Here is a 60,948-nt window from a genome sequence, read left to right on the forward strand (position 1 = left end):
CAGGTGGAGTGTAGCTAGGTCACTATAGTATTTCAAAACGTCTTCATTCCATCTTTTTTATTATCATTATTATGATTCAGCCCTTCAAAACCAAGGTCAAGATTCAGAAGTAAGCCATGTCTTAATTTGATCTTCAAGATCATGGGCACACTCTGCTCAGCAGCCTACATACCCGTGTCTCCAAGCACAGTAAAAGTCTAATTAGGAAATCTTTATAGTGTCCTTGAGAATTGGGACTCCAGAGGTGATTGAGGCCAGGGACAACAAGAGGAGTCCATGTCACTCCACAGCTTTTGCTTGAAAATGATGGCTGACCACTCTTCCAAGCCCCCAACCAAAGAATGACACTCTTCTTTTGCTCGGTAGATTAGTAGAGAAGTACTTGTTGGTAAACACCTGTGAGTGAATAGCCATTGACCCAGGCCTCCCTGCGGTCCTCCTGCTTGTGTCCCCCTGGCCACCCTGGCCACCCAGGCTCTCCCTCTGTACCCCGCACCACACACATGATATTGGGAGTGTAGTTTCTGTTCAGTGGTTCCAACTGAATAAAAGCAGTTGGATAAAGAATAAAAGGTTGACTCCTAAGCAACCCACTTTTTCATCAATATACAGTTACCTGATCTACAAAGGTGGACAGACACAGGTGGCCTACCCACAGGTGACCATCTATCTTGCAACAATGTAAATGTATCTTACTGATGGAAGACACTGAGGAAGAAAGAAAAACTTACTCTCCCCACCACTGCAAAAGCAAGAGTTAACCAAGGCTCCTAGTCCACTGACCAGCCAATCAGACACATTCTCCTGGGACTTCCCTGGTGGCGCAGTGGATAAGAATCTGCCTGCCAATGCAGGGGACACGGGTTCGAACCCTGGTCCGGGAAGATCCCATGTGCCGCGGAGCAACTAAGCCCATGCGCCATAACTACTGAGCCTGCGCTCTAGAGCCCGTGAGCCACAACTACTGAGTCCACATGCCACAACTACTGAAGCCCCCGTGCCTAGAACCCGTGCTCCACCACAAGTGAAGCCACCACAATGAGAAACCCGCGCACCACAATGAAAAGTAGACCTCGCTTATCACAACTAGAGGAAGCCTGCACGCAGCAACAAAGACCCAACACAGCCAAAAATAAATAAATTAAGTTAATTAAAAAAAAAAGAAAGTGAAATTCAAACATAATTATTGTTCTTTATAAAAAATAAAAAGAAAAGAAAAGAAACAACTTATTGGTATCTGAAAGGCAGCCCATTAGAAAATAGGCATGAAAGCAAAGTCCAATAGTGCTGTTATGAAGGGACTAAATGTCATCATTTTATTATTAATAAAATATTATTATTATTATAAAATATTTGATACTCATAAATTACTTTACAGATTAAAAAGTACTTTTCTCATGATTGATATTCTGCTAGTACAGTCATATTGATTGGTAAAACACTGAATTATTTCCATATCTATTGGTAAATAGACCCAAGCCTCCCTGCAGTAGTGCTTCTCGGGTCACCCTGACCAACGGGCCCTTCCTCTGGACCCCCTCCTCCCCCACAACACACACGTATACACGCACACACACACCTGTCCAAGATCCAGCAATCAAAGAGTTAGCACCTGGCCAAACAGAGGTCCCTAAGACCCGCGCTAGGCCAGTGCTACAGCCAGTGTCCATTCAGATGGGTAGGTGAACATGCCGTGCTGGTTGTTGCCTATTTTAATACCTCCCTGCCTAGCTGCACTGAGGACTTTAGGATGGAACAGCCTGCAGGGTTCCTGTACTCTGCACCCCACACTCTGCTCTCTGGCTCTGTGGCAGCCCCATTGTGGGAATACAAGTCAGGTGGCTTCAGAAAGCCACAGGGCAAACGCTGAGTGCCTAGGCAGGCCCTTCCTTAAGTGTGAGGGAGGAGTGGGAAATGTCCTTAGTGACTAGCACTCAAATGTGGCCTCCTTCCCTTCAGCTGTACCCCAGAGCCCCAGGTTAGGTGCCTCTTAAAAACCAGAAATAATAATACATAACAGCTGCATGGGCAAGTCCCCAACCTGCCATCTGCATCAATTTCCCTCTGTTCAATCCAATGGAGAGAGATAATAACCTATCTTAGGCTTAATTAACATCTGGGCTCTGCTGCTGGGAAAGTCCCAAACCCATGTCTCCTTGTAATTGCAAACCTTTATTTATTTGGGCACTTAGATGACAGCCACATAATGGGAACTATGGCCCAGACCCCATCCATAGCCTCATACTTGCCAGCAGCTGCCAACCTCCCCTCCGCACCCCGACCTGCCCGTCTCTATTACTCTCCTGCCTGTCTACCCAGCCATCTCCCGGTATCCCTTGCTCATAATCGCCCTGCCTCATGCCATTCAGTGCTTGTAGAGCACTTAGAATCTGGAGGCCTGGACCGCAGTCCCAGACCTGCCCATTACTTACTCCACCACCATGAGATGCATGCACTTGAAATGCCCAGCACTTTGCCTTGCATACAGTAGGTGCTAAACACTTGCGGTGGCCTTCCCTTCTACTCCATTCCATTCTTTAACCCCTAGGTCTCTCACCTGAAAGCTGAGTTATTTATGCTGCCCAGCCTGTCTCCCTTGAGTGGTTATGAGCATCAGAAGAGAAAATGGCTAAGAGCATCCTTTGTAAGGTATGCTACACAGAAGGGTGGTCTCCTCAGAAGGAGGGAGGGTTGGAGTGCCGGAGGGATCACTGACCAGAAGAGCCTCCCAGCGGGGAGAGTCCCTTGGACACACCCCAATCTAGGGTCTAGCCTTTAGTAATGCAGGTCTCTAGGAAATAGGTCTCCATCCTCAAGAAGTTTTGGGGGAAGTGGAACTCCCAGGAAGCAACTAGAGAAGGATAGAGCAGGCTTGGCCACCACATGGCCAGAATCTCTCTGGGGCATGCTTCCCGATCCGCCTGAGACCCAACTGTCGGCAAGGAAAATTCCTCACATTTGTGTCATGCTTTTCCATAAGAGGCGGCTTATATACGTGATTTCCTTTGAATTGCACAATGCCATAAGGAAGCATAATTACCCTGTTTACAAATTTATCAGACCTAGGAGAAATGCACCTCTTTGTGCAACGTCACACAGGGAGGCTTGTAGAATGGGGTGCAAACCCAGGCCTCTGAGTTGGAATCCTGTGCTTCTCCCCGTGTTGTGGTTACCTCTGGAAGAGACACGGCTTGTTGCCTTTGTTTTCTTTTTTTTCCCCTTCCTTCCTTCCTTTCTTCTTTTTTTTTCTCGATAATGATGCATTTATTTAAACTATTTGCTAGTTTATCTCTAAACTTATCAAAGAATAATAATGAATAAAGTAATGCCATATTCCATTAACACCCACACCAGTAAATTTCCCAGTTAATCCTGTTAGGTACCCTAAGCCTTTTTAAAAATATTTTGAATTAAAATATTTCTAAAATGCACTATACAATGCTTTTTAAAAATTAGTTTATTATAAATGTAGCATGTTAATAAAATAAAAATTCAGCCAGTCTAGTATCATATAAAGTATAAAGTCTCCCTCTCCTGCCCTCCCCTGGGTCAGTATGCAGATTGAGCTGTTTAGTAGAGGCATTTCTTTTTTTATATATATAAATTTATTTATTTTATTTATTTATATTTGGCTGCGTTGGGTCTTCGTTGCTGTGTATGGGCTTTCTCTAGTTGCAGCGAGTGGGGGCTACTCTTCGTTGTGGTGTGCTGGCTTCTCATTGCGATGGCTTCTCTTGTTGCGGAGCACAGGCTCTAGGCGCGCAGGCTTCAGTAGTTGTGGCACGAGGTCTCAGTAGTTGTGGCTCATGGGCTTAGTTACTCCATGGCATGTAGGATCTTCCTGGACCAGTGCTCGAGCCCGTGTCCGCTGCATTGGCAGGTGGATTCTTAATGACTGCACCACCAGGGAAGCCCAGTAGAGGCATTTCTGACATGGGACAGTGGGACCTCTCTCAGACCTCTGGGGGACAGTGCAATTCACTTAGGTCCCTCCCAGAACTTGCAGTGACCACTCACGCACCTATCCAGGTCTCCCTCTCACTGGAAAAGCAGAGCCGTCCTCTCCCCAGGTGTCTGGGTCCCTGGTGGGAGGAGCTGAGGCCTTTGAAGGAGAGAAGAACCCAGGCATCTCCCTGCAGGTGGCTGGGTCTGACCAAGGAAGAATTCGCTGACTTGTTCTCTGCAGCCTCACAGGGCAGTGTGACAAATCTTAGAAGAACTTTTCAAGAATCAGAACTGTCATCCAGGGGCTGGGTTGTCTCAGGAGAAAGAGAGATCTGCTCCCAAAGGCCATAGGAATTCACAGAGCTCCCAGAGAGGGGACAGTTTCCCTCAAAAATCCTTCTAGTGTTGGGCTAATGTTTGCAGCAACTGTTTCTGAAAAGTTACTTGAACTCTGGGTCCTGAGCTCTTCAAAGCAGCCCTTAGGACCAAGTGCAGACTGAATGATGACTGTCTTCACAAACTTTTTTTTTTTTTGCGGTACGCGGGACTCTCACTGTTGTGGCCTCTCCCGTTGCAGAGCACAGGCTCCAGACACGCAGGCTCAGCGGCCATGGCTCACGGGCCCAGCTGCTCCGCGGCATGTGGGATCTTCCCGCACCGGGGCACAAACCGGTGTCCCTTGTATTGGCAGGTGGACTCTCAACCACTGCGCCACCAGGGAAGCCCCCACAAACTTTTATAAATAACAGTTTTTCTCTGATCCTCCTAAAGTCTCAGCTCATCTAAACCTGGGCCTGTGGTCATAAGATGAAGAGTCTCTGTTGCAGAGACTGTGTATCTCTTCCCCAAGTCCATTTCCCTTTCCTTATGAACACACTGCTGGACTACATTTCCCAGCTGGCTTTGCAGTTACATGTAGCCACGAACTGAATTCTGGTCAATGGAACATGGTGAGAAGTTGTGTGTGTCACTTCTAGGCCTGCCCATTAAGGCCTCCAAATGATCATGCACACTTTTTCTCTGTCCACTGGAAGACATTCTCTGGCTGGAAGCAGGTGACCCAGAGAGAATTTTGAGGTACTAGGATAGATGTCAGCAAATTTTTTCTCTAAAGGACCAGATGACAAATATTTTAGGCTTGTGGGCTATACAGACTGTTGCAACTACTCAAGTCTGCTGCCATAGTGCAAAGCAGTCATAGATAATATGTGAATGGATGAGCATGACTGTGTTCCAATTAAACTTCATATACAAAAACAGCCAGCAAGTCCAACTTGGCCCAAGTCTCCTGCTCTAGAAGATGGTGGAACCACAATGTAGAAGGAACCTGGGTCCCTAAATGACTGCTTGACAACCACAAGTATTCACACTGAATATTGCATAGTTGAGAAATAAGCTCTCCTTATGTTATGCCAGTACGATTATAGGATTTGTTGAAGCAGTTAACATTCTTTACCCCATTTAATTATACCCAACATATTCTATTCCTTCTGGTTGCCAAGTTCACAGATCAGGAAATGGACCAATGAGGAAGAAAACCCAAATATTCTTCTAAAATGGCCTTAAGAAGTACAGGGCTGGAGAGAGGTTGCAGGTAGGAAATTTTCAAAAGCATCCTCCAATCTCACCCTTTAAAAAAAAAAAAGAGTTCTGGAGGATTATACTTCCCCCAGAACCTAGATGAGGCAAAGTTTTAACTCAGTCAGGGTCTTTGAGAAGACCATCTTGATGGTTGAAAAGGATAACTATCTCTTTTGTGAAGTCCTCTATGACCATCCCTCCCTCACTTGGCTGGGTAGCGGTGGGTTGGCTGCTTGTCCTGTGTTCCCTCAATACTTTACACACTGACTGCCCATACTTCTTTTTTTTTTTTTTTTTTTTTTTTTTGTTGCTGTACGTGGGCCTCTCACTGTTGTGGCGTCTCCCGTTGCGGAGCACAGGCTCCGGACGCGCAGGCTCAGCGGCCATGGCTCACGGGCCCAGCCGCTCCGCGGCATGTGGGATCTTCCCAGACCGGGGCACGAACGCACGTCCCCTGCATCGGCAGGCGGACTCTCAACCACTGCGCCACCAGGGAAGCCCATACTTCTTTTTTATTTTATTTTTTTTTTTTTTTGCGGTACACGGGCCTCTCACTGTTGTGGCTTCTCCCGTTACGGAGCACAGGCTCCGGACTCACAGGCTCCGTGGCCATGGCTCACGGGCCCAGCCGCTCTGCGGCATGTGGGATCTTCCCAGACCGGGGCACGAACCCGTGTCCCCTGCATCGGCAGGCGGACTCTCAACCACTGCGCCACCAGGGAAGCCCCTGCCCATACTTCTTTTTAGGTTGTACAGGTATTACATGTTTTGGTCTCTTCCACTGGATTACAAGCTCCATTAGAGCAGGGATGCCACCTTGTTTCCCTAGGTGCACCCCATCCCCCACCTCAGACTCACCCACCTCACCCCACAGCCAGTACAGTGCTTGGCACACAGTAGGTGCATTATAAATGTTTCTCCAGTGAAGGAGAGAACTGGAATGCATAGATAAAGACATGCACAGGTTAAGGTCAAAATTATCTAGGTAATAGGTAGGGAAATATATAATTTATCATCCAAACTAGGACACTTTTGAGAGTGACATGTGGCTCTACTATAATTATGTGAGGGCATCAGGCATAAATGGGGACTGTCCTGAGCAAACCAGAATCTGTGGTCATCCTAGCAGAGGCCCCTGTGGATTGTGGTCTCCCACGATATAGAGCATTCCTCAAGGAAATTGGTGATTTCTATTAGTTTAAGGATCCTTTAAGATTAAAAACAAGCCAAAAAGAAGACCCAGAGTACAATGGAAAGGAAAGGGTGACGTGATTTGAAGTTTTTCTTGGCCGAAATCTGGGAGGATCAGCATAGCTCTCTCATTGCGCTGTGAGTTTTCACTGATCATTTCACACTAATGCCAAGCACAACATCTTGAGTTTACAGTACAGCTCAGCTGCGCCCTAAAGCACAGTCCCAGGCATACCCACAGGAACTTGCACATGCGTGCACACACACACACACACACACGCACGCACACACCAGTTCCATCAGAACAAGAGGATCCTAATTATTCCTGTGTGTACTCTATCTACATAGCATGTCTCCAAGGAACCCCTCAGAACTTCCACATTTCTAGAAAATAGTCTAAAGAGTCACTCTAAGAGAACCATGTCCATTTCAGGGACATCCATTTGAGAAGCAAATGAAATCATGATTGTGAATATTTGTGGAAAGTTTCGGGAAGTAGTGCATGTGTGTGTGTGTGTATGTGTGTGTGTGTGTGTGTGTGTGTGTCAGTCTGAGTGTAGAACAGTAATCACAGTAGAAATACTGATCTGGCTGATCATCACATGGTGACAAAATGAATCTAATTACAGAGAACAAATAAAAATCTAGCCAGAGAACACAGGCAGTTGCCACACTCTCCCACCACAGCCGATGGAAGAGATTGGGCTGAAGGTGGAGCCACATAGTTCAGGTGGCTATCTAGAGCTTCAGACGGAAAATTGGCCCATAATCTTTCCACATAAAGCATGCCATTTGAACGCCCACCTACTGTTTCCTATTCTTAATAGATTACTTCCTTGTGTTTGCCTGTTTTCCCTCCTTGGGTCCCTGGAATATGTTTCATGGAAAATGTCCCTGCCCAGCTATACATTCCCTCCATGGAGGAGCCCCACTGAGGCTCACGACTGTGTTTTTCAATCTGAATATTCCAGCAGCCACCACTCCTTTCCAGGACTGCTCTTTACCAAGAGTACTGATTTATCCAACATTTAGATTTTGAGCCTCAAAGCAACCTGAGAGATCATTTGGTTAGCTATTACTACCTCCATTTCACAAAAAGAAACTTGCCCAAGGTCAAAGAGCTGATATACGGGAAAACCAAGGCTAGAACCAGGTCTCAAGTCCAATTCTCTTTTGGCTCTACCCACAGTCTCATCCACAAGAATACTGCCCCCCACCCCACCCTAGCCCCCCAGTTATTTCATTTGTCAGTTAATATTGGACATTTGCTAAGACCTGGGTCAAAGAAATGAAGTGGCAGAGATATTACATAACTAAAACCTCTTTGGACTTCATCAACGTGAACACCTCCAAAAGGGTCTGACCAGCCATGGGCTCCGTGAGCTTCCTTTATCAGCAACAACTGCTACAGATATGAGAGGAAGGGTCCCACACACCTTGGTGTGGCTCCACATCTCCTTCGGGTAAGTAGTGTGGTTTGGTGCGGGCACAAACAGGATCACCTGATCTCATGGTGCTCCTTTAAAAAGATGAGCTCCTCTACTGGAAATCAGGTAGTGTGAGCGTTTTCCCTGGGAATCGAGAACATGGAGGATGAGTTAGCCTACAAAGGCTAAGACAGGTTTACCTGCAGAGGAAGCCTTGGTGGAGGACAGACAGCAGTTGTGGACAAGGAACTGCTGATGGTTTTGTAGATCTTTAGATGGTGCCTGGGAATCATTTGCAAGCCCTGATCTGGCACACAGAACTGATAGTAGGACCCAGTGGCCCTACCCACCCTCCCTCCTTGAACTCATGAGACCTTGGGAACATCACTTTCTCTGTGTATGAGTTCAGCTGCAAGAGTGTGACCTTTAGGAACGTGGCTTATGACACTAGAACATCTGTAATGTTAGGAGAGGTATTCCCTGCACTAAAACATTTTTTCCTGCCTACTCTGGCCGCCTACATCACGGCACCTGAAATTCTCTTATTATAGGGTTTTATATCTCAAAGGCTTTTAATATCCAAGAATACCCTATTAAAATGTCAGTTCCCTGAAAAGGCCACTTAGGTAAGAGTTTGGGACACACTGTAGGCTTTAGGAACAATAGCTTGAGGATGCAAAAGTGTGAACGTTACCACTTAGGGAAGGGAGGGAAGCAGGCCCTGTGCTTCACACACACACCATGTCACCAAGGCAGTGAGGGGAGAAATTAGAAGCCTGAGTTCTAATCGTGGCTCCACTGTAAGCTCCCTGCAACACCTGAATGAGTCCTTTCACTTCTCTGAGCTCAGTGTCCTCATCTATAAAAGGAAGGGACTGGTCTGGAAGTGCACTGAGGTTCTGTCTGGCTCTCAGGCTCTCAGGGAGAGTCGATGATCTTGGAGTGAGCTGGTGACCTCCTGAGCCATTCATTGTTGGCTAATCCTGGAACAGAGGGGAGAATCCCCGACAGGCAGCAAAGAATAAATTCCCCTAGGAGAGGGATCCAGGATTGGGATGGGTCCTGGAGTAGGGAGGAGCGAGAGGGTAGGGAAGATGCCCCAGGATGCCTACTCCCTCTTTTTTTTGCAGTATTTGGGCCTCTCACTGTTGTGGCCTCTCGTGTTGTGGAGCACAGTCTCCGGACCCGCAGGCCCAGCGGCCATGGTTCACGGGCCCAGCCACTCGGCGGCATGTGGGATCTTCCTGGACCGGGGCATGAACCTGTGTCCCCTGCATTGGCAGGCGGACTCTCAACCACTGTGCCACCAGGGAAGCCCCCTACTCCCTCTTACTCCCAGACTTGTTGCCGGTGGATCCTGGTCTCCCTTGTTAGAAAAACAAAACACCGTGTTACCAGGTGCCCTTATGGTCTTTGATCAGATGCCTGGGCTCTGCCAAATTTCCTTGGAGAGTGGCTGGGTTGCTTTCAAACTAACTTATCCCAACCATAAAACTACAGAGAAAAAGAGGGTAGGACTTGGAGTTAGGAGACCTGACTTCTGGCCCCAACTTGCTGAGTGATCTTAGGGCAAGTTATTTTATGTTTCCTAACCTGGCCCTTAGATACAGTATCAGTCTGCATTTTAGGACACAGCATGGCCTCCAAGTTTTGAGGCAGTGAAAGGGATGTCTAGCAGGCAACTCCTGCTCTGGCTTGGCCAAGAGAACATCACCTCCAAATTAGAATCTGGTGAGGGTACAGGCCACAATGAGTCCTAAAGATGTCCTCAGAGCCCCAGACAGTTTCTAGCCCACCGTCAGATGTTTCTTCTATTCTCACCCACTAGGGGATGGAGGAAGGCAGAAACACACTTGACCTTAACCTTTGCTCCTTCTTTGATTCAGAACATTAGTTTTGCTATTATCTAATACAACCCATCCATTTTACCTATGAGGATCCCAAGGCTAGAGAGGGGAAGTGACTTGACTGGGTCAGTGCAGACAGAGTCCGGATCACTTCAAGGCCTGGATTCAAGGCTCTTCCTTCAGGCTTCTGCCATGCCGCATTTTGCGAGCCTTCATTTGGCTCAAATTACAGGCAGGGATATGGGCAATAACTTTGGTGACTACAATTCCATTAAAGCTAATTCCAAGTAAACCATCCTTCTCCAAACCAGAACCATCCCTTCCCTAAGAGGGTTGGGGAAGTTCGAAGGAAAATCTTGAGAACAGAATCTACCTGATGTGGAGTGGAAGAGTCAATTGAATCCCAGTCTTCCCTCCCTTCCAAACATAATATCCTTAAAACCTTGGCTCCTCCATCTGGGTGATGACCTTGAACTTTATCAGCCCTATTCTCATAGCATGAAGTGGAATTACCCCCTTTACTCCCTCCTTAGCATTTCCTGAGCACCTACTAGGTGTTGGGCTCTATGCTAAGTTTGGTGAATCAGCGATGCCTAAAGTCACATGCCTGTCCTGGGAGAACTCAGCCAACCAGAAGGGATACAGACGATTAATAAATATGGCACAAGGGAAAGAGCTCCCCCACCCTCAAGCTACACCTGCTCTTCTAGGGCAAGGCCTGACCAGACCTCAGGGGTGGAAATAAGAGGAGACCAAGTTCCTCTGGGGGTGGCCACCCCACCCACCAGCAGCATTCTTGCCAGGAAGACAGACACCTGGCCCCTCTACCTTCAGCATCGTGCAGCTAGTAGACACTCACGTGCACTTGTTGGTGGGAGTGGCACGTTGAAGAATGGCACACAAGTTTATCATCCAGCATCTACCACGTGTAAAATGTAGGGGTACATAAGAAAGGGGGAAACAAAGAACAATTCACCTGCCAGTTTCTGCCATCCCAAAGCTAAAAATCTAGTTATAAGCCATAAAACCTGGAGGAATGTGAAAAGAGCATGGGTTTAGGAGTTTGAACCCCTGGGTCTTGGTGTCTCCTTGTATAACTTTGGGCAGGACATCACCCCTCTGTACCTCATTTGTTCATTTCTAATTGGGGGGTGGGCAGGGCCGAAGCATGCCCTGGAGCTGCAGGATTGGTGCTGATGGATGACTGTGTGCTTGGTTTGTTTTTCCTTTAAAGTTTGGGCTTTCTTTTCTTCCATGTGATTAAAGTCTGAACTAGGTTTGTGGGAAGAAGGAAAAATGAAGCCAGGATCAGGTGGGAAGCTGGGTAATAGGAGAAGCCCAAGGGGAATGATGTGTTACAGGAGGAAGTGGGGTGGGAGACAGATGAAGAAGAGAAACAGGAAAGGAGGTGGTCAGAAGGGCTGCTCTCCCTGGGGGTTAGAAACAAGGGCCTTTGCTGTTGCCACTGAGCAGCCCTAGAGCTGTGAAGGAATTAGTGCCAAGCTGCAGGGCCACCTCGCCATTCAAACCACCAAAATGATGGTTAGTCAAGGCTGTTCAGATTGGGTCACTCCAGAGTTGGCGGGGGTGGGGGGAGGACAGGAAGTGGGGTTGGTCCCAGGCACATTATGAACATGGATGAGCCAGCAGGAGCAGGAAAGGCCCCAGCTAACCATAAAGCCAGATCCAGGTGGGGCCGAGCACGTGGAACATTCTCCAGGGTAGATCACATGCTGGGTCACAAAGCAAGCCTCGGTAGATTTCAGAAAACTGAAATCATAACAAGCATCTTTTGCAACCACAACACTATGAGGCTAGAAATCAACTATAAGAAAAAAACTGAAAGAAACACAAACATGTGGAGGCTAAACAATATGCTACTAAAGAACCAATGGATCACTGAAGAAATCAGAGAGGAAATCAAAAAATACCTAGAGACAGATGTGGCCAAGTACAGAAAAACCTGGTGCCAAGAGTATAGAGCGCCCTGGCCCTAGGGGCCTCCTGCCCGCCTGGAGCCCAGAGTAGTTTCCCACGTGTCAGGCAAGGCTCCTAGCACCAACAGTCCACGCACATTGCTAGCTCTGTCACGCATCACTTACCAGCAGATGCTAAGGCTACAGTTGCATATCACGCAGAGGAAAGAGTTCTCCTTATTACATTACTAAACCCTTTAGAAATGAGGGCAACGAGCTCCTAATAGAATTGTTACGTTTCTCATGGTTCTTGGTGACTCCCAGGAGGTTTTCTAATCTCCAGTGTGGTGCCAGGGGTGGATTCTACCAGCCATTTCCTTCTCCTTTCACAAGTAGAACCCTTAAAAGCAACTCCGTCCCTGGGAGGGCATTGTGCTTTCTCAGTATAACAGAGCCTTTCTAATTTGTTTAAAATCTACTCGTCTGCTGACTGAGGGGCAGTGAGGGGGAAGGTTTTCTTTAGCGGGGAGCATGCGTGTGTGTAGAGTGGGTGTTGCCTGACACTGTGATAGTGGAGAGGCTGTGTAATACCATTGTTTATTTTACTCTGTCTTACTCCTCTCTCCTTCTGCCTCAACACACACAGAAATTGTACAAACAGGGGATGTTTGTGCCGAGAGAGGTGGAGAAACACCTCCTCCGTGGACGCAGGCGGCCACCCCTGCAACCATCTCTCTTTCAGCCAGAAGTCACTCCGTGTTTCGTGCACTCAAGGCTGCAGTGTTGGACACCGAGGATTACTTAGGCTGGGGAAGACTGCGGCAAGAGTCTCACTGCATTTAAAGTACCATCAGGTAGTAAAGGAGAAACGTGAGCCTCACCTTGCGAGACGGAAAAGCTAAATTTGATGAATAAACCAGACCTCAGGTGCTTTCTGGAACGTGTATTTCCTCTACTTTGCTGTGCTTTTGTCACACCACTCTTTTCCCTCTGAGTGTCAAGAGTAAATTGGTTTTCCGGTTTGGTTTGGTTTTGTTTTTTCATTTAAAACATCTCTCCTTACGCTAGTGATGTCATCCCTGGAAGACTGAGATGTAAGAAGAGGTGAATCATGTATCACCTTCGCATCTCTTCTAGAATTACATCAGCCAGAGCCCTGGGGTGCAGTGGGGATAAAAGCCAAAAAGTAGAGGGGAGGAAAGAGGGAAAGGGAGGGCGCCGGTGGGGGGAGGGAAAGAGAAAGCTGGTTCTTTTGCAGTCTGCTTATTTTCTTCTTTCTCCTTCCTCACCCCCTAAACACCCCTTCCCTATTTATAAATCAGATAACAGGAAAAATCAGACTTTAAAGAGACAGTTACCTTATATTTATTGATGGTGTTGGTGTAAATGTCATTTGTCTGAACTTTCTGACCAATCACCATACCCCCATCAGTCACAGACGAAAGCCACCTTGGCATTCTCACTGGACACATCAATTGGATTAAGAAGGAAGACATGAAGACCCTGCCCCACCCCCAAGTATTCATCAAATGATCTTCACCGTGATTAATGTTCTCATCAGTTTCAAACAGCAAAGGAACTGGCAGTGCATGGAAATAATTTGAAATATGAAATTACTGAAATGTGAAATCTAACCATGCAAACTAGCAATGACCCACAGCTGACTTTCCTGCCCTCTCTCTACCTGGGGGTTTGAAAACATCATCCAATAATGTGTAGCTGAGGTATTCAGCGAAAGGGATAGGGACTCTCAACCAAACCAAAATATAATAGAAGAGAAATATAAGATAGGTCTTGTTCTAATGCCCTCAGAAAGGGACTCTGAATATTTTTCAATTTCCCACACACCCACCCACCCTTTGCTTTTCTAAAGATCATCTTATGCCTGAACCACTCCTGTTAATTTGGAAGAAAATCTACCACCCCCCTTCCTCTATGGCTCCAGTGAATTCCAGACTCCTTAGGATCACTGGGTCTAGCGGCTCAGAACATATTCATGATGAAAACAAAACCAAGGGCCTCAGGACACTACACTAGGGAAGGTCAGGAGAGCGATCAACTTCTGCAACATAGGAAAAGGGGCCCATAAGGGCAAAGGGAAAAAATAGTTTGCAGAAGGCACAGTTTTGGCAGAATCTTATTACAGCTTCCAGCTGATCGGGTGTAGCCAAACTAGAGACATCTGTTTGGAGTTTACAACAGAAACAAACACACGGAAAGCATGAAAACGCTAAGACACACACACAGACCAAGCTCTAGCAGTCCTTCTCCGCCTTGACCTCCAAACCATTCTCCCACTGGGTCATGCTGGGTTGTAGAAGGAAAGGAAATAGGCTCTTCCACCTGCCCCTGCCCCGACCCCACCCCACGTGCACCATGACTCATTCAAGCCATGACTGGAACCTCCCCACTTTCCTCTCTCCTTGACTTTCCTCCCAGGAAAAACAGAGATGCTCCCACTCCTCAGAGAGCATCTTTCCTTAGCTCTCTAATTCACACCTTTAAAGCTCCTTGAGCTGTCTGGAAAGGAAAAGGTGAACCACAGAAGGAGGTGGTAAAACCTCAGAAGACCTTGAAAGTCACCCCTCCCTAAATAACCTCACAGGTTTGGCAATGATGAACAGAACTCACGCGGCATCTCCAAGAATTTCCTCAAAGAAGCCAGAAAAAGCCCATGCTCACACAACTAATAATAAGTGAAGAACATGGCCCCAGCTGCAGCACACAGAGTTGCAGAGGACCAGAAAGGCCACAGGCTACACATAGAGTGGGTTCCCCTTCCCTAATTACCTCCAAGCCCCGAAAAGGACAAAGACTGTCCTCCCTCATCCCAGCCATGGTCACACCCTCTGCCGCCCAGCCCCACGGCCAAGCATTTTCTCAAGCAGGTCTAGACGCTCACCTGTTCTGTTAAATTTTCCTCTTTATTCTCTCCCCACTGGCAGGCAAACAGAACCAGAGCAGTCCTACTCTTTAAAAATAACAAAATGTTTTATACACATTTCTGTATATACAACTGAACAACATTTTACATGTCCCTTTTGCACAGCAAAAGATATAAACATTGGACTCTGAGAACACAGTTATGTACAAAAAAAATGTCCAAAATACTTCACAACAGTGCAAAAATATTTTACACAGTATCATGGAGCGAGATCTTTTGAGCGGGAGCAAGGTGTTTGTGTTTCCAAAGGAAAACTCCTGTTTTAGGTATCAGATGTCTTGTAAACAAAATGCAACTTTCTTTTTTTCCCCCTCCCTTCCCCACCAGTTACTTGAGGAATTTGGCAGAATTTCAAGGGTCTGAGTCTGAGGTAAACAACCCAAGCTCTCGCACCAAAAAGACTGGGGGCAAGGAGGTGGCACTAAAGCCTCAAAACCTTGAGAGCAAATCCTTCTTTTTTTTTTTTTTTTAACGACATGTCAATGACAGCGCCAGGCCGCTCCCAGTTGGGGGCTGGTGGAGGAAGTGAACCCCTCCTCCTCAGGCCCCAGCTGCCCACAAACAGGAAACTGGCCAGCAGGCACCTCACGCCTGCGGGGCTTTGCTAACACCAGTTGCCCTTCCCCTCCCCAGACCCCAGAGGGCTGCCTCTCTCCCCTTCCTTGTAGGGTTTCCCTCCCCCGTATCTCCACGTGCAATCTGAGCCCTGCTTCAAACAGAGCCAAACGTATGGGGGTGGGGGAGGGTCTGGGCCTCAAGTGTCCCCTTTCCCCTTTCTTGGGGGGGGGTCGGGAAGGTAAGGAAGTGGTGGAGAGACGGGGGGGGGGTCACGATGGGGCAACAGGGGCGCGCACAGGACATTGCTGGGAGCTCAGCCCGAGTGGGGCTCGTCTGGGCTGGCGCAGTCGGCGGGGTCGGACTGGTCCCCGGCGGTGGTAGTGGTGGCTTCCGGGCCCCCTCCTTCGATGGAGCTCTCGCTACCCGTGCTCTCACCGGACAGCAGGCGCGTCACCCGCAAGTCGGCCTGCAGGCTGCGCACGTCGTTGCCGAAGCTGAGCTCTCCCAGATCATTAATAAGCTGGGACAGCTCGGCCTTCATGTCGGAGGTGCTGCCCAGCAGCAGAGACGGTGACCCAGGCTCAGGGCCCGGCGAGACCCCGCCGCCCCCCAGCACCTCTTCGCGGCCACTCTCCAGCGTGTCCAGCAGGTCCCCGCATTCGAAGTGCATGGCCACCACCAGCGCCCGCTGCGCCTCGGCCTCTTGCTCTGCCGGGTCTCCCTCCCCGGCTCGGTCCTCCTCCTCATCCCCCTCCTCCTCCTCCGGGCAGCCCTCCGTGTGCACCCCTCTCTCTTCCTCCTGCAGCTCCTGCTCCTGCTGTTCGCCGAGCAGATCCTCGGTGATGGAGCCGAGCTTGGGCGCGCTGCGGCTGCGCTCCACCGGCGGCTTGTAGCAGCAGGGTCCGTGCAGGAGCAGCTTGCGCAGGGGCACTAGCGGGATGGTGTGCGCGCCCACCAGCTCCTGCTGTTGGTGACGCGCGTCGTCTCGCCGCTTGAGCCGTTTAAATTCCGCCAGAGCGTTGGCTGACGTCTGGTAGAGCAGCAGGGCCATGGCCTGCGCCTTCTCGGGCTTGGACACCAGCACCGCGTGGCAGCGCAGCATTACCGCCTTGTGCTTGAGCTCGTGCCGGTACACCCAGGCGAAGACCTTGGGCAGTCGCGCGTCCGCCACGCAGTAGGTAACGCGGTGCAGCAGGTAGAGGTGGCCCGGGCGGCGCAGCGCACGCTCCTCGGCGTGCACCATGCGGATACCCTGCGCACTCACAGTCAGCTTCATCTTGGTGCCCTGACGGCCCGCCTCGCTCTTGCTCCAGATCTTGCCCACCGCTAGGTCGGTGCAGCCGTCGCCGCGGGCCTGGATGGTGGTGGCATTGCCCAGGTAGAGCACGGTGTAAGTTGGGTCCTCGCTGGTGATGTGCAGCTTCTTGCGCTTGGAGCGGAACATGCTGCCCACCCGGCTGAGCGCGCCTTCGGGGCACGCCCGTGCCAGAGAACTGAGTGCCGAGTAGTGCAGGCTCACCGCGTAGCCCTTGGGTTTGGACGCCTGCCGTGGCGGCGCCTCGGCCAGCAGCTCGAACTTGTGCTTCTTCCACGGCAGCATCTCTGGAGGGCGCCCCAGCGCAGCTGGGCGGCGGCGGGGGAGCGCCGACTGAGAGCCCGGCTGAGCCACCCGCCCCGGCCGGGCCCGGCCGGGGCAAGACCGAAAAATAAAACTCTGCTGGGAGTGGCTCAGTCGGAGGGAGTGGGGGCGGGGGAGATGTTCGAGAACCCCGCCGAAAGAGGTAGGGGTAGAAATTTTTTAAAGAGGATTTAACTGCAAGGAGTTGGGGGCGGGGGGGGAGCACACAGATTTACCCCAGCCTGGGCAGGACCAGGGCAAAAAGTCTTGGGCAAGCAAAATGAGAGAAAGCACGAGAGTGGAGCAGAAAATGTCTTTAGAAAAAAGGGATGCGCGCGTGCAGCAAAAGCAGCCGGGATGGTGCGAGAATACGCAGGAACTCCTCGGCGAAGGTGAAAAGGGGCCCCCTCTCACACTCACATACACAATCCCCAGGGCTAGGGCCAGAAACCGCGGAAACTCAAATGCGAGTGTGCCCAGGGGTCGGTGCTCCCCACCCCCAAGGGGTGCTGGAGGCAGAGAGCCCCTCGGCTGAGCGGGTCCCAGAATCAGCTGCTTGCCCCAAGTGCGCTCAGATGGTGGGTCCGGCTGGCCGCGGCGGGCCCAGCGCAGCAGTCCCGCCGTGGCTCACTGCATCTTGTCTCCCGCAGGACGCCGGGGACTCCGGCTTCGCCGGCTCACTGTCCGGGCTGGCTCCGCCAGGGCAGCGCCGGGCTCCGAGGGCGGGGCGTGCGCATGGTCGGCTCCGGGGATGGTCGCTACCTCATTTCTTCCCTCCGGAGGGTGTCCGACTGCGCTCCCGGGATCCCCTGGCTCGGCTGCCCGCCTTTACAGCGCGCCCCCTCCGGTGTCGCGAGCGGTAGCTGCCTCGCCAGCCTCACATCTTTGCCGTCTGGGAGGAAGATCTCGGGTAAATATAGGCCGGCGCGAACCATTCGCCGCTCGGGGACAGGGGAGGAGCAGAGAAGAGGATCTGTTTCGGGCTTGGAAGCCCGGCGGGTTCCTGGTCTCTTAAAGGGACCTGGTTGCAGCCATTGGTTGAGGGAAAGGGGAGAACGGTCCAGCCTGGCAATTAAATCCGAAGTTTACCAGCAGAAATTCTGTAGAATTTATCAACAAAAATCGCCAAGACCTTTGGTTACCCCGCAAGAAAAGCAACTTGAATTCTGACACTCCACCCCCAGCCTGAATTGCAACTCACTGATGTGTGTCTCCATCGGAACTTCTGGGGGAGGTGGTGGAAGGTGGGATTTACACTATAAAATACAAAAAGGTTGGGGAAATAGTGATTCTTTCCGTGTGTAATAGCTTTCGGAAACTGACTGGGTGCTGTTTAATTTTTTTTTCCCAGAATTTTATTCTATTAAAGAAAATAAAGAGGGGCAAAGAAAACGCTGAGACCTATCTTTCACTATCTTGGAGCCCTTTCTCCACAGGCAAAGAGCAGATAGTGAAAAGAGAGATGAGTGGTAATGGGATGATTAGAGTGAACACTATAGTATGTGTTTGGTAAATAAGGTGCTTCCAGCTCCTAATCCCCAGCAGTGCCCCCTCCTTCTGTCAGGCCTCAGAGTAGCAGTTTTCTGAGATATATTCAATTTCTAAGTAATGCTTGTGTGTGGTTAGAACTCAGCTTATAATTTGGCAGGCCAGTCATTCGGTTTTATTACATCGTTGTCACATTATGGATGAGAATTCCTAGTAAAAATTCAAGTGACGTTTTTTATTTGTGTCAAATAACGCCCAGCCAACCCTCCACAGAGAATGATTAACATGAATCATGCTTTTCTCTTGTGCCAGCTAGATAATGTCGCTTTAATCATCTGGCCGGCTTGACCCTTGGCTAGTAACTCATTTCTGGGCCCTCAAAACAACCGGCTTGCCTCGACGTTCTGCTCAATCAAAGCAAAACCACTTCTAGCTGGAATGTGTGATAAATGTCCAGGTGACCCTGCATCAAACTCCCAAGCTCATCCCAGAGGAGGAGAGTAGGCCCTCCCACTCCCCAGGCCCAGTCTACTGGGGATCTGGATGGCTCTGGCTTCCATGCCAGGCTCTGATTTCAGAACAACTGTAACTCCTCATGGAAATTCTCTGGCCCTCTCCCTTAACTAACTTTTAACCTTTCTTTGAACTCTAACCCAATTTTCTAGAGTCACTGGTGCTGCGTTTCAATTTAACGAACTTTCCTGAGTACCTTTTGGTACCAGGCCCTGAGCTGGGAACAGACCTAATTCCTGTCTCCAAGAAGCTCCCAGTCCAATGAAGGATGTAAACTTCACCCACCTCTGGGCTTCTTCTGAAATGTAAGTTCTGTGAGAGCACCCTATCTCCCCCAGTGCCTGACACTACTTAATCGTTGAATGAATGAATGAAACATGCATGTAAACAAGAAGACAGAGTGAACTAAATGCCCTGAGACAAGACCCAAAGTACTCTGAGAAGCTGGAAGAAAAGGTTCTTTGTGACTAGGAAAATCAGAAAAGGTTCCATGGAGGTGGTGAAGTTTGAAATATGGACAGGATTTTGTCACGGAGGGAAGAATTAAAGGGCTTTCCAGATACAGAGAACAGCAAAATTATACAACATAAAAATGCATGCACATGTGTAGTTGAGGATGGCATTTGACAATTGTGACAATGAAAGAAGAAAATTTCCTGATCAAACAAGGAAGTCTCCTGATCATGCCCTCCTAGTCTCTGAGGGAAAGAATGGCCTTTTCACAGCTGGCTGGCCCCAGAATGTCATTAGACCAAAGCTCTAATGCCTTACTCCTCAGCTACACTGATGGGTTAATGGAGGTACGGTGTTGGAATGAGCTGGTTAGGGCTATAATAAGCCATTTAAACCAAGGTTAATTCCTCTTCTGCTCACATTTCTGGAATATCTTGCAGTGGCAATGAAGTAGATGGCATGTGCTCCACACAAAAAATTCCGATAAAAAACCCACCAAATTAACCTGTGCTAAGTGACCTTTAGCTGGTCCATAATCTCAAAGTATAGACTCTACAAAAGCAGGCGTCATGTTCAGGCAGTTAACACTTCCAAATTACTCAGAGGTCCAGGGACCAGAAGTGTTTGAGCAGGAAGAGGAAGGGACCAGTGGTGGGAGCTAAGGCTGGTCTCAGCCTCCGCGAGAGGCACCTCTTTGGGCTTCATGCGGTGGCAGGGAAACCAGTGGACCACAGCAGCAGGCAGGACTCCACTGGCGGGCCAGGCTTCCCAGTGGAGCCAGAGTGTCAGACCCAGATGCACAGGCCCACAGAGCTGCTCCTGGGCTATCTTCTTAATAAGCCCGTTTTCAACCTGGGGAGGACAGAGACATTCTAGGCAAATGTCAACACTGACATGTGAGACCCACTCTGTGCAGATTTGAGACACAGAGCAGTTCCAGAAGAGACCTCAGCAAAGTCAGCCGGAAACGGCTTAGAAACTGCATGGGACCGCAGACCGCACTTGTTTTTTATGACACTGCCCCATCTACTGGTGCCAGGCAGAAGTGACACTTGATGAGATGGTTTCTCATAGAACTGGATAAGCCAGTGGTTGAATCAATACACAGCCAAGCCACAGCTGGAAAGAAACCCAGCCTCTAACGTAACATGTAAGAGTCAGCCTTTTAGCGCGCAGGAGGCTTTCAGGCTGGTTTTCTCCCACCTGATTCCTTGCATAACGCTCCTGCCTCTTGGTCCCCCTCCCCGTACACCCCACTGAATGAACATGGGCTTCAGAGACGACAAATGACGTATCTGGGATCTTCAGAGTCATTCAACAAATATTTGTGGATGTGATTTGTGGCTATACTGTGGATGTGATGTTGTTGCTGGGGATACTGCCCCAAAGCAGACAGACGGGTCTCTGCCCTCATGGGATTTATATCCTATGGGGAGGCAGATAATCAGCAAACAAATAACTGATAATAAAATATCAGTTACTGATAAGTCTCTGAGGAAAAGAAAACAGTGTTAGGAGTAGAAAGTAGCTGGCTTAGACAGCAGAGCCAGGGAAGGTATCTCTGGGCAGAGACCTGGATGAGATGGAGCCAGGCAGGCAAAAATATGGAGGGAGAACATTCCAACCCGTGTTGGCCAAAATGGTAGTCACTGGCCACGTGTGGCTAATGAGCACTTGACATGTACTTGGTCCAAATTGAGATGTGATGCAAACATGAAATACACTCTGGATTTTAAAGACTTAGTAAGATGAGAAGGATGTAAAATATCTCAATAATTTTATAGTAATTATATATTGATTGATAATATTTTGGCTCTTTTGAGTTAATAGAATATACTATTAAAATTAATTTTGCCTGTTTCCTTTTACTTCTTTAATGTGGCTGCTAGAATATTTAAAACTATACATATGGACAGCTTTATGCTAGGCAAAGGACACACCCAATACGAAGTCCCCAAGGTGGGAATGATTCCAGTGGGTTCAAGGACTCTCTGGCTTCAAAATCCCACTGTGATCACAGCCTCTTACCCTTCCAGCCCTCTTCATTCGTTACTCTATCACATCAGTTATTTAACCTTCTCAAGACCTCCAGGATCTACATCAGCATTCCTCACAAGTAGACTCACTCACTGGCTGCATCAGAATTCCCTGGGACAAGTCCTGGATCCCACCCTTAAATGGGAATTTCTGGAGTTAGGGGCTGGGCGTATACATGCTTAAACTCCTCCATGATAGAACAGTTACTAAAGTTTAGTGAGCCCTGTCCTAGCCCACTTCATTTTCCCCACTATCAACTCCTTCCTAGCCTCTTATCCTTGCCTTCCTCCCCATCCAAGACCTTCTGGATGAGCATCGGGTCCACAATTTCTGTGCACTGCATCCACGCACCCCTGGACCACTACCACAATCTCTATGCTCTGCTTCTGGAGCTATAACGCTGAGTAGAATCCCTCAGCTGTTCGGGCAGTGCCTCAACCCATTCTGACCCCTCCTACGGTAGGCAGAATAATGACCCCCCCCAAAGATGTCTATGTCCTAATCTCCAGAACTTGTGAATATGTTACAGTACATGGCAAAGGGGAAGGAAGATTCTACAATAGATAGAATTAAGGTTGCTAACCAGCTGACCTTAAAAAAGGAGAATAATCTGAATTATCCAGATGGGCTCAATGTAATCACCAGGGTTCTTAAAAGTGAAAGTGGAGACCTCAAAAACATTATGCTAAAGTGAAAGAAGACACAAAAGGCCACATACTGTATGAGTCCATTTATATGAGCCATCCAGAATGGGTGAATCCATAATGACAGAATGCAGATTGGTGGTTGCCAAGGGCTGGAGGGATGGAGAAGGAGGGAGCAAGTGCTTAATGGATACAGGGTTTCCTTTTGGGGTGATGAAAACATTTTGGAACTAGATGGAAGTGGTAGTTGCACAACATTGTGAATATGCTAAATACCACTTAATTCTTCCCTTTTACAGGGTTAATTTTATATTATATGAATCTCACCTCAATTTTTTTTTAGATAAAGAAGGAGGCAGAAGAGAGGGTCAGAGTAGTGTGATATGAGAAGGACCCAATTCTCCCTTGCTGGTTTTGAAGATGGAGAAAGGGGCCACAGGCCAAAGGATGCAGGCAGCCTCTAGAAGCTGGAAAAGGCAAGGACGAATTCTCCCCTAGAGTTTCCAGAAAAGAGGCCCTACCGACACCTTGGCTTTAGCTCAGTGAGACCTGTATTGGACTTCTAACCTGCAGCATTGTAAATTTATGTTGATTTAAGCCAAGCTTGTGGTAACTTGTTACAGCAGCAGTACACCTCCCATCTAGCTGTCCATTCCTCTGTCACTCCCCTCACTGTGTACCCTGAATCCTTGCACTTTCTAGAAGCCACCCACTCCCCATCAGAGCCAAGCAGAGGACCTGGTGCTTCCTTAAAAAAACTAAGGCGGTTAGAGCAACATTAACTGTGTGCCAACATCTATACCCATTCCCATCTCTGTGCCTGCCCCCCTCAAAGCCACCCTTCATGCTATCACCAAACCACACATCTGACCTTGTACTTCCTCTCATTATAACCCTGCAGTGGCTTCCCACCAGCCGCAGGTTACAGCCCCAGCTCCTCAGTATAACACGTGAGAATGTTCGGAGCTGGCACCTGCCCACCTCTGCAGCCTCATTCGTCACCTCTCCTGGCCTCGTAATTTATGCTGCAGCGATGGAGAAGAGCCTATGCTTCTCCAGGGCTCGTGAGACTGTTTTTCTTGTCTTCCTGCCATTGCTTATGTGGTTCTAACTGGAACGGCCTCCTCCTACCATGTCCCCTGGCTGACCCAGACTGGGGTCCCACCCTCTCCAGGAAAATGTCCCGAGATCCCTAACTCCTTCTCCACACCCCCTTGTGTGTATCTTGACCTCTGTGATTACCTGCTTGTCATAGTAGTTCCTTTAATTCTCCGCCTCCTTCGCTAGGCTGTGAGCGCCTCAACAGGAGTGACTGTACTTAATTCATCTTTCTGTCCCCAGTTCCTAGCACAAGGCCTGCCACCAAGTCAGTATACGATAAACATTTGTGGACTGGACGTCAACCATGTGCTTATTTTCATAGCAATTGAATTGTCATAAGTACAGGCTGGCAGGACTGGAAGGGCCCCTCAAGATAATCTAGCCTGCTCCTCGGTTTTATAGACAGGAAAATCAGGTCCTGAGAGTACATGCACTGGCCATAACAGTTATTTTCTGACCAGGCCAAGATTAGGACGCATGTGGCCTGAATTTCAATCCAGGCAATTTGTTCAGCTAAACATAAAGCCAGAGGCTTTTTAAAATTATTATTATTTTTATTTTTTTGCGGTACGCGGGCCCCTCACTGCCGCGGCCCCTCCTGCCGCGGAGCACAGGCTCCGGACACGCAAACCCAGCGGCCACGGCCCATGGGCCTAGCCGCCCCGTGACACGCAGGACCCTCCTGGACCGGGGCACGAACCCGCGTCCCCTGCATCGGCAGGAGGACCCCCAACCACTGCGCCACCAGGGAAGCCCCCAAAGCCAGAGGCACACATGTGTGGCACACATGTTCTGCACTCTCTCCCTTCTATGAAGGGCTATGTCTGGGGACTCATGGGTGGACTGGGCAGAAGCCGCCCTCATCAATCAAACATACATCTCCCTGTGACATGACTGAGCTTCCACTCACTAGGCCCCTTGAAATGTCCCCTTGTCACTGGCCTTCATGCCACCAAAGAGGTTCAAGGCAAACACGACTGTCATGGGATCTACATGGTCGGACTTTGGTCTCCCTAGTGGTCGAGATCTCACCCAGGTCCACGACAGTCTGGTGGCCCATTGGGTTCCTCTGCTCTGCCCAGTAACCCTCAACCTCGCCGGGGTTTTCACCTCCAAAACAATGAGCGTTGTAGCAGTTCTTACTTCTCTGGAAATAGTAAAAGACGTACAGTAAAATGAAACGAGTGTGGTAAATACTTGGAGATTTTCAAACTGAGGGTAGAGAGGATATTATGCAATCTGTGCTTTAGTTTGTCTCTCAGTTTTGAACTTCTCTCTGAGCATGTGGGCCTGACGGATCTTTAACTAGGCCACACAAATGAGCTGGCAAAGTCACAGCTCTTCAATCACAAATATTAACTGCACTGGCCTCTCCGCGCTGGGTGCTGGGGAGATGCACAGGGTCTCACCCTTAAGGAGGCTATAATCCAATGTTCACTGATCCAGAGAGGACTTGAGGAGGTACTTTGGGTATGTGGTAGGACAGGGGTCCCCAAACGCCAGGCAACGGACCACTAACGGTCCGTGGCCTGTTAGGAACTGAGCTGTACAGCAGGAGGTGAGCGGTGGGCAAGTGAGGGAAGCTTCCTCTGCCGCTCCCCCTCGCTCCCCATCGCTCGCATTATCGCCTGAACCATCCCCCCCCACCCCACCCCCCGGTCCATGGAAAAATTGTCTTCTGCGAAACCGGTCCCTGGTGCCAAAAAGTTTGGGGACCTCTGTCATAGGGGATGAAACATAGGTGCAAATAAGTTTAGTCTGAGATAGTGGAGGCTGAGCTAAAGCGCTCTGAGGGCTCAAAGGGAAAAAGAAGTTCTAGTCAATCAGTGAGAGACCAGGGCCCTCTTCATGGAGGGGGTGGGTTACAGGCTTCACTGAAGGATGGGCAGGTTGGTGTGGACAGAGATGGGAGAGGGAAGTCTAGAGGGAGGAAAGGGCTTGTGCGATGGCGTTAGTGTTGAACCCTAAATGACAGGGCAAAAGCAGGAAACTCAAGCGTATTGAGCACCTACTACACATAGTCAGTGCATTGATGCTTCACATCCATCTGAGCGTTTCATCCTCTTAAGACTGTTGTGAGGTTCATGATATTCCCTTCATTTTACAGAAGGAAAGGACTAAGGCTAAGAGAAGTTAAAAAACCTGTATGATATCAGGTATATGTGGAATCTAAAACAATACAATTGAGTGAATATGCAAAACAGAAACAGACTCACAGACACAGAAGACAAACAAGTGGTTACCAAAGGGGAAAGGTTGGGGTTGGGGGGAAGGGACAAATTAGGGGTATGGGATTAACATATGATCTACTGTGTAAAAAATAGATAAGCAACAAGGACATACTGTATAGCACAGGGAATTACAACCATTATCTTGTAATAACCTAAAATGGAGTATAATCTACAAAAACACTGAATCACTAGGCTGTACACCTGAAACTAATATAATATTGTAAATCAACTATACTTCAATTTTAAAAAAAGAAAATAAACTTGCCAAAGATTTCCAAAGCCTATGCTCTTTTTATTTTAAAATTTACTTTATTCTAGTAGTTGATTTACAATGTTGTGTTAGTTTCTGCTGTACAGCAAAGTGATTCAGTTATACATATATATATACATTTGTTTTCGTATTTTTTTCATTATGGTTTATCACAGGATATTGAACATAGTTCCCTGTGCCATATAGTAGGACCTTGTTGTTTATCCATTCTATATGTACTAGTTTGCATCTGCTAATCCCAAACTCCCAAGCCATCCCTCCCCCATCCCTCCTCCCCCTTGGCAACCACGTCTGTTCTCTATGTCTTTGAGTCTGTTTCTGTTTCATAGATAAGTTTATTTGTGTCATATTTTAGATTCCACATATAAGGGATGTCATATGATATTTGTCTCTCTTTCTGACTTACTTCACTTAGTATGATAATCTCTAGGTCCATCCATGTTGCTGCAAATGGCATTATTTCATTCTTTTTCATGGCTGAGTAGTATTCCATTGTATATATGTACCACATCTTCTTTATCCATTCATCTGTTGATTGTTTCCATGTCTTGGCTATTGTGAATAGTGATGCTATGAACATAAGAGTACATGTATCTTTCTGAATTATAGTTTTGTCTGGATATATGCACAGGAGTAGGATTGCTGGATCATATGGTAATTCTATTTTTAGTTTTTTGAGGCTCCTCCATACTGTTTTCCAGAGTGGCTGCACCAATTTACATTCCCTCCAACAGTGTAGGAGGGTTCCCTTTTCTCCACACCCTCTCCAACATTTGTTATTTGTAGACTTTTTAATGACGGGCATTCTGACCAGTGTGAGGTGATACCTCATTATAGTTTTGACTTGCATTTCTCTAATAATTAGCGATGTTGAGCATCTTCTCATGTGCCTGTTGGCCATCTGTATGTCTTCTTTGGCGAAATGTCTATTTAGGTCTTCTGTCCATTTTTCAATTGGGTTGTTTGGTTTTTTGTTATTGAGTTTTATGAGCTGCTTGTATATTTTAGAAATTAAGCCCTTGTCAGTTACATCATTTGCAAGTCTTTTTTTCCAGTCCATACAAAGCCTATGCTCTTTGTGTTGAGTCAAGTCAGGCCTGACTCTGGAGGACCTTGAATAGCAGGTGGAGGCATCTCACAAACTGGGTGAGTCATTGGAGGCATTTGAGTAAGGACGTGCCTTGATCAGAGCCGGAGCTCAGACACCCACATCCCAGCTCTCACCCAGTGAGGGTCCCAGAGCAAGATGTTGCCCCTTTCTGACCCTCACCTTCCTGCTTGTGAGCTGAGCAAATTCCCCTCTGGTTCTAAGGTCATAGGAGGCTGTGTTGGTTTTCTAGGGCTGCCATAACAAATTACCATAAACAGGGTGGCTTAAAACAATAGACATTTTGGACAGTGGCCATGGAAGTCGGAATCTGCTAAGGAGTGTGTAACAACTCACCTGCCGAATCAACTAGCCCTGAAAATGGATGGCGCTGGAAGTTTTTTTTTTAAAAAAACAATAGACATTTTTTTCTCTCACAGGTCCTGAGGCTGGAAGAAGAAAGCATCCTTCCTTGCCTCTTCCTAGTTTCCACAATCCTTGGCGTTCCTTGGCTTGTAGACATATCGTTCCAGTCTCTATCTCCATCCTCTGATGGTGTTCACCCCCTCTGTCTTCTCTGTGTGTGCCCAAATTTGTGTCTTCTTATAAGGACATCTGTCATTACAGTAGGGCCCACTCTAATCACATATGACCTCATCTTCACTTGATTACATCTACCAAGATCTTATTTCCAAATAACATCACATCTAGGTTAAGACTGGAAGCTCTCTTTTTTTTTTTTTTTGGAACCTCTGTTTTTGAGAGACACCATTCAACTCAAAGCAGAGGCCATGATAGGAAATTGCAGGGGTAGGAGAAGAAAATAGACAAGTTAGATGTCTATAAACTCTGAAGGTCACCCTGTGTCTGAAGCCCCCAGAGATGTTCTCACCATGACCTTGTTTGCCCTGAAGCCCCTCCTTTCATGTGCTGCTTGCTTGGAATATTTACCACCTGGACAAGGGCCAGGCAGAAAGGCAAAGGCATAAGAAGGCAGTCAAGAGAAGAACAATGAGCCTTGCAAGTGAGCCTTTCTCATCAGTGCCACCAGAGGCAAAGAATGCCAAGTTTGTCCCCTCCAAAAGCAGAGGGCAGAGAAATTGCTATGCCTGCATGGTTCCTTTTAAAACTGAAACCTTGTATCTTCACTTTTCCATTTGTGCTAACAGTACTGTAACTAATGATGACCACATTTGCTAGATGGTTGGTTCATGGTGCCCTCAACCCTCACATGACAAAGAGGGCACAATGTTGTCTTCTCCCTGGGTTATATGGTGAAGGAACTGCCCTGCTATTGACAGCCTGGGCACCTTTTCTTAGACCGTCATTGTGCCCCTGTTATTTCAGAGACTGGGGTGAAACAAAGGGTAGCATGAAGCAGAAGGGAGCCCACTGAGGTAAGGAGTCTGTTAAGCACCTTAGTGATTATGTATTCCAACACCCACTTTGAAGTATGAACCTACTTGAGAACATCCTGATGCCTGGTTATTTAGCCTTTGCTTAAACAGCTCCAGTGGCAGGGAGCTCACTCCCTTTCAAAGCTATCCATTCCATTTTTGAACCACTCCAATTGTAAGTAGGTTGAAACAGACGGCAGTGGCAACTCTGTAGCTTCTCCCTATTTGTTCTAGTTCTGCTTGCCTCATGTCTACTCAGAACACTCTTCTCTCCTGTCCTAGGGTAGTCCTTCACATAAATAGAAATGGCCCATCATACCTTCTCCTGAGACTAGCCATACTTCCTCCACATTTTCCTCATTCCCTCACCATGCAAGTGTACCTGCTAACATTATCAATGTATCTATTAAAGTGACTTAGGGGAGGGCCCACAGTTAGACACAAAAAGTAAAATCCCAGTAGTCAGAAGACTTTCCCAGTGGATTAGGGTCTACCTGGTGGTATATTTTGTGGCTCCACCAGTGACTTGAGCTATTTAACCTTGGATGAGTCCTTCTGTCAGGCTGGTCACCACTAAACTACAAGCTCATAGGGGCAAGGAGTTTGTCCAATGCTGAATCCCCAGAGCCTAGAGATAAGTGAATGAATGAATGAATGAATGAATGAACGAACAAGAGAAACCTGGCAATTTCCATCTGCAGATTTTAGACTTGGTGATTTTTTTTTTTTTTTTTTGCGGTACGCGGGCCTCTCACTGTTGTGACCTCTCCCGCTGCGGAGCACAGGCTCCAGACGCGCAGGCTCAGCGGCCATGGTTCACAGGCCCAGCCACTCCGCGGCATGTGGGATCTTCCTGGACCGGGGCACGAACCCATGTCCCCTGCATCGGCAGGCAGACTCTCAACCACTGCGCCACCAGGGAAGCCCTAGAGTTGGTGATTATTCATTCTACTTGGAACCTTCTTTACTTTGTATTACTTCACTGAACTTTACTGGGTCTCAATTTCTACAACTAAAAGTTCAGAAAAACAACAGTGCCCTTTCTCACTTGACTGTTGTGAGGGAAAAAAGAATGGCAAAGTCATCTGTGAATAAAAGACCCCAGAAATTCCACATATAAGTACAAGAGTTGGGAAAAAAATCCGCAGGTTCAAATACAGTACACGTAGGATCTTGTAGCCTACACACCAAAACGAGAGGTCATTTACACGTTTCGTTGCACACACAATGACTTGCACAAGCAGGAAATCGATGTTTGAAGTGACTCAAATTAATCATCTATAATAACCACAAAGGGTTGCTGAGCTACTGAAACTTGATTATGTGTAAGACTCCACTCATTTTCAACAGGGATAAACTGAGAATCGCAGATAACCGAAGGGAGTTTCCCTACTGATTCAGTGTCTCTGCAGAGACTGTCGGACTTCTATTTTCACAACTCTTAGCCTTATGCAAACTGCTTTAATGTCCTTGTGGAAGTAGTTGGTCTAGAGAATGGGAGAGAGGGAGGGGCAGGGTTGCAAGCTTGCCTGGGAGCAATTTTTCTACCAGTGACACATCGTTGGCCAAGGGGTGAAAAGAAAACCAAAACAGAAACCCACCTACTCACCCCTCTCCATTCCTAGGGAGAGGTGGAGCCCAGAGGCAGAACAGTGTGGAGCTGGAGAGCAGAAAGCTACTCCAAGGTTTGTTCCTGGGTGTGGATTTGCGGGTCTTGGAACTACATTTGTTGAATCACAGTAAATCAAGTAGTATGCAACATCATGAATGAGCAACACTCCGTATTGCTATTTGGAAACTGGATACGAGGCTTCCAATCTCAAAATCAATGCAACTTTCTCCAAGGGTCAGCTATTCAGAAAGTCTTGGCTTCAACAGAAGGTCTAAGCTATATGGGCATTCAGGAGGATCTGACCAGTCTTCCAGACAGATACATTTCCACTGTCGTGACAAAGTGATGAGGGCAGTTTGGCTGGGTTGTGTTGTTCCCTGAAGTGTGTGGGTGGAATGGCTTTTGTAGTTAGAGGGCAGGGACCGGGCTGATTCATCTTTGCAACCCCCTCACTCGGGAGCAGCAGCCAACACCTTCCTCACCCTTCACCACCTCCATCATCACTCCCTCCTCATCTCACTTGGTTTCTCTGAATCTGGATCCCATGATCGTGTCTCATCAGCATCCTCAAGTCCCCTTCCTCCTTGCCCTTCTCACTGAACTAGCCTCATAATCCCTCAACATGGACCAATTATACATCTGGATTCTCACCTGCATTGTCCACTTCTGGGGAAAAAATTGTTCAGTTGTGAAAATGGGTACCCCACAAAATACCAGGCAATGAACTTGCAGCATTATCTCATTTGCTACCTCTGCCGGACAGGAATTATTATTATCCCCATGAACCACATAAGAAAACTGAGCCTCGGTTAGTTCTTTTTCAGTGGTAGATTTGAGGAGCATCTTGGGGGGATAGAATTATTTATGACTTACTTGTCAGCCAGGAATAGTTGCTGCTATTTTAATTTTATAATGTCAGTGTCTTTTTGACGCCCCACCCATCCCGATTAAATTATCACTTTATTTGGTCAAGATTTTTTGGAGCCCATAAGAGAAATGACAATAGAAACCAAAAGTGTTTGTTTTCCTTAAATCTCTGAAGGTGACAAAATCTGGAAGAGGAAATGAGGGTGAGGTCCCAAGTCTCTGATTGAGCTCTAGGAATGATGCTTTATATCATCTATTATTATTATTTTTAACATCTTTATTAGAGTATAATTGCTTTACAATGGTGTGTCAGTTTCTGCTTTATAACAAAGTGAATCAGTTATACATATACATATGTCCCCATATCTCTTCCCTCATGCATCTCCCTCCCTCCCACCCTCCCTATCCCACCCCTCTAGGTGGTCACAAAGCACCAAGCTGATCTCCCTGCGCTAGGCGGCTGCTTCCCACTAGCTATCTATTTTACGTTTGGTAGTGTATATATGTCATATATTATTGTCACTAGAATATAAAGTTCATTGAATCTTACTGTATGAGTTAGTTTTATCTTTAACCACTCAGCTCCAAGAGAATGCCAGAAACTGTCTGCTAGTTCTCTTCCGTGGGTCTTCTCCATATCTTACTTCTGGAAATGATGTTCAGGTTTTTTAAAGATACACTGTTTCTAAGTTGAGAAATGGGAGAAACCATGTTCTAATGTATTCCTTCACTGATCTGTGAGCACTGCCTTCCCAAAGCCTTGCCAGCTACTACATGGCTTGTCAGCAGCCCTTTGGGTATTTCCCAAAGTTCACTCCAATTCAGTAAGAGTCAGCAGTGAGGTGTAGCACACAACGGTCAGGGTCCCAGCTCTTCCTGACCCAAACTTGCTGTGACTGACTTTTAGCCAGTCCACTTCAGTATCTTCACTAGCAGGGAGTGGACTTCTCTTGCTACTCAGAGTGGCCTGTGGCCCAGACCAGCATCATCAGCATCTCCTGGAAGTACACAGTGCCGCGCCCCCACCCAAGACCTTATCAATCAGAATCTGCACGTTAACAAGATTCCCAGGGGGTTCACATGCACATCAAAGTTTGAGAACTGGATTCTGAAATACACACATTCTCCCCTTGCCCCAGGAACGAATAAAATAATAAGGAGATCTGGGTTTGATGCCTGACTCCGAATATATTTCATCTCTGACTTGGGCAAGCTGCTTCCTCTCCGCAGCATCACAACATTGAGGTGTTTCTCCTGATTAAGGAGAATGGAGCTTAAACGCCCAACACCCACACAGCTCTAACCCGACTTTTCTAACGATAAAGTGAGAAACAAAATCCAGGCCGAAAAGAGTGGAGCGGGGTCACTGTTTTTCACTTCATTTTAATTTATAGGAAAATTTAAATACAATTCCAGGTGGAACTTTTAAACGCTTTTAAAAAAATTATTTGGAAAAAAAAAGCATTTAAGTCAGATCCATTTGGCTTTCCTTGCAACCTTGCCAAGCTCTTTCCATTCCGAACTGCCATCCAGGATGGGACTCTTCTCACCAATTCACAGCTCCGGAAGACCAAGTATACAAAAAGCTGTTTAGTTGCCGGGCGTGACAGCAGCGAGGCCACACCTTAGAACACCGGCCGAAAACTAGCGCCGGGAAGCAACGCCACCTAGCGCTGCAGGAACACCCTTCACCCGGGTCTCCGCCTCCTTCTGACGAAAGTAGCCGGGAGGCGGGGCTCGTATCCCTAATATGAACGGCCACGTTTTCCACGTCTCCTAGTTCTACACCGGACGCTAAAGACCGACGCACAAGTTTGGAAGGTACCATTCTTTTAATTTAATCAACTTATCAAAATTTGAGATATTCCTAAGAAAGATATTGAAAATTAAGTCCTCAGACCACTTTACATTTATTTTCCATCATAGTGGCAAATATGACATATATAAGTGGCGATTTGAAACAATTATTGTGTTTCCCTTCAACTTCGGGCCTTAACTACTTGGGCTAGCTCATACGTCACTTCCGAAGATCTAACGCCTAACTATCCAAAAAACAGGAGCGGGTACGGCGAGGAAGATTCGTGGGTCCACGGGGCAGCTATGGGTCGGAGGAGAGCGCCGGAGGCTGGGACCCTCGGTCGGGCTCTTATCCGCCAGCAAGTTCAGCGGAGCCGTAGCCGTCGTCACACCGACTCCTGGGTAAGACCTTGTCATCTTTCCCAGTCTGTCTAGTTATGAGAGTCTGAAAGCTGCGAAGCTTGGGGTCAGAGGTCACAGGGAAATTTTCCAGAGGAAATGATGCCAAAATAGGGTTTCTAAGGATGAGTACAGTCGTCCCCCGTTAACCGCGGGGATCGGTTTGGGACCCCCCAGCCCCCCGCGGATACCACAATGCGCAAATGTTCAAGTCCCTTAGAGCCTACCAGGCAGATTAACAGGCCCTCCTTCTAGCAAGGCACAGAGCCCAGAGGTGGAGGCCAGTGTGGTGATGAGGTTGCAGTGAGATCTTGAATGCCAGGATAAAAGTTTGGTCTTTGCCCTGTAAGCCATGAAAGCGTTTGTAAGTTTCTGTACAGGAAAGACATAAAAACTACTTTTTGTATTCATTTGTTCAAAGAATTGACCCTCCAAGAGCCGCTGGTTGGTACCAGAAGTACAAAATAACTCAGATTCCTGCTTCACCCTTTTTATTCCCTAGTGGTTTCACTCAAAGCTGAACAACTTATCTCCAAAGTTTGGCGGGCCTAATAGTTCCCTGGGCCTGGGAACGATCATAATTCTTAGTATCCTTGTAAAGCGGATGAAGTAGTTTTACTTGTGTTTGTCATTTTGATATTCATTCCCTCATGTATTTGAGAACTCGCGAAGTTCTCTGTAAGAATCTGTGCAAAGTCAAAGGTGTCTCTAAATTATCCATGGGCACTAAACACTATCTAACTTCCATCTGTATAATCTGCAGAGTAAACAGCATACAGAGCTCATCAATATTCATCAGGTGAGAGTTACTCTGGACATTAGATTGCCAGTAATTTTAATTGATTTTGAAGCAACCTGTTGTTAATGTACCCATTAGGAAGTAGTGGGAAGATTCGATTATGAATTCTAAAGAACTGGATTCTAATCCTTATGCTGATTTTTGATGATTCTGTGGCCTTGGGCAAACCACCTAGCCTTTTAACCTTTAATTTTTTCATTTACTTGCACCTGTACAGAATGTAGAGCTTAGGATGGTGTTTATCTTATCAAACTATGGGTTGTGTCTGGAAATCAGTTCAGTAACTCTCAACTAGCCAGGTTTTTCACCCTACAGAATAGAATTCAAGAAAATACCAGTCTGTGTGGCATGTAATAAAGTAACTTTGTTTCAGGATTCCTTTGTTTCCATTTTACTATACTGAATGGTACACAGTTGTATCACTAAGTTTCTCACAGCATTTGGGTCACTATGTGAAATGTATTTCTTACTGTGGGTCTCCGTCAAAAAAAGTTGACGAACAGTGGCTGCCAGGACCAGAGTATATGGTATATGGGTTCAGGTTCTTATCTCTACCACATATTAGCTTGCCACTATAGGCAAGTTGTTTTATCTAATTTAATCCTGTTTCCTCATCAGTAAAATAGAGATACAATAAAATTTATCTTAAAAGATTTTGAAAATAAAATGAGAAAATAAATGGAGAGTAACTATCCATCTGTAAGATGGATAAGAAAGTGAGGTAAGAAAGTGCTCATTTAAATGTTAACTGTTATTAGTATTGACTCTAAAGGGGCTGATACCACCCTCAAGACCATAGAATAGTTACTTGGGAGTTAGTTTGGATGTTAAGAGCAGAAGAGAGCAGCTGTATTACCACCTTGTGTTTTATTCATAGTTGCACACAAGTGAACTCAATGATGGCTATGATTGGGGTCGTCTTAATCTTCAGTCCGTGACTGAACAGAGCTCCCTGGATGACTTCCTTGCCACTGCAGAACTTGCAGGAACAGAGTTTGTAGCTGGTAAGTTGTTGCTGAGTGCCTACAGCACATTTGTGTCTTTGCTGCCTATATACAAATAAGTCTGCTTGGAAGTGTTTTGCCAATCCTACCAAACTCATAAAGGAGCTGTCTTTAAACCAAAGGCACATATCCCAGAAGCAGTGTGGGAAGGTCAAGATGAACTCAACTGGGAGGTACAGAATGTGCCACAGTTTTCAAATTCAGCTCTAAAAAACACTTCAGGTTATCCATCATCATATCAAATTCAAGAACCTCAGTCTCTCATAAGGAAAGAGACCAGTCAACATTACAGTGGACAATACCAGCATTTTCCAGAAAATGTTTTCTGATACCATTGTTAGAAGCAAAATCCTGGGCCTGCAGCTGTAACTTAGGCAATTTGAATTGTATTTTAAAGCACTTGTTAACACATTATAGTAAATATTTCCATGCATGTAATTTGTTTTAGTCACTGCTTTCCCTTTTTTGTTGTTTTTGTTTTTGTTTTTTCTAAGCACTTAGAAAACTACCTGGCACAGAGACAGCATTATAAACTACCCTGTCTATTGCTCTTCTCTTATTATAAGTGTTATTATGTTGTTTAGCAGATTCATTCATTTGTTCAAAATGCTTTTATTGAGCCCCAGCTACTCTCAGGTGTTGTACTGACTCCTGAAAGTATGGTGTTGACTAAGACAAATTTTGTTTCTGCAGAATTTTGTCTAAGGTGCTACAAAAGAAGTCTGTAGCAGAGAATAGGGTCATAAAAGATGGAGTTGGTGTTCATTTCTATCTGAAGGAACACTAGGGCCAGTCAGGGCAAGCTTTCCCCTGGGGCTGAGTCTTAAAAGATGAGTAGATGTTAGCAGGCAGGTGAGATGACCCAGGACATTATACACAGGCAGGCAGAGCACTTCAAGCTAAGATCTGAGCAGCCGTCCACTGTGTTCAGAAAACGGACTGAGGGAACTGAGGAGGGTGATTATAATTTTTGTGACTTTCTGTTTGAATAAAAAAAAAATCCCCTCCCCCCAAAAAAATTAAAAAAATAAAACAAAACAAAAATAATAATGTGCAAATAAAATAATGTGCAAAAAAAAAAAAAACAGGAGCTTCGCCCTGTTGGTGCTTAAAGTACATGGGGACAGGATGTGATGCACAAACACTAGGCAGGAGGGCCAGGGCCAGGAGAGAATAAGGACTTTAAAGGAGTCTTTAGAGGGATGTAAGCAAGTAGGAAACATTTTTTGAAAGAACACTGATGGATTCTGAGGAAGAAAGAGTAGTTAGGAAACTACTGCTTTAGTACAGCAAGAGAATCAGGCCAGAACTGAAATAGTAGTAGTAGAAGAATGGAGAAAAGAATAGGAACAAGATTTTTAGTGAGCTAGAATAAACCAGACTTTATGGAGGGGATGGAGTAAGTGAAGAGTGAGGAGTGTCTTTTTGCATTTTAATGAGGACCCCTGAATAGCTTCAGGATGGGGGTTGGTCTTGTGAGCAATGTAAGGATAATTAGAAGGTTGGAATTTTTAGCCCCACTGGGGAGAGGAGAGGAGCTGGAGATTAAGTTCATCACGAATGACCAATGACTTGAGCAGTCATACCTGCATAATGCAGTTTCCATAAGCCTTTCAAAAATCGGTAAGAATTCCTCATTGAAATTAATTTCATGCCTTTTCCCCTTTTCCTTAATAATGTAGAAGTGATAGAATTTTGTCTCAACTCTCTATGGCCTTCAGACAGCACTTGTGTCCTGGACACAGAGGGACAGGGATTTAACCTGGAGGCTACAAGTTTCAGCTGTGAACCCCTCAGATTGCAGGCAAAATTGTACGTGTGTGTGTGTATGTGTGTACATAGTGCATTTTGAATCAGATTAGGTCCATGGTTTTTAAGCCGGTTCTCACATGGATCCCTGGCCTTGCACAGGAGAGCAAAACAACGAGAAATGCTAAGTATTCACTGGGAACTCTTTACCTTTAAAAGATGGCACAGGCCGTACTCACTTCTTATGTTCAGCAAGTAAGAGGAAGATGTGATATTGTGATATAATAAGAAATACATTTATATTTGGTCTTCATCTCTGGTTCCTTGATACAAGAGCTTCTAAAACCCTTGTAATTTCTTGAGTGGTAGGGGTGAGAGGAGTGTCTTTTGTTGTTCATAATAAGCCCCTTGCAATCTTACTAGAGTTTATGCTAATGAGGTGACCGGTGGGCCCCTAGGTAACTTCTTTGTGGAGGTTGATTGCCACAGAAACCAACCCTGGGATTTGAGGGTTGGGACTTTCAGAAACTCCTCCCTCAACCACTGGGGAGCAGAGACGTCCTGGAGATTGAGTTAATCACACTAGTGGCCAATGATTTAATCTATGGGGCCTCCATAAAAATACATTCAGAGATTTGGCATCTGAAGTGGGGAAGTCACTTGATAGTTAGTGTCAGAATAGAATTGAATTGTAGGACACCCAGTTGGTGTCTGGAGAGTTGGAGAACTGGTTGTTGGTGTGGGAAAACCCACACATTCGGTGTCAGAAGTGTTGGTAGTAAAAACAGTTCAGAGACAGGTGGCTGCATTATTGTGTGATTACCTCCAACAGAACTCAGCATCATTACTGAAATGAAAACGAGAATGGATAGTGGGCTCGGTGCAGTGGGCTAAGGAATTTGATGTTTGGTCGGAGAGTGGTGGAATGGATGGACCATGTGGTTTTAGCCAAATAGGGAAAGAAATGAAGCTACAAGCTGGGTGGTACACTGGGAGAAGAGGAAAGAATCAAGGGGCTGGAGACGTTTACAGAGGTTGGCCCAAGCAAAGTGGGAACACTGGGTGGGAGATCACCATTGGAAGGAGGAATTAATGTGAAAGAATTATCCAGTATGAGGCTAAAGGGATGTGTATTCTGACTGTTGGTTGAGGATGACATGAATGAGAATGGGGACTGAATTGGCTGTACTCTAGGTCAGGGGTCCCCAACCTAGGTACCAGTCCACGGCCTGTTAGGAACCGGGCCGCACAGCAGGAGGTGAGTGGTGGGCGAGCGAGCTAAGCTTCATCTGCCGCTCCTCATGGCTCGCATTACCGCCTGAAGCATCCCACCCCACCCCCACCCCCCGCCAGTCCGTGGAAAAATTGTCTTCCATGAAACTGGTCCCTGGTGCCAGAAAGGCTGGGGGCTGCTGCTCTAGGTGACTGGACCATGCAGTATTGGTGGTCCAATGAGGGTAGCAGATTGCAGTCTTTGCTTCAAGGTTAAGAGGAACATTGCTGAAGATGTCCTGTTATCCTTGGATAGGACCTCCCCTTGGCATTTTGGTAAGGAGCTTAGCTGGCTTCTCAGGTGCTTATCTCAGTGCAGTCACCTGCCCGGGAGACTAGGTGGCCATGTGTGGTACAGTAGAGGGGCCTGAAGCAACTTGAGGGGGATAGAGCCCTAGAGCAGAGGTCTCTGGTTCATACATAGACTGGACGTGTTTTTATTCCTTTGAATTCTTATATAGCTTAACTGTGGATGTTCCTAAATATTTCATGTAAATTATAGCTGTGAAGTAGTTTACCAGTTCTAACTGGAGTAAGTCTCCTTGCTGAATCGTTGCTTCCCCCCTCACTCCCGTTGGCTTACAATTATTCTCCACATGTAAAATGAAGAGATTGGTTGTAATGATTGTTTACAATCCCTTCCCACTCTTATTGCTTCTGTTTCCATGAAATGCATTTAGCATGTGGAGTTTTATAAAATCAGTACTTGAAAAAGTGGTCGACCTTTTGAAAGTTTTAATAAAGATCTGTTCTTGTATTCTTTTTGGGGGGGTGGCTAGAAAACTTCCTTTAGAAATTATAATTAATTCAAGGCTAGGGGAATCTATCTAAATCAAGAAAGCTTAAATTCTGTTTTAGGTGCTCATATTTTTAGTTTTCTAAGTAATGACCAACATTCACTCTCTATACTTCCTCTTAAATAACAGTACTTTTTTTTCCCTACAAACAGAGAAGCTTAATATTAAATTTGTACCTCCTGAGGCTAGAACTGGACTACTGTCTTTTGAGGAGAACCAGAGAATTAAGAAACTCCATGAAGAAAACAAACAGTTCTTGTGTATCCCAAGGAGGTGAGTTGAATAAAAATATAGGACATTAAAAGGCATAACAAGGCCACTAAATATAAAATTTTTTATTTGGTGTTCATGTTTTTCTGCTTTCCTTTCTCAGCTGCTATTATTAAATCCCAATCTCCTATATTATTTTGGTAACTCATTTGGAATTTTTTTTCCTTTGTGATTGTTGCAGACCAAAGTGGGACCAAAAAACTAGCGCAGAAGAACTCAGACAGGCAGAGAAAGATAGCTTTCTAGAATGGAGACGTCAACTTGTCCGGTGAGTGTTAGTCTACAGGAAGATTGCCTTGAAATTCTGAGTTAGGCATTTTAGTGTGCTTGCATTGCTATTTGCATTTTGAAGGCTTTGTTCTTTTAAAGGGGAAATGGTAGATTTCATCTTATAAGTGCAAATTGGCGTGTGTGCAAACCGCATTGCTTTGTGCACATGTGTCCTTGCACAAAGATGGTGAGTTGATTGCTCCATTCCTGGCCTTTTCTCCTTTTCATACCCTTCTCTAGCCATTAGTCACCCTGGAGTTGATCTCTGCTCTCTGGAGCATTCTTCCAGGAAGAGATGTCTGGGAGAAATGTCACTTTGTGTGTTAAATAAACTTTCAGGGCTTAAAAAGCTTAAGTATAAAATTTGCATTTGATTTGCATATTGACTCAGCAGAAAGTATATAAAAATCATTTGACAGTTAATACTTGTGTACTTATTTTTTTAATGCAGTGAATTTGGGTGTTTATACTACTTGAACCCTACTATTATAAGCTGGCAGAGGTATAAACTTCTCATTCTAAAATCAGGTTGGAAGAGGAACAAAACCTGATATTGACTCCATTTGAAAGAAATTTGGATTTTTGGTGCCAGCTCTGGAGGGTGATTGAAAGAAGGTAGGTTACTGTTTTCTTTTTGTGTAAGGAGTATGTGGTGGCGGCGGTCTATTAGATTGGGAAGTTATATATGTTTGTGAGCCCAGGGAGGGGCTGAGGGGACAGGATCAAGTTATGCACAGGGCTACTGAGAATTATTATAAAACCTGAAAGTAAGATACTATATTTCTTTTTAAATATAAGGGGTGTTTGTTATTAGATAAACACATTGATAAACTTGCAAGAGTGGTGACTATTTTCTGTAAGATGAGTTCTGAAGCACCTGTAGTTATTTCAGCAAATGTGTATGAGTTCCTACCGGTAATATGGAAAATATGGCTGGGAAAGGGGTAGGTGTCTGCTTGCAAAGAGCAAATATGTTATGGGGGAGGCCAAGCAAAGGACCAAGCACCAGGGGCACACAGATGGATGAAACGTGATCGTTGCACTAAGGTATTAGTAAAATACAAACTGGAGTGTGATTCCTATTGTATTAGAGAGAGGGTAGTGGGCTGAGTCAGAGCAGAGGAAGGAGCAGTTTTAGTAGTATTGGGGGAAATTAGGAATGATTTGTTTTAATTGGGCTTTGAAAAGAAGAGAATGCCTTTGATAAGTTGAGACTGGGAGATTTTTTCAGTCTTTTCCATATCCTGATAGCTAAAAGGTTTTTATTTTTGTCAAAGAGTATATGAATTATTTATAAGGATTCCATAAATGAACTTTTTTTTAACATCTTTATTGGAGTATAATTGCTGTACAATGGTGTGTTAGTTTCTGCCTTATAACAAAGTGAATCAGCTATACATATACATATGTCCCCATATCTCCTCCCTCTTGCGTCTCCCTCCCACCCTCCCTATCCCACCCCTCTAGGTGGTCACAAAGCACTGAGCTGATCTCCCTGTGCTATGCGGCTGCTTCCCCCTAGCTATCTATTTTACATTTGGTAGTGTATATATGTCCATGCCACTCTCTCACTTTGTCACAGCTTACCCTTCCCCCTCCCCATATCCTCAAGTCCATTCTCTAGTAGGTCTGCGTCTTTATTCCCGTCCTGCCCCTAGGTTCTTCATGACCATTTTTTTTTTTTTTTAAGATTCCGTGTATATGTATTAGCATACAGTATTTGTTTTTCTCTAACTTACTTCACTCTGTATGACAGAGTCTAGGTCATCCACCTCACTACAAATAACTCAATTTTGTTTCTTTTTATGGCAGAGTAATATTCCATTGTATATATGTGCCACATCTTCTTTATCCATTCGTCTGTTGATGGACACTTAGGTGGCTTCCATGTCTTGGCTATTGTAAATAGTGCTGCAATGAACATTTTGGTACATGACTCTTTTTGAATTATGGTTTTTCTCAGGGTATATGCCCAGTAGTGGGATTGCTGGGTCATATGGTAGTTCTATTTTTAGTTTTTTAAGGAACCTCCATACTGTTCTCCATAGTATCTATATCAATTTACATTCCCACCAACAGTGCAAGAGGGTTCCCTTTTCTCCACACCCTCTCCAGCATTTATTGTTTGTAGATGTTTTGATGATGGTCATTCTGACCGGTGTGAGATGATATCTCATTGTAGTTTTGATTTGCATTTCTCTAATGATTAATGATGTTGAGCATTCTTTCATGTGTTTGTTGGCAATCTGTATATCTTCTTTGGAGAAATGTCTATTTAGGTCTTCTGCCCATTTTTGGATTGGGTTGTTTGTTTTTTTGATATTGAGCTGCATGAGCAGCTTGTAAATTTTGGAGATCATAAATGAACCTTATATTTGAAATGATGCTTTTAACAAGGAGCCCTTAGGATGTGGGTTTGTTTGTTTGTTTAGTCCATAGAATATACCCAATAAGAACATTAGGAAACAGGGTGCTTTAACTGGGATTCCTGGGAAAGAATATTAGCACATTTAGCACTGTTACTAAGAAAAAGGACTTGGATTAAATTTGTAGAAGTTATTTACATTTCTTTTTAGAGTGATGAAAATGATCTGGAATTAGATAGCGGTGATGGTTGCACCACTTTGTGAATATACGAAACACCACTGAACTGTACACTTTTTAAATGATGGATCTTATGATATGTGAATTATCTCTCTCTCTCTCTCTTTTTTAAGTCACTTATATACCGCCCCCCCCCCACCCGCATCTTGCTCCCTCAGGGACAGAGAGGGCTGTTGGCCTGGGATGTGAGGAGGTCAGAGTAGCAAGGCAAATCTCTAAGCCTGAAGAAAGGGGAAGCTTGCTCCTGATCGCGGGCTCCATGCAGGCTTGAATGGGGCTTGGGAAGACCCAGTGTGGTTCTCCCAGGGAACAGAGTGAGCTAATTTCTCCTTCAGGGCCTCATAGCATTTGGGATGTGTACTGCTGAAAACGTCTGTTTTCTTATTTCCAAAGATAAATGGTAACGATATGGAATATTGAAACCTCATGCTTGAGGGAGTGCCCCCATTTGCACACTTATAGTTTACTATTTAATTCTAGATTTTCTCCTACTTCCTTTATCATCTGTCTTCCCTCTGCATTCTTTTTTTTTCCTACTTATTCTGGTTTCTGACTTTTATGTAAGAGGCCTTCCTCCGATGTCAAATGATGTTTGCTGTCTGTTCATATTTAAGAACAAAGCATTACAAAGCTGATTGACAGGACTTTTGTTTGGGTGGAGTTTGCCCACTGGTGAACTTCACTGTACAGTAACTGAGCAAGGATCAATTTTATTTTTTTGGAATATGCTAAGATGTCGGTATCTACGGGTGTTTTCCCTAGGATCAGTCAGTTTCTTAAAGAGGAGGACTATCTCCTGCCAGGAACAGGGCTAAAGGTGGTGGTGTAATACAAGGGAGCTGGGCATTTCCATCATTTGGGGTGTAGAGTTATGCTTAATCCTCCTTTCTTCAGTATAGCACCTCTTTCCCACCTTCTCCTTTGCTTGAGGTCCCAGTTCAGGAGCCTCTCAGGTTCATTTTCTCCAGGGTTCATTTTCTCCACAGGGGCTGTGGGGTGACGTGTGGCTGCCTGGCTGAATGGAACAGGGGCGTGGACCTAATTGCTCCCTGCTGAGAATGATTTCAGTCCTCTACCTCACTCTTGCCATGAAAGCTAGACGTGATGCTTCTAATCCTGAGCTTTCTCGGAGCTCTGGGGCATGAACAGGCTCACTTCTCATTGGGCTGACATTTCTTAGCTGCTGTTCTTTCTTTCTCTTTGTCCTGATGAGTTCCAGTCTTTGCTTTCATGTTTTGCAGGCTTTGAGAGGGAACAGAGGTAGCCATATGTGTTCTTCCAGGTTTAACAACAGCAAAGCCCTTCCCTTGCTTTTCATGCCCCTAAATAAGCAATTTGTTTCCCCAGAGTGAGCCTGTACTATTGAAACTAGTAGCTTCTATTGGATTACTTGCTCTTTTACTTTTTTGTGATATTTCTCTGTGGTTTTATAAGAGAGAACATGTTTCTGACTCAGGGAATATAGTTTATATCACACAGAAGTGGATCTGAGTCACATAGAAACATCAATAAAGTGACTACTGCTGTGTCTTTTAATAGGAAATATTTATTGATATGTTCTGTAAAGCAGATGTCTCCTGTTTGGTAACAGGCTAGCTATGCCATCTGCCTCTTTAATTTCAAGAGTAGTTATCAGAAAAGATTTGATGTATAATATGTCATTGAAATGGCGGAAACTGCCGAGGCATGGAGGGCAGAACGCTGTATTCCAGTAAGACAAGGCGCTTCCATTGTGTTGCATCAACCCTTCCCAGTACATAGCTAGCACTTATCTAGGCATCCTAATTCAGCACATGAAGCAAGCTGCCTTAAACTTTCCTTCTTTTCTTACTGGTGTGTCTAAGCTGGTTATTCTTTCTACCTGTTTGGTAGGTAGACATAATGTGTGTGGACCTTGTAATTTTAGTTCATTAGGCTTTGTCCATTTTTTGCAGTCATTTTTGCATTTACTGTTAAATCCTCACAGTTGGAAAGTGGTAGATATTACCTTAAAGAAGGAAATACTAGGACCCACTTAACTAGAGAACTTAAAAGCAATTTGTCATAAATTAGCAGGTCTGTGAGTTTCTTTGGCTCACAAGATCATGCTGGAAATTTAACTGTTCTGAAGGAAAATGCACTTTGTCAAAAGCTCTGCCCTAAATGGTAACCTTGATTTAATACATTTCCTTCAGTTGCATAGGAGTTACCTGAGGAAAAGCTGACCAGATACGGATTTGCGGGAGACTGGTGGTAGCACATCCACAGCTTGTTTCCTTCCAGTGGCAGTCACAGCTGGCCCTTAAAGTAGCTTTCCTAGCCACAGGGTCTGAAGGGAGGGAGGATTCTGCCGGAGAAGTGCAGTATTTATTCTTACAGTGCTCAGCTGCTGTCGTCCCCACTACATTTGTGAGGGATTCGAGGGGCTTGCTGTCAGCCGCAGAAACTTTTCATATTGCTACATCATCTTACATGTGATGGAAGATGTTGGACTCATCATTCCTGCTTCATTATGGCAACTTAAGTTGATATTTTGCTGTTTTGTATTTTTACCATTTAAACACATTCTTGGAACTGGTGGATGATGATTTGCTACATGTACACATGTCAGCCCTAGGTTTAAATAAGATATAGGCTTTGATGGTGGCAGCTGTGAGCAAGTGATATATTAGGGGTTTTTTGAAGCCTTACTTAACACAAGTGTAAACTAAGCACTGAGTATACAGTAGACCTCACCTTGGATTGAAGTCTTTGGAATACTCTTTGATCTCTCCAGGAGAGTTTACTAGAAGATACAGATAAAAGTTTTAACAATGAAACATCATCAGAGACTACAAGCTCTGGTCCAGAGGGCTTGCGTTCTCATTCCAGCTCCCTCACTTAGTAGCTGGTGACCTTGAACAAGCCACTTAGCTGTTCTAAACTTCAGCCTCTTTGTATATAAACTGGGGATAGTTGTACCTTAAAACGTTAAATATATCAGTGCTTAATATGTGGAAAGTGTTTGCTACTATTTCCTTTCACTTCACAGTGATTGGTGTATCTCACATTTGTTTTTCAGTGATATCGTGGTCCAGATAGTGGATGCTCGAAATCCACTCCTATTTAGGTGTGAGGATTTGGTAAGTAAAATGTGACATGATTCAAACTTTAAGTCCTTGGGCAGCTGTGGGAGGACGGCATCCCCGATAGCAGTGACCCTAGGCAGGCCTTTGCACCCTCCTCTAGCTTTGTTTAATCTGGCCTCCTGCTCCTCCCAAGGTCAGGAGCTTGCATTTTGGGACTGTTTAGATAGATGTTTTCTTCCAACAGTTGTTTCCATCTGCAGGAAGGCACAAACACTTGAACTTTCTACTTTTAGTTTCGAAGCCACTTTGTTAATAGACATTTGCCAGTGTTTCTCATTTTTTAAGAGACTCTAGTTGAAATAGCATTTTGCTTACTTTAGCATATGCCTAGTCCCTTCACTTACCCATCCCACTAAGCTTTCTTTTCTCACACCGTAGTTATTACCTCCTGTAGTATTTTACAAATGAACTAAGCTTGTAAAACACCACAGGGGGTAATCATTAAGGTGTGAGGATCACAAGAAATAATGTGATACAGGCTTTCAATTAATAAGACACTGAACGCACATGAAGTATTCCTATTTTTGTTTGAGGACCAGAGTAGGAATAGTACTGATTATTTTAAAATCCACTGGTGAATAACAGTCTTAATGGGGAAACTCTTATTAATTCAGCTTCATACTTCCGGTCTATTTCCTAATGGAGAGCTGTGCTTGGGAATTAATCACTGGGTCTTGTTTTCCTTTTAGCCTTCAAAAATATTTTTTTATATTAATAGGTAAGATTATTATTAGCTATCATCACTTGGCTTGAAGATAGTCCCGCTGGCCGACAAATCTAGTTATACAGTTCTTTAACTTTGCTTAAAAAAAAAATTTCAAGATTATTAAAGAGAGGAACTATATAATTTAAAGAAATAAGAACCTGTTTTACTTAAACTGGGCAGGAAAGCATTTCTTTTTACCCTTTCCAGTTTCTTATGTGAAGAGTATTTTTTCTAAGTATAGATGACCTAATTTCTTTTCAGAGCTTGCTGAAAGGATCCATAGAATGTATCATGATTAAAAATCTTTAAATTGGGAATGATTTAAAACTGGGGACAGTAAAAACTTTTAGTCATAGCTGGGGATCTTCAGTATAATTAGCCTAATTTTCCCCCTTTTGGAGAAATATGTAAATATCTTTATCTTGCATAGGAATGTTATGTGAAAACAATTGATGACAACAAGGAGAATGTTATTCTGATAAATAAGGCTGACTTGATGACTACCGAGCAGCGGAGTGCCTGGGCCGAGTTCTTCGAAAAGGAAAATGTGAAGGTCATTTTCTGGTCGGCTTTGTCTGAAGCCATTCAACTGGTTGATGACTCTAAGGTAACCTGGGGGACTTTTTCAGGTTGGGTTTCAAGGAGGAGGATTTTGGCTTCTGTTAAGTGTGCTCTGTTTTTTTTTTAAATTTATTTATTGATGTTTGGGTTTTATTTGTTTTATTTATTGTTGGGTTTTATTTGTTTCTTTTGCTGTGATAGTCGGGTGATCTATAGAAAAGTAAGCCACAAGGTTGCTTTCTCTGGTTTTTAAATAGTCTGCTATCCCAGGGGTCTATGATGCACACTGATAGTAGCTATAATTTTTAATTTTTTTAAAATTTTAGGCAGAAAATTGTATAGGAAGTTTCATACTGACCTTGTATGTAATTGCTTTTTTTTTTTTTTTTTTTTTTGCTGTACGCGGGCCTCTCACTGTTGTGGCCTCTCCCGTTGCGGAGCACAGGCTCCGGACGCGCAGGCTCAGCGGCCATGGCTCACGGGCCCAGCCGCTTCGCGGCATGTGGGATCCTCCCGGACCAGGGCACGAACCCGTGTCCCCTGCATCGGCAGGCGGACTCTCAACCACTGCGCCACCAGGGAAGCCCTGTAATTGCTTTTAAGAGAAGTCAGAACAAAAAGTCAGATAAAACTGAATGTAGTAACTTCTCTGGACTTGATTAGACTCTCTTTTGACTTTGTTTTGAAAACAAAGAAATGAAGTAGTCCTAAATTAAGATATACCATGTTATTTTCTGTATCTTTTAATCTACTTTTTACAGAAACAGTTTAGGAGTTATTTTCTAGTAAAAATTAATGGTAACCAACTATGAAAAGAAATTAGTAATAGAATCTTAGAGCAGGAAGAGACTTAAAGTCATATCTTTTCCTCTCCACCTCCTTTCCTCTCACCTCTATTTATCAACTGTTTACTGACTGGTTAGTGTGCTGAGCTGGGTGCTATGAATACAACACCCTCCCTTGGTGAGCTCACAAATAAAGTGAGCTCTAACTCTGTGAAGGAGTTCTTCCCTCCACCTCCCTGGCAGTCACATGCTGTCTCTGTGACTGCTTTAAATGGCAGACACCAGGTGTCTCATTCCTTTTTATCTCCAAGGTTAGAAAGTTCTTTAGTCCAGTGAAGCTAAGTCAGCTTCCCTACCTTTGATCTGAGGCCTCTTCCTCTCTCCCCGTGTTCTCTCTTCTGCAGAAGAGACATTGTCTGCTTTCCTGCTCCTTATTGACATGACCTCCAGAGCAGTCCTCACCCTGAGCGCCTGTCTGCCTGTGTCACACACCTAAAATGGGTGGCAGGTGGTTGAGTACAGTATTCCAGGTGTGGTTTGCCCAGGACATGCACTCTTATTTCTTGTGATCAGGATACTCCCAGTAATTCAGAGTTTTTGTTAATTCACCCCCTTTCAAAGGAGCTTATGCTCTTGGCTCATTGAACCTGTGAACAACCACATCCCTCAAATATTTAAAAGATAAGACTTACTAAGCAGATCTCATCCTGTCTTTACATGTGGGAAAAGGTTTTCATTTTGGTTTTAGCTCAGCTTAGGATCATGCTGTTCCTCTTAAATATTAGTGATTTGGGAACAAGGTAGAATTCATTTTGCATGTGTCATTTGCTTTTCTCTTCTTCCAGCTTTGAATCATCTGCAGATTTTGTATTGGCCCTCCTATATATTCTTTCTGGTCATTGATAACGCTGTTGAGTAGACCAGAGCCAAGGATAGAGCTCTGTGAACTTTTGTGGGCTTAATAAGTGCTCAGTACCAAACATTTTAGTGTGATGCATACAGATGTATTTGAAAAGCTATAAATAGTTATTCTGTTATTACTGTTAATAAAAACTAACCCATAGAAAACTTATTCTTAGCCAGGCATTACTATTCTGAGTACTTTATGTGTTTCATTTCATCTTTTACATCTGTGGTATTCCCCGACCTATCAGCCAAGGAGTAGATTGCAAAGGGAAGTGGGATTTGTTTGCACCATCTGTTCTCAGGGAACCCTTGTTGCCTCCCATTGCTGTCAGGGGGGGAGTTGTTTGGAGGAATTTCCTAACTTGAGGAATTGCTTCCCTGTCAGACTCTGGATTAACAGGACATGATTTATGGAAGATATTCTTTCTTCCTTTTTAAAAGTTGAACCCTATTTATTCCTCCCAGGTCTTCTGAAATCTGTTATTCATGATTTTCCAAGTCAAGTAGCCAGCTACCATTGTGATATATCTAATCACATCTGTCATTTGAGTGTCAAACACGAACTTACCAAAAATAGATATTTGCTGTTTTCTCACCTATCTGAAGTTTGGTTCTTTCTCTATGGTTGCTTAACCTTTCTTATTTTAAAAAAATAGGACATTTTTTTGAATTGAGTACTTTGATTTTCTCTTGGCCATCTCTTAAATTGCACTGTGTTCCCCCAAAAGACTGACTTTTCCCTTCTTTCTTTCTATTTTTGATGTAACTACTGCAAAGTCCTTTTGTTGCCTTTATCATTTTTCCTGAACCAAAACTGCTTCTAGCCTTAGTTTTCCTAATACACATTCATGTTCAGCTTACATTCTTGTGTTCTGCAGAAGAGCACACAGTGACTTCTTTACATTTATTGCTCATTTATCATAGAAATTGCTTCCAATTCCATATTTCTTTTTGAGTTCCCAGGAATGACAATGAAATCATACCTTTGTTCCCTGACATTTTTTTTAATATCTCTTTCCTAAAATGTAGGATGCCTATTTAACTGAGTTCATCATGCCCTCTCCTGTGGTGGCTACTCATTGTAATGCTAGATTATTTGGAAATGATAGGTTTCCATCACTTCTAAATCTGAATCAATTCTCCCTTGTTGATACTGCTTGTTAATACTATAAATTGCCATATTTCTGCTTTGTTATCCATAGGAATTCAGAAGGATTAACACACCCATGAATCGTAAATGATTTTTACCTTTCTCTTTCCAAAGGAAATCGTTGGTTGGTGAATAATTTCCATGTGTAGAGTTGAGTTTTATTGCTCTCATACTTCACATGCAGGGACCTATGCTCCATGGTGCTATGATTTATTAAAGGCAGTTATAAAAGAATAGCAGTTTCCTTAACTATGCAAACCACTGTCTTTGAAATGCAAATATACAATGAAGCTCAAATTACAAATTATACCCTTCTTGCTTTGTGCAGAGAAGAGAATGTTAAATGTTTTATCGTTCATGAGAAATGCTTTGTTTTATTCTACAGCCCATTGCAAAAAAAGTGTACTGCCAAGGAGTTCAGCTTGATACAGGTTTTTCTAAACCCTTGCTCACCTATTAAAAATAGGTGAAAAGAGTTATCTATTAGAAAAGTAATACATGTTATTTGTACAGAGTTCAAATAATACAAAACTGTGTAAAGTGAAGGTCCACCACTCCAGAGGACACCACTGTTGAAAGTTTGGTGATATCCTCATGCTGTCTTCTCCATCTATTCACCTTTTTCTTTCTCCTTCGTAACTTTCCTTGTCCTCTGTTCATCTTAGATAACCAACTCTGAATGTTGTTCACCAGAGTGAAGAGTGCATTTGTTACACACTTCTGAACTTTTGTGGTGTCTGTTATTTCATCAGGAAGAAGTAAACGGAGACAGTGGAGAAGCCATCACAGCTGAGTTTGAAAACTCCAGTTGTGACGAAGCTGAAACTCTACACAAAGAGACTGAACATCTTTCACTTAATGAAGTTGCCAGGAGTGATGAAGATGACAGCGAGTATGAGGACTGTCAGCAGGAGGAGGAGGAGGACTGGCAGACGTGCTCAGAAGATGGCAGCAGCCCCGACGAGCAGGCCCGCGGCCAGGATGGGAAGGAACGCTGTGCTGTGCGTTCTGAGGCGCAAGGAAGGAAAACCCCACAGAAGAGGCAGATACACAATTTTAGCCACCTGGTATCGAAGCAGGAATTACTGGAGATCTTTAAGCAGCTACACTCTGGAAAGAAGGTGAAGAATGGACAGCTTACTGTTGGACTGGTAAGATGAAATATGTCATAAAATTGTTCCGTGAGGGTCTGTATTCCCCATCCTTTGGTAGCTACACTGGAACTCCAGAGATCAGTCAGGCCCTGGCGTCACAGGGAACATTGATGCCCTCTTGTTGCCCACGGGCATCCTGGGAGCAGACTGGGTGACAGGCAAAGCCCAACTCAAAGAACAAACTTTCTCAAGGCTTATATTGGTTACACCACTGTTCATGTTAATTATCTTCTACAGTCTCCCAGTTCATCCCTACCTGTCAACGTCACTTACAAGAGATACTAGAATGAGAGCTTTCAGGGTTGTCTTCAGACTTCCAGTCCAATGTTCTTACCTTTAGATAGGCTTTTTAGATAGGGTAGACTTTCGGCATCCTGTGATCCTTGCCAACTTATACTGTAAACATTCCTTCTGACACCCTTCTAGGTGGGCTACCCAAACGTTGGTAAGAGTTCGACAATCAACACCATCATGGGCAACAAGAAGGTGTCTGTGTCTGCCACGCCCGGTCACACCAAGCATTTTCAGGTATTTCTACAGCATCGGCCTCTGTATTTCCTTCTCCGCCAGTTCCTCCCTCTGGGTGTTTTCTGAAGTTCTTTGCCACTCGTGTGCTGCTCTTCTTTCCCTTCCTATGCTGTATGCCCAGCATAAACCTCTTACTTGTCTTTCAGACTCTCTATGTGGAACCTGGCCTCTGCTTATGTGACTGCCCAGGCCTGGTGATGCCATCCTTTGTCTCTACCAAAGCCGAGATGATTTGCAGCGGAATCCTCCCGATTGACCAGATGAGAGATCACCTCCCACCTATATCACTAATATCCTCTGTGCTGTGCCAAAATTTTGGTTGTTATGTGTATATTAGGGCTTAAGAAAAATCTGGGTAATAGATAGGGGAGGAAAAAATAATCACTCTTTACATAGTTGTAAGGATTAGAAACAAAGACTTGGTGCTTTATGTCTGAATTAGGGTCATCTCACAAATCTATAGTGTATTTACATAAAAATGTGTCATCTTTAAGGTCTGTTTCAGACATAATATTTTAATATTTTTAAAGGACACATTTGGAAGTGATCATTGTGCATAAGGCTTTGTTTAAAAGAGGGGAGAAAAGTCTTTTAAATTAAGGAATAGTCATACTTCTTCTTTGGAGAGGTGAAAGTTTTTTTGTCACAGAGGTGCTGAAATACCATGTTCTTAGAAGACACCAAGGGGAGGAGGAGGGGGTCAGTTCAAAGAAACGGATTCCTTGACAATCTTATATTTGCCAGAATATTCCAAGACGTGTTTTAGAAGCTACGTACGGCATTGACATCATAAAGCCTAGAGAAGATGAAGATCCCCAGCGACCTCCAACGTCAGAAGAACTGTTGACGGCTTATGGATGTGAGTTGTGATTTATTTTAAAACATGAACAAAAAATAATAGTATAGCTACTAAGAGAAATACTCTGCAAAGGTACAAGTTCAGAATTTTTCCTTAGCATTTGTCATGTCATCTTTCAGCCTTGATATTTTTGTTGTCCTGTTGGTCTTGTCCACCAAGTGGCCTCCAGGTAGCTGACTTGGTCCAGCAGTAAAGGAGGGAGAGCCGGCCACTGCCTGAGTGGTATTTTACGTCAGTGTTAAGTGTTTTTTAGAGTTAGAGAAGGAGCTGCTCTGTATCCTTGGCCTCTTCCCCAGGTCTTCATCATAGAAATCAAGTGCCTGGGAGACACATCTTCCCAGGCTCTCTCAGGCCCTTTCCTATGGGAGGCCTAGGACTCAAGTGTAGACACAGGGCTTCTGATCTAAGGCTATGTTGGCTTTTTCTTTTTCTGCGTGGGAATTATCTTTGTCTGTCATTTCTCCAATTCACTGTGATTTATTTACCTTAAACACAAGCTTTAAAGGTAATCTGGAAAGACGCATATCTACCTAAAGAAAAAGCGGTGTTAAAAAATTTCCATGCATGTGTGGCTTGCCTTTGTAAGGAATTGCCCCCAGCAGGGAAGGAGTTCAGGTTGTTTGAGTATTTACTGGCAGAGGAAGGTGATTTTGATATAAACCACACTTATATGGTTAAAATCAGACCTTGAATTTACTTTAGTTGAGCGACTTTAAAGAGGACGAATACTAAGCACTTGTTGCAAGACTGCTATAGTCACAAAATCACAGGCAAGAAGGGGCCTTAAAGATTCCCCCACCTCTCATCCCCCTTTTCTTAAGACAAGTAATCTGAAATCAGAGCGTGAAATGATTTGCCCAAGGTGGTGTCTGGTCAGTGGCATAGCCTCAGTGAGAACCCAGATTTCCTAATCTAGACCTCCCTAGTGTGCTAACCTGAAAGATGGGGAAAGGTAGACTTGCACTAAACTTTGCATCTGGTTTGATTTCCAGATAAAACAAAGAAATGTGAGTCTTTTAAGATTTTTCATCTGATTCTCTCTGATGAAATCAAAGAGAGTGAGGACAAAACCAGTTTGTAAAAACAGATGACTAAACATTCTTAAAATATTAGTGAAATTCAACATCTGTCCATATATTTGTTAGCCATTTGGTCTTCTGAGAATCACTTTTTTCTATGCATCATTTGTTTTTGTCATAATCATTTGTAGGAGTTCTTTGTTATCTGTGCTGCAAATGTTTTTCCCAGTGTTTATTTATGGTTTCTTTAGCCCTGTAGAAGTTAACGACTTTAATAAACAATTTTTGTTTGTTTGTTTTTTGGGGGGTGTTTTTTGGCTGCATTGTGTCTTTGCTGCTGCACGCAGGCTTTTCTCTGGTTGAGGCGAGCGGGGGCTGCTCTTCTTTGCAGTGCGCGGGCTTCTCGTTGCGGTGGCTTCTCTTGTGGAGCGTGGGCTCTAGGTGCACGGTCTTCAGTAGTTGCAGCGCACGGGCTCAGTAGTTGTGGCTCATGGGCTCTAGAGCGCAGGCTCAGTAGTTGTGGCGCATGGGCTTAGTTGCTCCGTGGCATGTGGGATCTTCTGGGACCAGGGCTCAAACCCATGTACCCTGCATTGGTAGGCAGATTCTTAACCACTGCGCCACCAGGGAAGCCCAACAATGTTTTTCCTTCTTAGTTTTGTTGGGTTTGGTGTTTTACTTGGGAAAAACTATTTTACTGTAATCCTTTTTTTTTTTTTAATCTTTAGATTTTTTTTTTCCTTTTCCTAAATGTATTTTTGTGTACGGTTATAACTATTGATACTTTCTTCTAAACTGAAGGAGCCAACATACAGCTAGCATGGGAGGGAACTGAGTTTTGATCCTGTCGGCCAAAGCTTGTGTTCTTACCCGCTGTGCTCTGCTACTCCCTTCTAATTGAGTTAGTAGTATTTTTATTTATTTATTTATTTTTGTGATACGCGGGCCTCTCACTGTTGTGGCCTCTCCCGTTGCGGAGCACAGGCTCCGGACGCGCAGGCTCAGCGGCCATGGCTCACGGGCCCAGCCGCTCCGCGGCATGTGGGATCTTCCCGGACCAGGGCACGAACCTGTGTCCCCTGCATCGGCAGGCAGACTCTCAACCACTGTGCCACCAGGGAAGCCCTTGAGTTAGTTTTAAAAGGATCTTCGTTGTATGTTTGGGAAACTGAAAAAGGTGTAGACATATCATTAAATAAGAAAACTTGCTCTGTTGCTTTGGGTTTTGCTAATAATATTGACAACATAGCATTGTACAAGTAGCCTCCTTGAATCAATAATTAAAATCAGAGCGATAGAAGAAATGACTGGAGTAGAGAGAGATTGAATGTATCACAGCATGTTGCTAGGTGGTTGTCAGAAGATCAGATGTAACAATATAGTCTATTCTCCTGGATTATCAGATGTTTTTGTAATGCTAACCAAAATATTTTCTACATTATTAATTGATTTGTTTTTTTTTTTAAGGTTAAGTAAGAATGCACAGTGTAATAACACAAAAGGCTAGATTTCCATCACCTCAGTTGTCTTTGTTGTGATATTTTCTAACTTAGGTTTTGCAAAATTCATTTCTCCTCACAGGTATGCGAGGATTCATGACAGCACATGGACAGCCAGACCAACCTCGATCTGCACGCTACATCCTGAAGGATTATGTCAATGTAAGTGAACCCTGCTTCTTGTTCCTCTGGAATAAGTAGGTCTTCTTTCTCCACAGCGTGTGTTTAGGGTAATGGCAACCAGCTGGGTTATAAAGGAGATATCTTCTCATTGATATTGTGCCGTAACTGGAATTATATTCTTGATCCAGGAGAGCTAGCATCGTATAAATCATAGAAGTGACTGACATAATATGAAAGAGATGAAGATCTCTGAATACCTATTCGCAGTGAAGGTGATAAATTTAGGTCTCCAGTTTTTCCATCTCCTCCAGCCCTTGGGTGTTCCTACTGCAGCTATATCACAGTATTCCTTGCAGTGTAGCTGTTTATATACCTGTCTTCCAACACTTGTCCAGTAACAATAATAATCATAGCTAACATTTATTCAAAGCTAGCCCTGCTAGGAATAGTTCTAAATGTTTTACATTTGTCATCTCATTAAAAATATGTAAGTCTTGGCTTCCCTGGTGGCACAGTGGTTGAGAGTCCGCCTGCTGATGCAGGGGACACGGGTTCGTGCCCCGGTCTGGGAAGATCCCACGTGCCGCAAAGCGGCTAGGCCCATGAGCCATGGCCGCTGAGCCTGCGCGTCCGGAGCCTGTGCTCCGCAACGGGAGAGGCCACAACAGTGAGAGGCCCGTGTACCGCAAAAAAAAAAAAATATATGTAAGTCTGTGAGGTATTATTCTCTTATTACAAGTGAGGACATGCTAAGTTTTGGCTTTCCTTCATCAGTAAAATAGGAATTAATAGTACCTATCCCATGAGATTATTATGGGAAATAAATGAGAACAGTGTATGGAGACGCACACACGCACGCACGCACGCACGCACGCATGCACATCACTGAGCTCAGTGCCTGGCACTTAATTAGCCCCAATAGTTTTTATTTATTAAGCTACTTCTTTCCACAAAAAAGCATTCCAGGGGCTTAATTGGTTGTGAGGATTTCACTTTATTCCGTCCTCTTCTCAATACACCATCAGCAGAGCTTGGAGCATAGAAAAAAGGGCAGCCATATTCTCTTTTTTTTAAATTCGGTAGGAAAACAGTTAATAGAATATTTGTATAGATGAATTATTTATTCATTTACCATTTGTAAAACTATGGAGGGTGGGGGAGATGAGTTAAAAACAACCACAGTTTTTAGAGTGTTTATGGTGGAAAGAGGAAACTTGGCACCCAGTGGACAACAGCAGCAGGCCCAGTGTCCCCATTAGTACAGCCACACTGTCCAACTACGTCCTGGATTTTGTTTTGGAAAATATTCTCTTAAGTATAATCATATACATGTACTGAAGAGTACGGTAAACAAGGTAAAAGGGGGCACAGGGAAGATTTCGTTCTGGTGTGGGAGCTGTGGGAAGAGGTAGGCCTCGAGAACACTAAGGATCATCATCAGGGTGTAAGTAGGGACTCTCCAGTTGCAGTGACCAAAACTCAGCTCAGCTGTCAAAAGGCCGAAAGTTCCATCAGAGGGTGCACCATGGAGAGGCCTCCTCTGTGGACTCTCACACAGATGGCCCTGAGGATGTGCTGTTACCATGCATGTTGTCTTTGCAGGGTAAACTCCTGTACTGTCATCCTCCTCCTGGAAGAGATCCTCTGACCTTTCAGTATCAACACCAGCGACTCCTAGAGAAAAAAGCAAATGGTGGGGAAATAAAAATGCAGCTGCGCAGAAATAAAAAAGCAAATCAGATTGAAAATGTAGTGGACAAAACTTTTTTCCATCAGGTAAGTTTTAAAGTTTTTTTTTTAACTTCTGATCCAGTACATTTTGTTTAACAGCTTTATTGAAATAACATTCGCATACCATAAAATTCACACTTTTAAAATATACGTTTCAGTAGGTTATAGGATATTTGCAGAGTTATGTAACCATCACCACTCAATCCAGAAAGAAACCCTGTACCCATTAGCATTCACTCTCCACTCCCCTCTGTCCCCAACCCCTGCCAACCACTAAGCTACTTTCTTTATATAAAGATGTGTCTATTCTGGACGTTTCATGTAAATGGAATCATACTCTCTGTGATCCTTTGTGACTGGCTTCTTTAGCCTAATGGCTTCAAGGTTCACCCATGTATCAGTACTGTATTCCTTTTTATTGCCAAATAATATTCCATTGAATGGATAGACCACATTTTGTTTATCCATTTATCAGTTGTTGGACATTTGGGTTGTTTCCACTTTTTGTCTATTATGAATAATGCTGCTATGAACATTCATGTGCAAGTGTTTGTGTGGACATATATTTCATTTCTCTTGGGTATATACATTAGGAGTGGGATTGCTGGGTCATGTGGGAACTCTAAGTTTAACAGTTGAGGTACTGCCAAACTTGCCAAAAGTGGCTGCACCATTTTACATCCCCATCAGCAATGTATGAGGGTTCTAATTTCTCCACATCCTTGCTAAACTACAGCAAAGAAGTGCTATTTAAGCTGGACTTTGAGGAACAAATAAAAATGTGTCAGTTGGAAGAAGCGGTGAGGGCCAGATTTCCAGGCAGAAGGAGTAGCATGAACGAAGGCAAAAAGATGTGAGAGTGGACTTTTTCAGTAAAGAGCCCATGTTGTAGGTGGCCTTGTGTGCCATGTGAGGGAATATGAACTTGATTCCCCAGGCCACAGGCAGCCATCAGAGATCTGTGAGGACAGGACTAGAGAGATACAGAATAGAGAACTCTGACAGAAATGTGCACACTGGATTTGAGGAGTCTTGCAGTGAAAGTGAAAGTCCAGTGAAAGCTGATGAACACCTGGGTTAGAGCAGTGGGGATGGAGAAGAGGGGGGAAGATGTACAAAGTTCTTGAGAGTGGAATCCACAGAACTTAGTGCCTGGCTGTATGTGATAGATAAGGAAGACAGAGTGTGTGCCATCTTCAGGGCTGGGCAGATTCTTATACCACTGGCCGAAATAAAGAATGGAGAGTCAGCTTCTAACTAACTTTGGGTTGTGGCCGGTTGAAGTTTGATATCAAGATAGAGATTTCCAGAAAATAGCTGGTATTGAGCCTAGTTATAGATGTTGTTTGAAGCCATGGACTAAACAAAGTTGAGGACAAAGAGAATGGAGTGAAGACAAAACACTGAGAAACTTATTAAGGAATGGGGAGAGAAAGAGGACCAGTGAGAGATGGAAGTCCACTCTCTTGGAGTTCTCCATAAGCAATCCTGTGCATATCCTGTAAAGGAGACTGCTGACATTGCCAATAGTATTTTCTCTTATTTCCTAGGAAAATGTGAGAGCTTTGACCAAAGGAGTCCAGGCTGTGATGGGCTACAAGCCTGGGAGTGGCCTGGTGACGGCAGCTACTGTGAGCTCTGAGACGGGGGCTGGGAAGCCCTGGAAAAAACATGGCAACAGAAATAAAAAAGAGAAAAGTCGTAGACTCTATAAGCACCTGGATACGTGAATTTGGACTGCAACAGAAGTAGCATCTGCACTGTGCATCTGTGGTGCGATAGGGTGGACCCTGCCCTTGTGATTCACACCCAACAGCTGATATGAAGACCGGGGGGCTCCTCAGAGCACCAACTCCAATTAACAGGGTCGTCTTGGAGCCCCAGAAACCTGTTCCTGTAGGAGGCTGAATCTGAGATGAGGGAATAAATGATGTATGTTTATTTGTGTAAACATATATACAAATGCATAGTAATTTGTAAACTGGGAATTTTTTGAAGAAATATTAAAATTAAATTGCCACATGGATTTTTTGTTTGTGTAGCTACACTGCAATTTGGACATTTCACATTATTTAAACAATTTTAATTTACTAAAACATGCTGGGATTTTAGATGGATTTTTGAGTACATTATGAGATTTGTGATTCTCCATCTCACACACATACCCAACACACCCCTAATATGGCAGAAGGCATATCAGATCTTGGAATAGGGGCTAGCACAGGTGATTTTTAAAAGCCCTTGAAGAGCATAATCCTCTGTTGAAAGTCACCGTGAGTCTCTTCCCCAGAGGGGAGCGTGGGTTTTTCTATAGCCAAACCCACAGCGAGTGAGGAAAGTAGCAGTTAAGCAGCTGGTTCTTGTTTTAGGTGTAGGGATCCTTGATGTCCTCAGCACTTAGGACCATCAGGAGTAGTTGACCAACAAGGGCAGTTGACCTTTTACAATCACCTTTATAATACACTATGGCTGCTTCAGCCTCTCACTTCTTTACTTTTGTCTCTCTTTTTCTCTGAGCCTCATTATTCCCTTAATTCAGATCCTTACCTTGTTCTGTGTCATAGATATTTTTGGAAATCTAATGGAAGTTATAAATGCTTTCTCCAGAAAAATGCACATTCCCACCTACACAATTTTGCAAAATGTATCAGAACATTCACAGGTCCCCAAAGTTCATGAATTCACTGTTAAGAAGCCTTGCCTTGGGAATTCCCTGGTGGTCCAGTGGTTAGGACTCTGCTTTCACTGCCAAGGGCCTGGGTTCTATCCCTGGTGGGGGAACTAAGATCCTGCAAGCCATGAGGTGTGGCCAAAAAAAAAAAGTGTTAAAATGTTTTTTATTTAAAAAAAAATTTTTTTAAAGAAGGCTTGCCTTTAACTGACCTTAATGTATTTGGTATATTTGAAAATTGTTATATGTGGGAAATTAAAAATTTTTGTTCATTAATAAGTATTCATTGACCAAATTTTAATTTTGATGAAGTCCAAATTTACCTTTTTTTGCTGTGGTTGCTTGTGCTTTTGGTATTATAATTAAGAAAGTATTGGCAAATAAAAGGTTACTAAGATTTACTCCTGTGTTTTTTCCCAAGAGTTTTAGGGTTTTAGCTCTTAAATTTAGGTCTTTGGGCCAGAGTTGAGTTTTGTATATGGTGTGAGGTAGGGGACAAACCAACTTCATTCTTTTGCATGTGGATATCCAGTAGTCCCAACACCATTTGTTGAAAAGACTAGCCTTTCCCCATTGAATTATTTTGATACCCCTGTCAAAAGTCGAACATAAATGTGAGGGCTTATTTCTTGATGTATGCCTTTGATATTTAACATTCATGGGTGTGTAACAATTGTAAAGAGTATCTGACTCAATTTCCTAGCACGTACTGCTGGCAAGAGATGATGTCTGTGCAGATGCCCCACCCACTCCACATCCCTTAGCCTAATTGGAGTTCGCCTGCAGCCCAATACACGGTTCCTGTGCAGGCTCACAGCTTTCCACAAGCCCTGTGTTTTCTGCTTTCCCACCTGAGGACTTTCTCTGCACCCCAGGAGCTTGCTCAGCCTGCACACAGGGCAGTCTAGAAGGGCTGGGGGCTTAACACTCCCTGGGGTAACCCCCAACCAGTAAGGAATGGGGGCCAGTTGGTAAGCACCCCAGCTTCCCTTTCACCCAATGTGTACATTCTACATGTTCGTCCTCAGTGGAACTGAGCCACGCTTGCCCACGGCTAAAACTGTCTCATTAAGTCACCTTTCCTTTTCTCCCTTCCCGGTCTCACTTTCTCCTCTTTCTCATTTCTGCTTCACGGAAGTGCCACCCAAATAAACTAACTGAACCTAAGTCTTTGTTTACAGTCTGAGGCACCCAAACTAGGACACCACGAAAAGGGAATTTCTATTTTCACCTTTGCTTCTGCCCAGAATATGTCTCGTTAAGCATCCTCACAATTTTTATTTTTAAGTATTCTCACCCTTGTTTTACAGGTTAGTACTTAAATTTACGAAGTGCAGTCATTATCATTATCACATTATCAAATTCTTTGTTTCGAAATTTTTTTCCAATATTTAATTACATGGACTATGCCACCCTTTTCAAGTAGAACCTACTATACATCTGTCATCTGTTTACTTTTCAGGAAATTAGAAGGAAGTGTGGTTTCTCTCAAGAAACCAATAGCAGCGCATGTTTTCTTGGTGGGGAACCAGGAAAAATTCGGCAGCAAGCCAGAACTCTACTTACTGCCACCTTGTTTTACCAGCCTTTTCCCATCTTCGGTCTTTGTGGAGAAGTGAGGAAAATCGTTTTAAATTTCCACCCTTAACAACCATTTGTTGTCTGTTGTGTTCAAAGTACTGTGTACCAGGTGAGGGTGAGAGGCCCTACAGAAAGGAAAAATGGTGCTTTCAAAAGTTTCCACTTCCCTGGTGGTCCAGTGGTTAAGAATCCGCCTTCCAATGCAGGGGACGAAGGTTCGATCCCTGTTTGGGGAATGAAGATCCCACATGCATGCCGCAGCTAAGCTTGTGTGCTCTAGAGCCCATGCGCCGCAACGATGCCGCCAAATAAATAGTTTTTTTAAAAAGTCTCCAGTATAAAGAGGAAACAACAACCATTTTGAGCAATTTAAAAACAGAAGGCAGGGGCTTCCCTGGTGGCGCAGTGGTTGGGAGTCCGCCTGCCGATGCAGGGGACACGGGTTAGTGCCCCGGTCCGGGAAGATCCCACATGCCACGGAGCGGCTGGACCCGTGAGCCATGGCCGCTGGGCCTGCGCGTCCGGAGCCTGTGCTCCGCGGTGGGAGAGGCCACGGTAGTGGGAGGCCTGCGTACAGCAAAAAAAAAAAAAAAAAAAAAGGCATTATGTTAGCAAAAAGTAGACCCTCAATAAAATTTTTAAATGTTTTATTGAAGTGCAATATGTATACAGAAAGTGCACAATCATAAGTGTACAGATAGCTGAATTTTCACAAGCAACACACTGATGCAGCCAGCACCCTGATGCAGGCACAGAGCGTGACCAACACCCACCTAACCGCTGTTCTAACCTTTTCGCCTCACTTTATATTACATAGAAACAGAATCAATGGTATATACCCTTACGTATCTCACTTTTTTAATCAGAGCTTGTGAGATT

The 60,948-nt window shown here is 44.7% G+C and overlaps 2 protein-coding genes across 2 annotated transcripts; one reads left to right on the top strand and one right to left on the bottom strand.

The window, feature by feature from the left end:
* Positions 1-14,876: 14,876 nt before the first annotated feature.
* FAM43A (family with sequence similarity 43 member A) lies at positions 14,877-17,009 on the bottom strand (the record flags this gene model as incomplete). Its single annotated transcript, XM_079705411.1, has 1 exon — positions 14,877-17,009. The coding sequence occupies one exon, from the start codon at positions 17,007-17,009 to the stop codon at positions 15,723-15,725; it is 1,287 nt and encodes a 428-aa protein (XP_079561537.1). The 3' UTR covers positions 14,877-15,722.
* A 15,819-nt stretch (positions 17,010-32,828) lies between these two features.
* On the top strand, positions 32,829-57,832 carry LSG1 (large 60S subunit nuclear export GTPase 1; the record flags this gene model as incomplete). Its single annotated transcript, XM_079704252.1, has 14 exons — positions 32,829-32,927; positions 34,601-34,727; positions 38,698-38,818; positions 38,997-39,083; positions 39,614-39,700; positions 44,730-44,790; positions 45,933-46,109; positions 49,657-50,055; positions 50,485-50,586; positions 50,733-50,885; positions 51,331-51,445; positions 54,046-54,125; positions 55,689-55,862; positions 57,368-57,832. The coding sequence occupies 14 exons, from the start codon at positions 32,829-32,831 to the stop codon at positions 57,545-57,547; spliced, it is 1,962 nt and encodes a 653-aa protein (XP_079560378.1). The 3' UTR covers positions 57,548-57,832.
* Positions 57,833-60,948: the final 3,116 nt, after the last annotated feature.

The sequence above is a fragment of the Hyperoodon ampullatus genome (assembly GCF_949752795.1).
Source record: "Hyperoodon ampullatus genome assembly, chromosome: 5".
NCBI classification, from domain to species: Eukaryota; Metazoa; Chordata; class Mammalia; order Artiodactyla; family Ziphiidae; genus Hyperoodon; species Hyperoodon ampullatus.